We start from the raw sequence: 72089 nt of genomic DNA on the forward strand, positions 1-72089 counted from the left end.
ATTCCCGTTTGTAGTAGAACCTGTCGCCAGTCCCCTTAACACACCAGCTTTGATCCAAGACTTTCACATTTATCATTACATTTTTAAAACATAGTACAACTGTACAAGTTTGACAGAGAGTTCTCTTGGGTTTACTAATGTTAAAGGCAGTGATGGGTCTTGATTTAGTTTCAAATGGAAATAATGATAGTACTCAAATCAATTCTAAGTAGAAACTTGATTGCAAAGTATGTTACAATGAATAACCAGTAACCATATGGTTTCAATCGTTTTTACATAGTTGACTCGTGTTTCACGAGGGCAAAACGTGAGACTATTTTTCTCCTGATGTGGTTACAATTAAAACCAACAACAGCAAGAAACTTAAGACGCAAACCATTGAAAGGTTGGATTTAATGAAATTAAACTTAGCTATAGGAGTCAAGAGAGAGAAAAAAGGCGGATATTGGTAGACAGTTAGATGAATAGATGTAGAAAGAGAACTAGAGGCAGATTTCATAATACGTATTATAAATAGACAAATGGATACATGCATATATACATACATACATACATACATGGTATAGATAGATAGATAGATAGAGAGAGAGAGAGAGAGAGAGAGAGAGAGAGAGAGAGAGAGAGAGATAATATAGAGGAATAAATAGAAAGTTGAGAGATAAGAAGTTATAGGTAGGAAGGTAGTTAGATCGACCGATAGAGAAAAGGAGCAAATACGAGGTGATGAGGAAGAGAGGGAGAGATGGGGGGGGGGGGGGGGGGGGAGTGAAGGGAGTGAAGAAGAGGAAGAGAGAGGTATAATGAAAATGCAACTCTGATTAGAGTAGGATTGAATCCCTAGTCCCAGGGGTGAGCCATGTCGGGTTTTTTGGCCTCGCTCTGCCGTAACGGTAATGCTCCGATCCTACCACTGATGGAAGGATCAAGTTGGCTTGAGCTGAAAACCAATGAATATTTACACTCATCCTTCCCTTGCAAGTCTGCCACGGTATGCATTTTACCCACATTGATTAGACCGAAGACACGATGGCATTGGTAGCGCCAGGGGTGAAGAAATAGACTGATGTCACGTCTTTTGTACTGACTTTGAACCAAGGTACATCTGCTGTCGTAATTCACGTTGCTGTGCATTGGAAAACATGTGACGCAGATGTACAGCATGTATGACGGCCTGGAATGAATTGAAAAATCTACTTATAACTATGTTTGCTTTTATTTTTCCTTAAGTCTGTGCTGTCATTATTATCATCATTTTCATGATCTTTTTAGGCTTAACGTGTGACTAAAAAGATTAACAATGAAAAGATTCTGATGGTGAGAAAAAAAAATGTAGAAGATGAGACGAGAATAGATAGATATAGTTTCTCCTGAAGAGATTTGATTCTAATCATCTTGTCACAACCCTTTTTATCATCGTTATCCTTATCATGCATTAGTTTACACATTAGTGGGTGTATGCGTGTCTGTGTTTAATTTTCACATTTATACTCGAGATGTCTGTGTATGCACACGGGCGAGTACACGTTCTCATAATCATTATCTTCATTGAAAGATCACTGGTTTGTTGTCGATGTAGCCTGATTTGACAAAATGACGCCCCCTCTACACTTGATGTTATGACTTTTGAGTCATAGCAATATCGCAAGCAGTCATCAACGTAGTCGTGTTTCCATAAACCGCTCACCACGAGCCGCATGCATGATTTTGACTAGCACTTGACTCCACGTAAATTGTCAACTAGCAATAATACAGGGTTAGTCCACCGAGATTGGCGACTCTGCGTCAAATTGCCCAGCGCTCCATCAAATCGCCGCCATGTCATTTGGTAAACACTCGAAAAAACGATATTAAAAAGTCTGTCAGCGCTTCTCCCCAGCAAGATGTATCTTGTAGCGATCATTTCGCCCCCGACAGACTCGAGGGCTTTTTTTTTTTCAGTTTTTCTGGCGGAAATCTGTTGGCAGATGTCACAGTTCTTGGTTGGATTGGAGGTTGGATGAGGATAGAGAGGAGAGGCGAGCCTGAAGTCATCCTCTCAGCTACACTGAACGGGAGGTGTCAGCGAGGTGCGCGCCAAAAAACATGTTGTCTGCCAAAGTATCAAGTGGTGTGAAAAAACTTGTCATCACAATTGAATGAAAAGGCCGAAGATACAGGGGAACTTTGTTTACATTGTATCTTTGATATAGCTACATTTTATGATTATATATCAATAATACTTATATACATAGATTATATGTATACGGGCTTATGCGTGTATATTTATATCAATATATGCGTGTGTGTATGTGTGTGTGTGTTCATGTGTATTTACTTTGATTAAAAGCTTTGTGTATTTTGAGTGCTGATTGACACAGAAGACCCCGTTGTGTAGCGTTGCATACACTATCCAGCGTTTCCTATTAGTTGGCACAGAAAGGGTTAAAAGAAAAAAAAACATGAGCGGAAATACAGATTCATCGATCGATACTTGGGAGTTATCAATAACAAGACGAGGAACTTATGACAACGCTGAATAATTTGATATACCTCTATACTTATCTATAACTGGAATGTGAGACTTCATAAAAACCAAAATGAGAAACATAGAATCAGATGTGAAGAGTTAATTAAGTGCGAATGTACAGCTTTAGGAGTTTTTTCCAAAGAAAACATATTTATTTGTTTATTTATTCATCTATCTATTTATTCCATTTCATTTTCACAGGACAGCACTTTCAGTTTTAAAAAAAAAAACTAAAAAAAAAACGTAATTACGATGGGAACCTGCTGGTCCCATATGCTTCTATTTCAACACAGAAGCAATCTAGTGAGTAGCCAAAAAACAAAAACAAAGAGAGTGATCGCTGAGTGTGTGTTTTTTTTTTCATATCACAATCACAGCCAGTAGCCTAGTACTTGATAGACAGATGGTTAAAAGAACAAAACAAAACAAAGATTCATCGTTTGAAGAAAATACCCAGAAACAGTAACGGAGCCCCTTAGCGGATTGCTGTGTATACCGACTGACATTAATGTGAAGAATAATATCATGTTTGATATAATTAGCAAATGTAAAATATTGAAATCGTTTTCAATCCACCCACTCTTCTTTGATATTATCATCAATCGACAAGGGGGGGGGGGATTGACAAGGGTTGGGGTTGGTGTATCTGACATGGTGTGTTATGGGAGGTTGACGTATACAGACTAATTGGATTCGAGCGCAGTATTAACATACCATCGAAATGTCATCCTCGTTTCATTTGCCAAAGTATATACAAGGCATACATCCCATCATTCTCTGATATGACATTTCGTTCTTTATTACTCCACTACAAAGTGTCTTGTTTCCTTACAGGATTTTCCTGTCTCCTTCCTTCTTTCTTTCTCTTCTCTATTCTATTATTGTTTCTCTTTTCTCTTTCATTTTGTGTCCTCCACATTCTCCTTTTCCGAAATCCTCAATGATACCATCTGCTTTACTCTTCTTCGACTTAATCCTCCCCTCACCGACCCCCTGCATTTCTTATTCTCTTCCCCATCATCTCTTCAGTCTGCACCGACATTTTCTTCTTTCGTTTTAGTGACCCACTTAATATATCGTTTTTCCCCCTGTTATTACAATCCTCTTGCTATTACTTCCTAACACTGCTTAATTTCAGTCCTCTCCCTTCCATATGTCGTCTCTGCTTTACTTCCTTTTTAAAATTTCTTGTTTTGAACTGTCAATATTGAAATAATCGTCGTAACTGTTAAAAATTCTCTAATGCTCTTTATGTGATTAATATGTTTTGATGGTCATAATTAGATTCAAAATATGATAAAAACGTGTCATTTACTGCGTTACTTGTAAAGGAGAAATCAAGGCAGGGTTGGAGCGCTTTTTTGCCATATTTCAATTCTATTTCACTTTTTTTTTCTTTCACATGTTAAGCATGTCTGATTTCTACTCCTTGGGCAAATTAGATTACAAGCACTGGTCTACTACGATGTTAACAAGCCCAAAGCTAAACCTGTCTGATGCTGAGTAATTCCCATGACAAACATCAAGATGGTGATTTCTCGCTGGGTACTTCATCCATCTGCCTGGGTTACTTTGCTTGGAGGGGGAAGGGGAGGGGGAGGGGGGAGGGGCATGCTCCCTTCCATTCCTCGTAACTTGATAATGACTCATGTAATTTGCCATCAAATTGGCAAATTTCTGTCTGTATTACATGAGGCTTTCCCAATCTTTGCTATGTCAAGTTTGTTCGTCTTCGAACGTGCGACAAGACAGACACGCAACTTGGACATATGGCGCCAATTAGATAATTGATCTGACCGGCGTAATTTGTCAAGTCAAAAGTCTCTTCCATCCGAAACGGAAGAGATGATCACATCAACGATGCATGAAATACCGGTGTCCACCATCTTTCTTGGGATGTTGCATTGTTAATCTTCTAGAACTATCCTTTTTGTATCTAATATACGTGTTTATGTGGATTTCTTAACATTTCGCTTTACGGCATGAATTGTTCGACCTCAGCAGCCAAACTATACGCTCCATTGTCGAGTTTGTTAATCAACAATTGGAATGTCTCTGAAAAAAAAAATCTATATCATCATCAACGGTATCATCATCTCCGTCCTCAACTTGTCTTTGTCTTTGTTCTTCTTTAACTGCTGCTAATTTATTTTCATTATTATTGGCATTATCATACCTATCAGGCATCATGGAGCTTATTGCAATCACAGTCATAGCGTTTGCTATTCTCTTACTATTTATTTATTTATTTATTCAGTTTTCTTTTAGCAGGGTAGCCCTTTCAGCTCACTCGGAACTGCTCTGCCAAGGGGCCATGCATCACGGACAAAGTACAATTTGAGTAAAAAACTATTGTGTAATCAGCATCAACATTATTGCTTCATGAATCATCATCATCATCATCACCAACATCATTATTATCATCATCATCGTCATCATCATTATCATCCTTATCATTATCACCATCTTTATCCTCTTCTTCCTCCTCCTCCTCCTCCTCATCATCATCATCACCGTGTTATTATTATTATTATCATTATTATCATTTCCTTACATTCAATGCCATGATATGTGTTTTCAACGGCGGTATGGTATCATTACATCCAGATATTGAGTTAACTCAATATGTTGGAAACTTCAAGAAAAAAAAATGATAATAATGATTGACGATTCTCGAGGGAAACTCCTCCCGTTTCTTTCCAACAACAATCAGTATACTTTATACTCAAATACATATACATTCTCTTGTACTAGAGCGTAGAAAGACTGATCGTTATCATAGAAGACTGAATGTGGATTTCGAGATTTTGATTTTTGCGATAACGGCGTTATTTTCGTTGATGGACAACGCACAAACAGAGAAAACTAAGAATCGAGGATTGATGTTAAACGAAGATCGCTGAGATGCCTTTCATCGCGTAATGATGGAGGGTCAAAGGTCAATGCGTCGAAGTATGTGAGATTGTCTAAAGATGAGTGACCGTGACAAAGTGAAGGAAAGATGAGGCCTCTCTCCTGATGGTAGTCTGAAGTCACGTAGCTAGATTTTCAGTGAGCAAGTGCAATTGTAATCTTATTCAATGTTTGAATTAACTTGAAAAATTAATAATCGTGGCTATAGAGTATCTCCAATATTATGAGAAATATAAGGGTTACTGTCATTACTATGATGATACTTAGATATTGTACTAATTATGAAAGCAGTAGAAAAAAAACTGTGTATCAAGATGATCAAACCTTTTCACTCCCTCGACCACCCCCAACGAAAAAAAAAATAATACAAACGATTGAAAATTGTTCTAAAAAATAATGTTATTGTATCGCTTAGGAGACGAATTGTCAGTGATTATTGGATCGCCTAAACTCAAGCCATGAGTAAGAAAAGATGATCCCCCTCATCTCCCTATACATGTATCAATAGATGATTACAAAGTGAATGAAAACGTATGGAAGGGTCGAAATATATCGCTGACCTGTGAATAAACTGTTTACTATCCTATCGAACTTCATTGAGCTTTCTCACAGTATACGATGTATTTGAGTCTGAGTGACTAATGTCAAGTAAGCGTGGTTTGCATGTAAAACCTGGTGAAAGTAAAAGGGAGAAAGGAGGAAAGGAGTTCTTGTTTGTTCTCTCCCCCTCCCTTGTTCATCACGTTAATGAAGCCACACAAAAGACACACATACCCCATGCAGTGTGACCCAGCCCAAGATCGACGGGCGGGAATCCATTTCAATTTCTTAATTGCTTTTCAATAATGCAAACGACGTGAGCAAAAGCACGCTCTCACATGCAAACACACGAGCTTGCATTTGCACACTCTCGTGTACACACCTCCTCACACTCTAATCTTGCCCGAGTTATTTTGATTTTTGATGAAGGGAAGATATAATTATAACAAGGTTCAACATTATATAATACAAATTTTCATTAAAGGGATCGTATAGTTTTGGTTGAGGCCTAATTTCAGGTTTCTAACATTTTTGGTGAGATGATGAGAAACCTCTTATGAAATATGAAAGAGCATGTAATTCCATGAGGAATTCAACTTTTATGTGATGAAAATTGGTTTTGGAATGGCTGAGATTTCCAAAACAGAGCGATTCTAGTAAGTGTGGGACCCACACTTTATGACGATCGCTTTGTTTTACTTTGTTTTTGGATGTTTCAGTTATTCCAAACCCGATTTTCATCAAATAAACTTTGAATTCCTCTTAAAATGGTATGCTCTGTACTATTTCATAAGTGTTTTCTTGGTATCTCGCAAAAAGTTAGAAGCCCAATTCTCATCTCCACCAATACTTGAACCCATTTCTTCCACTACTGTGCAGAGCGAACCTCCTTGGGGCAGTCGTCTCACCTCCCTGCTTGGAGTACATACTCGCACAACGGATGAAAGGCTCGCACTCATCACTATATGAAGAAAGTCTTAGCGTTAAAAAGTAAAGACAAACTGAAACCTGGGGCCCGTTTCATAAAACTTGTCATCAGTGACAACTGGCACATTTTTATGACAAATTTGCTCTCAGCCAATAAGATGCAAGGATTTCAGTAGCTTGTCACATCTATGACAACTTGTCACTGATGACAAGTTTTATGAAACGGGCCCGTGAAGAGACAATTTAAAAAAACAAAATTAGTTCTGTTTTGGCTGTTGTTGTTGTTGTTGTTGTTCTTCTTCTTCTTCTTCTTCTTCTTCTTCTTCTTCTTCTTCTTCTTGTTGTGTTTTGAAAAAAAAAGATGTTGAATCAATCCTACTCCATTGTACCATAACCCTGCTGGGAAGAACATAGTTTCCCACAGTGTGTTCATAACGGGTTCACATAGTCGACTATTTGAAAAAAGCTCGAATTTAACAGTGTGAAGATGATTTCACACTGTGGTGTGGTTTATCCCAGAGTATTCACATAGTAATGTTGTGTTTTACGCTGTGAATTGAAAGTTCACATTGTGTTCACAATGTTAAAATGCTCGAATTTAGCAGTGTGAAGAGATTCCACACTGTGTTCATAATGCGTTCACACTGTGTTTAATAATAATAATAATAATAAGTACAGCATTTGTAATGCGCCTTCGATCTAGTATCCTATTCTGAGGCGCAGAGGGACGTAATTATGAAAAGAATAGCATACATCATAGTCATAATTGTACATAAGAAGGTTGAAAAAGAAGAAAGAGATAAGTAGAGATATACACACCAATGAACAATTCGTTGAAAATTCAATCGAAACAAGATGCGAACATATGTGATTTCAAAAGCTTTTTAAATGTTTCAATGGTCTCTGCTGATCGGATCCTCAGTGGAAGAGCGTTCCAGAGAGATGGGGCTGCAGAAACAAAGGCTTTTTCTCCGAGAGTCGAGATTGTTCTTTTAACTGTTAATTGTTTACTATTACATGAACGGAGATTTCTGCCAGGGACGTATTCTGAAACAAGGTTTTGCAAATATTTTGGAGCTGAAGAATTTACTGCTTTCCATGTATGAATAAGAATTTTAAACTCTATCCGCTTGGATACTGGTAGCCAGTGAAGATTTTTTAGAACTGGGGTAATGCTGGAGAAGCGAGATGTTCCACTGAGGACCCGAGCAGCAGAGTTCTGAGCACGCTGTAGTTTGGCCAGTTGGTAAGATGAAGCCTTGAACAATAATGCATTTCCATAATCAATACGAGACAAAACATACGAATGAATAACAGAGGCTGCAACTTTGTTTGATAAGGATTTTCTGATACTGTGAATATTGCGTAGTTGCAAATATACAGATCGACATGTGTTTGTAATGTGTGTCGCCATTGACATTTCAGGGTCAAAATAAACTCCAAGATTCCTACAATTTGACACAGATTGTACATTGACACATCCAATTCGTAATGACTGACTACGGACCTTTGCTGCCAGATGTTTTGATGCAATTATCATAAATTCACTTTTGTCATCATTCAGTTTGAGTTTGTTCCATATCATCCAAGCCCTCATATCATCAATACATGCTTCAAGTCTATGTCTGGTAGAGGCCTCACTTAAAGGATCAGAGGGATCGAATGAGCTGTACAGCTGGGTGTCATCAGCGTAAAGATGTATATGGATGCCATGGGTCCTTGCGATCTCTGCGAGAGGACTTGCATAAATGCTGAAGAATGACGGGCCCAGAACAGATCCTTGAGGGACACCATACAGAAGTTCAGCAAAGGATGACATGCACTCATTGATCCTGACTGCCTGCGAACGGTTACACAAATAGGAAGATATCCATGCAAGGGCAGATCCTTTCACACCTATTGAACGAAACCTTGTTATAAGAATATCCTTGTCAATGGTGTCGAAAGCTGCTGACAGATCAAGGAGCACCAAGAAAACAGCTTGCTTCTTGTCAAGTGCTTGATGTATATCATTATGGACTTTAATCAGGGCAGACTCGGTGCTATGATGCTTCTTATAAGCAGATTGAAGTGGTTCACTTAAATCATTCAGTTCCAAATATTCTTGAAGACGCTGGGCTACGACTCTTTCCAAAACTTTTGAAATAAACTTGAGATTGCACACAGGTCTGTAGCTATTGAGGGTGTCGGGGTCTAAACTGGGCTTCTTTAGCAGAGGTCGAACGACAGCTTGTTTGAATGAGCTGGGGAAGATGCCTGTTTCAAGCGATCTATTCACCATCAGTGTAATGCTTGGGAGAAGAAGATGTAAGTGTCTTTTCAAAATCCATGTAGGAACTGGATCTTGTGAGCTAGAAGAAGGCGGGGAACCAGCTATAATCTTTCTCACTTCTTCCTCTGATGCCAAGTCAAAGCTGTTGAGCGTGTGGTCTTTCTCAGTAGAATGAGCTGTAGTAAGATTTCCCCCTGTCAGCACTTCAGCATCAAGTGTTGCTCGAATGTCTTGTATCTTTGTTGAAAAATACCTGATAAACTTCTCTGCCAGCTCTTGGTCACTACGATGTGTTGGAAGGACAGATTTATTGCGATAATGAAGCATCTTGTCTATTACTTTATAGACATCTCTCTGACTGACACAGTCAGAGATCTGCTTCTCGTAGAATGATGCTTTTGCCTTCTTTATCATGTCCAAGACAATCAGACGTTGATCTCTGAAACACTGTCTATCTACTTCAAGTCTTGTCTTTCTCCATTTCCTTTCTAGTCTCCTCCTCAGCTTCTTTGCTTCTGTGATCTCTTCTGAATACCATGGGTTTGGTGGACGTGTGGCAACAACACATCGTTTAATGGGTGCGTGTTTATCCAGAATAGTTGATAGTGTTCTGTCATACTGATCAGCCAGCTTGTCGATGTCAGTCTCGGGTTTACGAATAAGGTCAGATGACTCCAAGTCTTCAGCAAGGGCCTCATGGTTTATTGTCTTCAATTTGCGATATACTATCTCCTTACGCCCAACTGCAGGTTTGGACATATGAAGATCACAGTGCACGGCTGCATGATCACTAAGAAAAGAAGAGACCTCTACTGACCTGATAGCATCTTCATCTCTTCTGGATAAGACATAGTCTAAAATATGTCCGCTGATGTGTGTGGACTCACAAACATGTTGAAGAAGATCATGAGATTTAATGATGTCTGCAAATTTCTTGGTATCTGCATTGGATTGATTGTCCCAGTGAATGTTGAAGTCGCCGACAATCACAAGCTTGGAAGGGGATGCAGATAACACAGACAAGTAATCAGCAAAGTCCTGAAGAAACATTGATGATGTTGTTTTATTTTTTCGACTGTATGGTGGCTTATAAATCACAATCAGCTTAATGGAGACTGACGAATTGTGGTGAGGTGTAAAGTCGCAACACATACTCTCAAAGCTGGGGAAAGCGTGAGTCGACAAAGTCACCAAGTCTACTGACTCTCGATGGATAACAGCTACTCCTCCTCCAGTACGATGCAGACGAGGAGCATGTCGGAATTTGAAACCCGGAAGTGTAAGATCAGCTATGATTTTCCTGTGTTTTTCTTCATTGGACAACCAAGTCTCTGTCAAACACACAATATCAAAATCATGTTCAGTGAAGTAGTCAGCCAGAAGATCAGCCTTGTTACTGACAGACTGTGCGTTAATGAGGCACAGTGTGTAGTTTCTCTTCTGGTCATCTTTACTGATGGGTCTTTTACACGTTGTTGAGAAGCAAGGATGGCTTGGTAGAGTATTCACTTTCTTCTTCCTTTTGACACCGCCTCTGGTGCCTCTAATTGTAGGCTTCTTGGCACTGATACCGAGTGACTTCACAGTAGCCCAAACATCCGAGGAGACATAGCCATTATGGTTGAGATCAAGAAGAGCTGCTCTGCTGTACTGTCTCCTGTGCAATGTGTCTGACTCATTGTTGCCGTTTTCACACTCCTTTCTCTCTATTCGATCTGGGCCAGGGTTTGCCTCAATATCTCCGGCAACCAGTAATGATACATTGAAAGTTGCAGTAGCATTACTGTAGTAGCAGATTCTCTTTCCGTTGTACTTTATGACCGGCTTTGATCTATTGTTCAAAGAATTGCCATGTGAAGAGGTTAAGGTTGTTTTGTAAGGATCCGCCTCAGTGGACAGGCTACACAACAGGAGTAGTGCAAGCAACCAGCTTAGGAATCCCATTGTCAAATGCAGTGAATGAACAGACGATAATCACAGCACCACAGAAGACAATCAAAGCACTACTTTCACTGGTGAAGGTCCAGCTTCATAGGACAATGTACCGACGATGAATAGAGTTTGTGTGCATGACTGACCAACAGCTAGTATGGCTGCTTCAGGTTGACAGTCCAAGCCAGCAAGTGAAAAACAAGTTGAAGGGCAATTCCACTCTACTACAGCGAGACAGACTCCATATTTTGTCTAGCAGATTCCAGGATACATAACCAAAATAAATTATAACATAGTGTGGACACTGTGGGACACTGTGTTCTTTTCAGCAGGGACTTCCCATAGGATAAGAAGATGCATAGAGGTTGGTGTGCATGTGTGTGTGTGTGTGTGTGTGTGTGTGTGTGAGTATGTGTGAAATTTGATATAACTATAGAACCAATGAGCCTATTGATCGAATTGGACGCTGAAAGCCCTCCTGTATCATAGAAATGATCTAAATTCATAAATTTCTTGTGTTTTCAGTGACGGCTATACATGCGATATATTGATTTCCGTCTTATTTCAGTCAAAACCACCATTTTATTATGTCAACGATCTTGTTCACATACAAGAAGTGATTAAAAAGGTTCGTTAATCCGAAAATGAAAACTAGGTGCTTAGAAACGAACCTGTGGAATTACGAACCTTGTTTCGTTTTCGGATTAACGAACCTTCAAACGAACGAACCTTTTTGTTTTATTTTTTATTTTTCATTTTCGGATTAACGAACCTTTCGAATAATGACCCTTAATTTTCAGATTAACGAACTTTCGCGATAACAAACCTTCGGAATAACGAACCTTCGTAACAACGAACTGTAACCGACAAATAACAGGTCATAGGCTTTCCATTGGTGAGCGTCTCTCTTCTGTATAAATGCCAATTTCAAACAATCTGAAGCATTTTAAAACTTTCTCTTACAGGTACTTTAGAAACTCCACTCTGAATCTACCAAACGATGGTGTATTGAAAGTGGACGCTGGTCTTCAGAGAAAAAATATAATTCTATACATTTGAATATCATTTGTAAACGGGTCTATTGCCAGCTCACACGCTCCGTTTCTTTACGGTACGTACTGTCTTGAGGCCCGAAACAGTCACACATGTACACCAAACTACCGTTGTCAGCTCCGTCAGATACAGTGAGGATGGAACGGAAGGCATCGGAAAGGCGGGGGGGGGGGGTGGTTGAAAAATGAAAATTATAACAGAGATGAGGAGGCGTATTATTGATAACATCTGGCTGAATGTGAGAACGGGAGGGACCAGCCAGGATAAATAAACGATGCGAACTCAGGGGAGCAGCGAATCTGTCCTAGGCAAAGGTTAGACGCCACGCACAGAACCGTTTCGTCTTTCTAAGGGTGCGTTGATGCTCAATTTGCGAAGGCAGAATCAGCATTCATAACAACATTTACGGGGATACTGCTTAATTTTTCGAGCTTGTGAAGGAGTCGATACCGCAAACATGCACTGCGCATTGTTGAATTACTTTAAACCCATACTTCACGTGCACCGGAAAAGCGAATTGCGATGGCGTCATTATAAACGTCTTTATTATGTGTTTTGCGTTTATGCTTCCCCTTGAACGTGGTTAGAGAAAAACGCAAATCGTAAACTCACAAATTAGTGTGTCCGGAATCATCGTTTTGAAAAGCTGTTTATATCGAGGTGAGTGGAGAGTGGAGACGCAACAGTGTTTTGCTTTGATAACGTTTCAAAATGCTGATTCTGATGCCGAAAAGTTGAGCATAAACGCACCCTAAATTGGGCATAGTCGCTAAAAGTGAAAATACAGCAAACTACAAATTTAAAGAAGAGAATGAAGAGAACTATAAAGTGAAAACATGGATTCTATCAGGAATGCAGGATTGCAATCACTGAAAAAAGTAATGGACAGAGAAGGAAAATATCATCGATGAGTCTAGAATGAGACTAGTTAGAGTGAAGAGTGAAGCGAAGGGGTGACGAAAAACAAAGTCACGGTGAAAGACTTAAGATTCGTCATAGCTTCCGACTCGATCAGTCCACTTTCCACTGTCAAACAACTCCTCCCTTCCTTCTCATTCCAAACACGGAGAAAGGCTTACCTGTTTGACCTGATGGTGAACACGTTCAGGTGAACACCTGTAATAGCTGTTCATTCATTCATTCATTTATTCATCCATCCATTCATTCATCCATTCATTCATTCAGTCAGTCAATAATTCATTCATTTATTTATTCATTCATTCATTCATTCATTTATCTATTTATTTATTCATTCATTCATTCGTTCATTCATTCTTTCATTCATTCGTTCATTAAAGTCAGTAATCGGTCAGTCAACAAGGTAATCTCTCATTATTTTCTTCTGCCTCTCACGTTTTTGCCCACTCACATGGCATTGAAGTCACAAGCAATAACCTGAAAACAAATTCAATCAATTACACGATCACATTCTGACAAACATCAAAGACAAGCAGTAGAATCAAGAAATAAAACTATCAGACTATCAAGAAACGAAATCAACTAAGTAACAGAGAAAAAGAAATATCCCGCGGAATGTGTGTGTGTGTGTGGGGGGGGGGGTTGATTTGCTTCAAACATACAGCTTCAGATTCAGTATATGCAGCAATAAGTAGAAGCATTAAGAAAATTGGCCCTTTCTTTCCATAGTTATATGTTCTGTTTTTTATTATTATTTTGGGTCCTGTCATTGAAGGCTACAACAGTTTGTGATGTCATCTTAGTGAAACAATCCAGAAAATGTATTTAAAAAATCCACATATTTTAATTTCCTAGCATAAGGAAAGAGCATATGTGTGTTGATATGAAGTCGATCGCAATCACGTTGACAACATTGCAAAGCATTAAACTGATGAAGCACTTACACATAATGTCCAGTACCAGACTAGATCTCTAAAGACAAAAATTGAAGATTATATTCGGTCTAAAAATAACTCAATCCTAAGGGGGGGAATGAATAATGCACTAGACAATTACTGATATAATACTCCCAACAGAGGGCATATGTCATATAGTATCTATTTCATATAATAATCATCAGTCATAGCAATATTTCTTTTTAATTTTCAAAGTCTGTCAATTTATCCGAAACCAAGACATAGCTGGTTTCAAAGTTAAAGTTGGCTTCTTTACCCGTTCCATACGGGAACCTTGTGGCCTGTGTATTAAGCCTGTGAGGGTTTCAGAATTCAGTATCGGACGGGTTAAGTTAGCTAAGCAAAAAGGAGTATTACTCATTGAAATGAGAGGAAAAAAGAAGAAAACTCCTGTTTTTGTCGCCATTACAGATCACTCTGTTTGTCTAACTGCCCCTGAGCGGCTCTCTTCAAGATGTTGTCAATTTCCTTGCATCCCCGCCCAGTTCCTGGTCACGTGGTATCCCCGCTGTGAGCCGAAGAGTATCGAGACATCCTCTCCTCACTCACTCAGCTTCACCATGCTGACATCTTGTCATCACGCAGCTCACAATACTTCAGTTTTAACGCGTTAAATTGGTAAGAGTATGATCATCAGGTTTAAAGGCATTATTTACCATTTGCAGATAAAACAAAAACCCAGCTTTAGTGCTTCAAAATAGTTCTTAAATGCGATTAGGGATGGAAACAACCATTTTCGTGTAAAAAAAAAAAAAAAAGGTTGATCAAATTGAATATAGTCAATATTAAGCATTGGTAAATATACAAAACGTGAACAGTAGTTATGATAATTTTTTTTTTCCCAGACTAAACCGTCTACAGTTATGGTTTATTGAAAAAAAATAGTGATATCTCTTTATATTTTAGGCTTTATTGCATTTTTTTTATATGGTAGTATGTTTTGTGATACAACTGACCTACACATATGCATCAAACATGATAACTTGATTTTTTTTTAAAATCACTGCTCCCGATGGTAAACAGTACATTTAAATAATAACAATATTATGTAAATATATTTTCACTGTACATAATTTCAGAATACATTAATACAGTACTGTTTAGGTCCAAGGCACGTTTTTATTAAGTATTTGTATACACAAAATGAATACTTAATTGAGTACCTCTGGACATTTGAAACTATTTCATTAGCAGAATAATGACATTTAGAACAAATCATAAGAACTTGTTGATATGTGAAATTCCTCATTGGAAAGACAAAAAGGTACGCTAGTGGAAAAACGTACACTAGTGGAAAAACGTATAGTCACACTCCCAGAAAACCATAAGAGCGTTTTCAAGGGGTACCAGTGATATCTGCATTATTAAACTGTTTATCAAAGAAAAAATGATTGCCAGAATAATTATGATGACTTCATTTTTGTAGTGTTTGTTTGTTTGTTTGTTTTTTTGCCTATTTTCGCGAGATTGTCTGGTATATTTGATTGTTACGTAGAGATTACAGCCTCGTGTAAAGTTGTCTCAGCAACCTTGACCCTAGTTAGGCTTTGTTTCTACACTGTGAGAAAACATGGGATACGAAGATTCCACTTTCAGAGGAACACCCTTTTTTCATAATGATCCAAAGGAGAGAGGGAGAGAAAACAAAAAACCTCTCTTGCCTTGCCATCTTACTTTTTACTCCTAGAGGAAAATTCCGACCATGATCTTAATTATCGAGCTCTTGTGTTAAAGGAAACGTATAGTTTTGGTTGAAACTTAACTTTAGGTTTCTAATATTTGTAGTGAGATAATGAGAAACCTCTCATGAAATATGAAAGAGCATGTAATTCCAAAAGGGATTCAACGTTTATTTGACAAAAAAAAAAGGGTTTTAAAATGGCTGAGATATTAAAAAAGGGCATTCTTAATAAAAAGCCTGTTATAAAGATCGCTTTGTTTTACTTTGATTTTGGATGCCTCAGCAATTCCAAACCGATTTTTCTCTAATAAACTTTGAATTCCTCTTTGAATGGTATGCTTGGTGCTATTTCAAAAGTGGTTTCCTGGTATCTCACAAAAAGTTAAAAGCCCAATTCTCATCTCCACCAGTACTATACAATCCCTTTAACGGAAGAGTATAGATTTGGGAAACCAAAACATCAAAAGGAGTCAGACATGTCAGATACATTTCCTACTTGTAGCAATTTTCCATCACACACAAGAATTATAAAACACTCTTGTTTCATTTAGAAACAAACATCACACTGAAAGAAACAAAAATGTTCATAATACGAAGAAGTGGTAGCCTTTCCCATGATATTTTATCAAGATTTGAAATTGAATGCCTTTGAACGCTGTTAATTTACTTGAAAACATGAACCTTTCAGAAAAATTGGAATGCAAAGCTTCAAGTGCAATATATTTGTCGACTTTTCCGCCTTACTGGGCAGTTCTTGAAGCTCAGCGGATGAAACCATGTTTATCAAGTGGGGTATAACTTTTAATGTTAACCATATACACCACGCTGTGTCAGTGAGTCATTTTTGACTGAACCACACGGTTAATACTTTGCATGTTTTGCACTTATAGTCTTACAAAATTTGAACTCAGCAGCAGTCAAATTTCAGCTCGGAAAAGCGAGCGGAAGCTGCCGTCCATGATGTGAAACGCCCTCTACGAAACCTCGCGCCGACCTCAAAAGAGTTGACCTTTGACACAGTGTACAACCCTGTAGAATCAAGGAGGTAGTGATAACCAAAGAGTGCGTGCGCTTCTATACTCTGTGGTGATAACTCCTTGAAGACGGTCTGCTCGCTTCCTACTTGCAGACGTACATATTTTTTTTCTCGACCTTTTTCTTTGATGTTTGGTGGTGTGTAGTCGTCAGTGGCCTCTGAATGTAATAATTTACATCTACTGTCTCCTTGTTTATTATACTTTGTCAATTCATCGATGAACAATTCATTTACGATATTTTTACCGGCAATCACATCCACCTGACAGGAGCAAAGTGTTCATTATAGCCTAGCATTCGGCATCCAATGCAAAATAATGAAATGGATGCTTTCCAAAGCACCAAGCATTGATTAATTGGTCGCTCTGGTCACCTGGTCTATGTGAAAGTTCATTCTTTGTTTGAACATATTGTTGCGTCGGGCAAGCTTATACACTATGAAAACGAGTTAAGTTCGTAATCAAATGAGAAAATGGACATAACATTTGTACAAGGGCACATGAGCTCTTTACGAACTCGCTTATTGAGTCATTAGAGGAGAGATTATACCATTTCTTATGAGAGGGTCGTCACGTGTCTTCTACGTATAAAGCTTTCGACCCATCCAATCCCTAAGTGCAAATATATTATCATCTATGTGTGTTTTATAGGATCATCTGATGAAAGGCAAAGTCGGCCACTGTTGCAGCCATTGTAATGGCACCACAGCCAGCAAACGCTTAGTGCCACATTCCAGAACACTCTCGGTAACGCGGCAACAATTCGCGCAGGTGACATCATCCGATCACTTGTTGGCACTATCGGTCGTGACGTGACGTCAAATTACAGATCCTGCATGCAGCTTTTTCTCTGCCTGACAGTGACACTAACAGTCTTCGCTATTAAAACATCACTTGACGTCTGACAAGAAGGCTACAAATACGAAGGTATTTTTTCAACCAGTGCCTCAAACTTCGGCAGCCGGTTGGTAGGGTTTTTTTTTTTATTGCCCGTGTGCCTCCAACGAGTGACGGAGCGTTTGACATGCCCATGACTCCGGGGGCTTGCGAGACATCTCTCGCCCCGCGCCGCTGCAGCACCTGTGAAAATATCATTTATTTACAAAAGCATCAGCAACGTAAATTTACGGGTGACAGTGTGTATTGCCAAGTTCAGGGGAGCGGCGAGGGGTAATACAAGGTTCCGACGTCCTGATTCTTGATCCACTAGAGATCCGGTCCATCTGGGATGCGGGACAGAGTATGAGATGCCGATATCCTTTTCTGTCCCGCCATCTGAATTATTGTACCGAGAATATTTCGGAGAATGGGCTGTGAAGAAATCAATAATGCATCATCATTATAAACAGTCTGTCAATAGTGGGATGGGAAAACTCATTTACTCAGTTCAGTTTGACTGAAGATGGTCTGTACTGAAAAGTATTTGAAACTCAACCTGGAATTCTGATGAAGACTATACAAAACTTTACGGTGATGTAGGGCAATTAAATGATACGCGTATACAAAAATGTTATCTACCTGCGAATCTGAACTGAAGAAAGAATGATTTCAAAGAGTTGACGATATGAAAGATTAATGTCCTTGTTGGTTGTGAGTGATGCGAGAAAGCGACGTCACTCCCGCTTTTCTTCGACATTTAACCTATCTATATTTTCTTTACCATTATCCCGCGGCAACAAAATATTACTCTGAATACCCAAGTTTCGGAGAATCGTTGATGTGATTTGACAAGTGCGATGTCTGCCCATCCCTGGGTCGATGGTAAACAAGTGACCGAGGTTTTACGATTGTCACGAGCGAGTCACTGACGAACCTGCCGTATAAACATAAAACAAATTGTATCACAGGTAATACAATCTGAATTGGCAAATTCTTGATTTGAATGCGAGGAAAATGTTTTGCATTTCTTGATTGCAATCAATCAATTTGATGAATTTTCGTATAAGAATTTCGGAAGGTTTTTCTTTGTTGCATACTCATATGATATCCGATTGCCTGGTTAAATAATAAAAACAAACACATATTAATCATCTGAGTTAATTTCCCTAAAAATGAAATCTTCGAGTTTCACAATGAAATCACTCAAACATTGTTTCATTCTATACTGCGGTATTAGGTGTCCACTAACCCATAATGACAATGACGAGGAAGAAAGAAAACTTACCAGGTATCTTCTCCTGTTACCACCCATCCACCAACAGTCCTTCTTAATCCCTACTACCTTCCCTTTTTCTATCTTTACTTTCAGTGCTGTTGTTTTAAACACTTTTCACATAAATTATTCCCATGTATACTCTTCCTGCACTTTTCCTTTCCCATCCTCTTTTCATTCATATTTATTCATCTAGTCATTTATTTTTTACTTACTATTTGCTATTCGTTTGTTCATTCATTTACTTATTTGTTTATTTGTTTATTAATCAATATAATTGATTATTTAATCATTCATTTATTTATCTATTTGTCAGTTCGTGTGCAACTAATATTGTCAAAAAATGCGATTCTTGATTCTAATTCATGCATCCCTCCTGTTCATCTTAGAATGACCGATAGGCCATACAGCTTCCATCCTTGCCGATATGAATTGTGACTTCAGTCTAATTTGATGCTAATCTCCATGGTAACGATGTAAGAGAGGCACGGCTGGTGGTGATGCTGATGCTTCAGGATTCAGGATTAATCAGTCGTCAGAAAGATTGCAATTGCAGAAGAAAAGCGGAAGAAAATGTGAAAGCATCTAAGGAGAGGGAGGGAAAGATGAGAAGAAATGGATGACAATTTGACCAACGTGACCAAAAGAAAAATTGAATGGCAAACGGGTTTAGTGCCATTTTCAAATAATATTTAAAGAAAGTATATCATCAAATAGAGCAAAATAAAACCTTTTCCAGTGATACCTCAATTGTTAGAATAAATGACAAGGAAGATTCTTGGAGATATGATTAAAGATCTTCCATAATTTCATTTTCTTATTATTTTCCTTATGTAGAATGTAGTTAACTCGTTTTGCGATAAAACTCGTCATTTTGCAATCAAAAAGTGGAGGAAAATATGAAATAGGAGAGATATGAAATGACATGAAAGAAGAAGAAGAGATGCCATGGGGGATTGGAGCAAAGAGAAGATTGAGAGTTTATTGGCAGTTGGATTTTTTGACACTGGATAGCATTATTTCAGCTGTTCTGAAGTCACCGTTGGTATTTTGTCTCTCACATCATTGCTGCGATGTGCCGGGTCAAACGGATCAAGAAATAATTGCTTTTTCTCATGGAAACGATCGTCAGATCGTCCTGGAAGATCCATATTGATTGCAATTTATTCCGTCAACCTCATTTTATCCCTTACAGTGTTCACCTGTGTGACATTTCAGCTCCAAAAGTGTCATTAACAGTATGATTTCGGGTATCAGTTTTTTTGCCCTTAACGGCAGATTTTTTTTTTTGATTATCACTGAGTTATAGCAAAGCGCTTGACTGGCCTTCCACACGAGTATACTCTATTCAAGAATTACCACACCCTCCTTCTTGGACGCAAAATCTTCTTATTTCTTTGTGACCTTTGACATTGCTTAGTTCATTTCTCTATTTATCGAAATACCTCTGACAACATCACTAGCATCTCAAGTATGTGACATATGGACTGAAGATAAGACCACTCCTCATTGGAAAAAAATCGGGGCAAAGAAACATTAAACTTAGTTGCAATTTGTCTCCACGTGTAAACCCTGCATTGGCGACAGCCACTCCGTCCTTTGTTCAACGTGCATCATTCAGTGCGAGGGTGAACTTCACGAGAAATACGTGAACAGGTTGTTCTTCGAGAGGGGACAAACAAACGAACACAGCGTGACATGCATTAACCGACAGACCACAAATAGCCAGGGCGGTAGAGATAATTTCATTATGATTATTATCATATGACACTGCCCTCAACGATATCATTATGAAGAGAAGAGAAAAGACACAGAGGGTGAACATGCTATAGGGGAAAAAAAGCGGGCAGATGAAGACAGAGAAAAACTAAAGCGGACAGACTGTGTGTGTTTGCGTGTGTGTGCGTGTGTGTGTTTGTATATATGTGTGTGTTTGCATATGTGCGTAGGTTTATTATCACTATCATCGTCATTGTCATCATCATCATCATCATCATCATCATCATCATCATCATCACTATAGTATTACCATCATCACCACCACTATTCAACTCCTACTATATTTACGTACATATGATTCAGACATCATTATGTTCAATTTTGAATTAAAATCAATTTTAAATTAAATCATAGATACGCTCAGAGGATCATCTTCGAACCACACAGAATTGGTGATCATCGAGGCTACCGAACAGCCGCGTGGAATTAACACTTACATGTACATCGTCTAATGATTGTTGTATCTTGCCCATCTCAGTCATGTACGCTAAAAAAAAGAATGAAAAAAAAAATAATAATAGCTGCGACTTCTCTTAGCATTCGAATAGGAACAGACTTTCATTCCCATGATGATATACAAGGTCACACATTTAGGACGATATTGAGCCGTGAAGGAAAAAGATATCATTTTCTGAGAATTTATGGTTTATCGTAGTCTAGTTTTAAGGTTGTCACTCAAGTTGCCCTCAATAACATCACAGGCAAGTAGTGCATTGTTCAAGACAGCTAATTAAGCCTAGAAACAAAATTTTAACAGATTTCCCTCCTCGATCTTCTCGGAATTCGGCACAAGTGGTGATTTTCCTTCTTTTTTTTTCACTGCTTTAGCAAAAAGAAAAATGTTCGTTGCGAAAAGTAATGTTCGTCACTAGGTGGATGGATTATGCCCATTAGGCTTACGTTTACGATAACGTTTTGCTCATCAATTCCTGTCAAGAATAGAATATAATCATCGTACTTGTAGGCATTGGCAATGTTGTTATTGTGTTCCAACTTTGGACTGTGAATCAGGAAAACATCTGATGTACCCATATGTATCAAATTTCAGTTTATGAGGTCAGGAAAAGTTCTTTCTCATCGTGAGGAATACAAACTGGTCTAACTCTGGCAGTTAATACTCGTGGCATCATATTGACTGCTGATTACATTCAAGGGCTTTTTACACTTGTAAAATTTTGCTTAGCCCCGGACCAACGGTGGGGCTAAGGGGGGGGGGGGGGCCTTAGCCCCACCGTTGGTACGGGACTATCCTTAGCCCACTCTCTGTTTACACTCGTTTTTGCCAAAGTGGGCTAGCCCCACCGATAGTACGGTACTATCTGGCCCTGCAAAATAGCAGGGGTTAGCACCGCAATTGCGGTGCCAAGCAAGTGAGTGTAAACAGAACGAAAAAATAATCCTGGGCTAAGCGACGGAGACGAAGTCCGACCCTCACTGACCAATCAGAAACGAGGTAATCAAGTGCTGCCGGTGCGTGCGTGTACCTGTACAGTACACAGCGTAATTATGAATATTCATGTGGTTTGGAAAGTCCGGGGCTAAGAAATACGAGTGTAAAAAGGTCAGTTTTCTCCTTAGCCCCGGACAAGAGATAGTACGGGACTAATTGGCGAGTGTAAAAAGCTGAAAAAATTGGTACGGGACTAACGATAGTCCTGGGTCAGAGAAAGTCCGGGGTTAAGAAACACAAGTGTAAAAAGCCCTTCAGGCGTCGAAATGCCCGCATATTATAACAACCGCTTTTCATCTAGCGTTTTAGTTTTTAATGGTGTGAGTATTATTTTCATTACTCTGATTGCATAGAAGGTTATGTGTGTTGTAAGTTCGCTTCATCGTTGACCTCGTGTGTACTGTGCACGTCTTAGGGTGGTACCGGCGGCGGGCTGATTCCAGGTGCATAAATCGAATAAATTGAAAAAGAAGACCGGAAATTATTGTATCATATTCACATTTTGGCATCTTAATATTTTCTGATACAATGATATTATTTGAAATCACTCAGAGATAGTGTTTGTTTGTGAGTGTTTTTTTTTTCTTTTTTAAGGTAAATTCAAGCGGGAGGCTGGGTTTATGACGTCCTAATCTCTTTAAAGTTGTAAATGTGACTGTGTATAACAGTTTCGTAAGAGCAGAATGTGATACCATTGCTTTGTTTTTTGGGGATTGCACGAATGTTTTTTTTTTTTTTTTTTTTTTTTTGTCGTTGTTGCTTTCATGACTCTTCAACTCAAACGGAATGAATAAGCAAGGAGATGCCTTCTAACAAGACCGAAACATTAATTTGATAGCATTCGGTGAGAAAGTGGTGAGAAGTGAACCAGCGGTCTGGACGGAAGCCTACACCTCTTCGATGTCAATCTCGATCTCAGGTACCCGTATGTTCTGTCAAGGGCGGAAGCAATAAACTGGACTAGCGACACAGCTAACAGTCAGTTTGATTTGAGTAAGATGCGTGTAAGAATTCACGTACTGTGAAGGTAGGATTATGTGAACGATACAATGATTCCTTTTATAATAGCCGTTAAATTATTTAGGAGTGGGGTATAGCACTGGGCGGGGATGTGTCCAACAGACTTATCGACGCCTTCCATCACTGTCGTATCATGACATTAAATCTTCAGTCATAGATTTACCATCGACAGTGACATGGTGAGGTAAATTCGACCGAATCGGGCGACAGGAAATGTGTTTACCTTAAAGCTATATAAATTACATAGAATCCGTATTATACAAACGCGTCTAATAAAGCTGTGAAATGAATAAAATGCTCAAATCACAATTATGATCTTGAATGGGAATAATTTTATAAAATCTCTGGTATTGATATGGCGTGGCTTTTTAACTGTGCCTATTGTGCACTTCGTCCATATCTGGAAGAACTTGACCTCCGTTTTCCTCGAGACCAGTCATTCTGCGTGTCCTCACTTTAGGGGGAAAAAAAGAAGAAAGCGTCTGTCTCAAAGGCTAGAAATAGACTCGTAAGCGTTGCCGAGATGCAACCAATTTGAGTGACAGTCTATTATCATGCAATATGACATGAACGGAAAGCGCAATTATTGTTCTGTTCCCGATCTCCCGTTTCTCGTACAGACAGAATTCACTGTTAGTTGCACGAGCTACTGATTGTTATTAACTCGTAGATAGAAGACAAGGGAAATCTCCACCATCATTTCGAAATAAAGATCAGATTGGAGAAGACGATGAATGTCAAGGGCAATATGAATTTCAGGATATTTTGCTTTTGGAGGAAAAAAAGTAACTGAGCAATGAATGAGGACTATGGAAGAATAAGAACCCAAAGAAAGGTACAATAGAAATACAGAAATAATCGACACAAAGAAGGAGAGAGAAGAGAAGAGGGAGGGAGTGTGTGTGTGTGTGTGTGTGTGTGTGCGTGTGTGTGTGTGCGTGCGTGTGTGTGTGTGTGTGGGTGTGTGTGTGGGTGTGTGTGGGTGTGTGTGTATGTGTGTTTGTGTGTGTGTGTGTTTGTGTGTGTTTGTGTGCGTGTGTGTGGTTGTGTGTGTGTGGGTGTGTGTGTGTGTGTGCGTGTGTGTGTGTGTGTGAAAGAGAGAGAGAGAGAGAGAGAGGGGGGGGGGGGAAGAAAGGGGAAAGGGGAGGAGACATATTATGTTCCTCAATCACAATCCATATAAATCAACGTTCCATAGTTCTTCGTTTTTGATCTCTCTAGTCAGAGGACGAACAAAGGCAAGTTCGATACCACATGATGGAAAAGTAAATCCTTCAAATCTCAAATGGTGTCCTACGATTGTGCATGAAATTTTCATAAGTAACCCACTAAGCCTCTTGATTTGCATAGTAGAATAATTCACAAATAATATAGGGTCTACTACAGCGACAAAAGTGAAGGAAAAATAACTCTGGACGGTTGGTCCGTTCACTCGATACAGTCAGAGATAAAGCTCGAAGCTCACTGCATTCGACCATCACTGAGTGAAGACATAACAAGAAATGGGAATGGTAATCATATTACTGAAAATTATCTCCTTGGAATTCGAGAAGGGATCTGTTCCGAGCTCCCCACTAAGTCGGGGAAATCGTCGTCATTAAATTACAGAGTCAGCTCGTCGCTTTAAATCAAATTTTCCTCAGAAATATTATTCCCGGACTCTTCCCCTCTAAAATGATTGGATTTCAACCGCACTTTTTCATTTGCCGCATGCACTATCAGACCGCAGTGCACGGAATGAAATTATACGTGGCAGTTTTGGTTTTTAATTTTGTTTCTGTGAAGCTTTAGTTAATGTTCTGGATGTCAAGTCATAATATGACATGTGTGATGATTCATACTTCTAGTAATCAGTGCATCATCACTGTCAAAGACATGATTTTAAACTTTATCTTTATTTCAGTGGAACACAGTAAGTTACACTGCTACTATAGTAGTAATTGGCAGTAGTTTATAGTAACAGTATATAGTAGGAATAGTGGAGGGGTAATGATGGTAATGCTATAGTGACGACGATGGTAATGACAGTCATAATAAAACTGATAATATTAATGTAATAATAACTATAGTGACGATATCAATAATAATGATAGTAACAATAAAAAAGGAATAATGATAGTAATATTTATTAATACTGCAATGATAATAATAATAATAATAATAATAATCATCATCATAATAAATATTATTATTATTATCATTATTATCATTATTATGATTAAGAAGAATAATATAAAAGTATACAATAATTACTCTCAATTGTACTAACAGTACAGAAGAACTGTGCTATCACAAACATTATCGGTATTATTACCATTGTTAATGCACAATATATATGACATAATATTTTTCTAACATTTTGAACTGATATTTAATCATCAATTCAGTGATGATGGTTGTAATGATAATGGTGATGATTGTAATGATGATAGTGTACATATAATGAAGAGCGGTGAGATTAAGATATCTATACTTTTAGTATCAGCTCTATGAAATAACAAAATCTTCATAGTATGAATAGGATGTGCATTGATCCTAAGTCAAGAGACAGTCTCGATTCTTATAAACCCTGGCGACTTCTAATTTGTATAAAAACATTGAGCTACGGTTGTACGCAAATACATGTATTCTCCTATTTTATATCATATCATCCTCCAAGCACATGAATTATGGGACTTGATGACAGAAAAAGCTAGTAATGTGCCTTTAAGTTCACGGTAACTCTATTAACGACTGGGGTTCGCCTCTACGAGGACCCGGAGACACGACACATTGACCTTGGCATGATATTTCTCCCGATATGTCATAAATTGAGCCGATGACTGAGTGGGACTTCATCCCAAACTATGCGATTTATGGTCGCAATTTGTTCTACGGGGGTGAGAGCACTTTGCGCCCTGGCCGTATATAGAATGAAGACCACATGGCTATACAGGGCCAAGGGGCTGATGGGTCGGGAGGTGGGCTAGTGGGGAACCATGGACCGACCTAGGTCCATCATGGTGGGTACCAAGTGAAAAGACATTTGGATGTTCGGGAGAGCTTCGAGCCATGGAGGTTAGACCAGGAAGGTAGAAGAGAGACAGGAGGTATGAAAGGTGCCTAGATACATGTACATGCGACACACACTTGAAAAGTGCGGCTTGCACATGAATAATGTATACACCATTTTGAGATTGGATGTATGTGGATTTATAAATGGGAGAATGTACATAGGATTACTGTGCACCCACCTAAGGTACTAGGCGAGCAGTAGCTCCTTGATCTACCACCTCGCTATAACGATTTTCCTTCATAATTACTATGTGATAGCAGACGGTGGAAACGTGAGACAATAAAACAAGTTTCAGTTGATGATGTAGGCCTAACTAACAGAGGGTGATCTTGATGAGAAAACATTATAGAAAACACAGTTAGACAGAACATACAGCGACAATTTCGTCAAACTAGGAATATACACATACAAGGATTTTATAGGAAAAAGCATTGCTTACAAAGTTCAAAAGCGTTAAATTAAAATCGTGATGATCTGCTAAAGAGTTTTCATCCAAAGTAACAGCTGTTAAATTTGTATAATGCTTACTGAATTGTGTTCCAAACTATATACGCCTACATGTTGTATATGGGAGTTGCAAACCTATGACATCACCCCTTCGTCTGTACTGTGTAAATTGACACCGATTACTTTGTTTCGTACAAAAGAAAAATGTAAAAATTCCACAGCTTTCTTGATTAAGTCCGATTTAATTATTCTCACTCCACTGTTTGCATAAATGAACTTTATACGAATATTGCAACGGGTTAACAAATTGCCCTAATACATCGGCGTAAATGAGCGCTGAATTGATCAGTGTTTTAGTAGTGGGCCTACACATGTTGCAGCCTTGAGAAAAGAAATCATGGACATACATACTCGAGCTGGATTCGAACCTGCTACCTCCTGATCACCGGACAGGCGTCTCATCCACTAGACCACCGAGCTTCTGCCCGACAGCCAGTGCTGGTTCTTTTGTCATGGCTGCTCCTGAAACACAGTGCTTATTTACTTCGATGTTGGCAATTTGTAAAAAAAATGCAATTAAAAACAATTGACGCGAGAATGTCATAAATTTGAATAACTCAAATATGTATGTTGTAACAACAAACACACTTATAGATAAATAAAGATACATTTTGATTATTACCTCTCCATTTCTACAGTCAACATCGCCTACAAAGTCGAATCAAAAGGAAGTGGGGAAAATCGTTCGACTCATGTGAATTTCGACTTACGCAATAGAATTAACATGTACCCATCAGGCAGATTTTTCATCGACTGAGCCAGTTTTTCGTCGAGTGCGAGGTCGACTTAGGTTGACTATACAATGTATGTGCATTATACCTAAACCTATTCAAGATAGGGCAGTTTAACAACCGATACACGACGTATAGCCTATAATTATTATGTGTGTGTGTGTCTGTGCGTGTGTGTATGTATGTATGTGTATATATACAAATACATATACATATATTTTATATGACATTGTGTACATTGTATGTACACACACCTCACCTCAGCACGCCTAACTCCAACCACCATCACAGTAAGTAACAAACAGCACCCCTCTTTTTTATAATTACCAATTAATTTTCCGAATTATTATTGTTGTAGCTGTGTCTAGTTATCCATTAGCCCACCCCTGGTTTTTATCTTCTCCAATACCACCAGAAAGTTTCGGTTCCCCACAACCGGCTGCCAATTGACTGCCGGCATGTAACCAGGCCAAATGTGAACTGTGCATCTCATATCGTACGTATTTTATAGATTTTGTTCTTCCCTTCCTGGACACTTATTTCTGGTTAAGAACGCTACTTGTGTGCTCTGTTCTTCTTCTTTTTTGTGCCTATGTTCCGCCTATTTACACATACACTCCTTGATTTAATAACCATTATGATACCATGAATCGCCGTTATTGTTTATATTGTTGCCTGTCTTGACATATGTGAGGAGATTTACAAGTGTGTTTGTGCGTACATATTCGTATCTATTATGTACATGTGTGTGCGCAGATGTTTAGTCATACGCATTTGTAAGTGCTTATATGTATGCTTGTTTGTGATTGTGTGTATGTTATAATATGTAAGATTGACGCATATATACACTCCCATTAGTGTATTTATTTCTCTACCTCTATCATTGTCGTTATTATTTTCACTATTGCCTTGATCATCATTATTTTTTGTATATGATATCCATGTTTTGTATTTTGTCCGATTTGTCCTCAGTCTTGATAAAGGGCAGAGCCCGAAAGCTCGAAGTAAAATCAAATTGTGAGGATTCAAAAGCAACGTCTACCGCCTCTTCTTTACTCTCGTTATACAACACTACTATAAGATGCGACGGCCCAGGGGTTTAGCAGCTGAAGATACGCGTCTTATATATATATATGTACATATATATATATATGTGTGTGTGTGTGTGTGTGTATATATATATATATATATACATGTATATATATATATATATATATATATATATAATATGTGTGTGTGTGTGTGTGTGTGTGTACGCACATATACTTACATATATTAATGTGTGCGTGTGTGTGTATGAATATGGAAAAACCAGGGCCCCCATTTCATAAAAGATGTTAGGATAGCAACTCTTGCTGGAACGGAAACTTCCCACAGCAACAAGCAACAACCAATCAGGTAGTGGGATTCTTGTCGTTACCATGACAATTGCCATTCCAGCAAGAGTTGCTATTATAAACTTTTTAATGAAATGGATAACGATATTTGTACATTCTCACTCAACTCACCAACCGCATTTTTTAATCATCTCCTTCACAATACACCAGACCTATTAATAACACGGTATACAACTAGAATTATCAGTCCATATAACTTTTTTTTTTAATACCACATAATCAAGATTTTCAAATTCTGTACAAAATTGTGATAGGTGTAAACGAACTTACCTAATCTTACAAACATGACCTTACACGTATTAACGAGACACACCACAATTGCCGCTGGGCAAAGGTACTTGCATGCTTCTAGCATAGGCTAGTGCGTCGACATGAAATTGTTGTGTATGCCACGTCAAAATTGTTATCAGTGAAGTTTGTACCCTCCACATAAAATCTCACTTTTCAAACAAACCAAAGCAAAACAAAATCAAGTGGAAACAGAGCTCAAGATAAGTGAAGCAGTCGTAACACTCTTGACCCTGTTAATGATTTATGCATAACAAGAAGTAATATCATTGTTCGAGCCGTGCCTGGCCAAATAGCGGCTCTACAAAAACCAGATTTTGTTGACATTTCACACGCCAATATAATTTCACGATGTAGCAAAGATCCTTCCGGTAAACTGTATGGAACCTGATCAGCGTCTTGGAATTCACTACTCTAAACACGCCTTGCCTTCTGTCAACTCAAGTACTTCTCTATTAGCAACCTGTGACTTACACAATCCAAGTTATGGAACGCCTTCAATTTGATGATTGAATAATTTCTTTGTATCGTCGGAGTGAAGGAATGGCAAGATTAATCATAAATAGTCTTTGTCTATGACAGACTGCTCAGCAAAATCGTCAAAATCAATGAGATAGCTGCTCGACTGGACTGAGACTTTGACTAGAGCGAAAAAGTGTAAGGGGTGAAACCAGTCATTGAGGGTTACGTAATACAGAAAGCTTGTCGATAATCCCATTATACTCTATAACGGACGATATCATCCTAACAAACAATTCAAAGTCATTTAGTACGTTCAGTGTGATGAAGTCAACCATACACCTGTACACTCAAATAGTGCTGTTGCTTTCTGCTATAAAGCAAGGTATGATTACACAAAGCATCTAGCACATACACTGACACTGACACTACGGCAGCAATGCAGATGGCGAGGCAAGCCTTATCCAGTGTTAAGCGTTTGTCCTCGCGTAGGTTTTCAACGTATAAGAGATAATCATGGCCAGCCCTATGCAGTTAATAGCCGTATACAAGGATTGTCTAGGCAAATGCTGGAGAGTAAATATCGCTGGTTTGTTCTTCAGATTCAATCAAAAGATTTTTTACCAAAATGATGTTAAGTGAAGGACAAAACGCGTCTTAATCTCGGTTAACAAAATTCAGAGAGTTCTTAGGCGAAAATTGGATTTCATTGATCTTAACTATGAAGAATGAAACCGTTTAAAGGGATGGTACAGTATTGGCGGAGATGAAAATTGGGCTTTTAACTTTTTGCGAGATACCAAGAAAACAAATATGATATAGTACAGAGCATACCATTTTAAGAGGAATTCAAAGTTTATTTGATGAAAATCGGGTTTGGAATGACTGAAACATCCAAAAACAAAGTAAAACAAAGAGATCGTTATAAAGTGTGGGTCCCACACTTTATTAGAATTGCCCTTTTTTGGATATCTCACCCATTTCAAAACCAATTTTCATCAAATAAATGATGAATTCCTCATAGAATTACATGCTCTTTCATATTTCATAAGAGGTTCCTCATTATCTCACCAAAAAAATGTTAGAAACCTGAAATTAGGTCTCAACCAAAATTATACTATCCCTTTAATGTGCAGTAATTACTAAACGCAACAAACTGGGTGCAATTCACAATTGTAAGCAGTTTTTCTCTCGCTCTGAAATGAGTCCCTCATCGAAGGCAACTCGTCGCCTGGCCATCAGAAGAGCCCTAGCAAGTTTGAGAGAATGCAAGTCTTAGGGCTCTGCTATAGCAAGTTTAAGAGCATGCAAGTCTTGGGGCCCTTCTGCCGGCTAGGTAACGAACTATCAAATGATGAGATCCTATCCTGTAAGATTACACGGGCAGACAAGGATTAGGGTAGCTTGGTGTTCCACAAAGGGAAGAAGGTAGACCTACATGTACATGAATAATTATCGACAATGCCAATTTACCCCATTTAAAGCCCGATAAATATCGAGTTTAACATATCACCGACACGAAACAAACAACATTGGCAAAATGAATTTCAAAGTGCAGAGTAGTTCCATATACACATTAACAAAGCATTATAATTTTTTATTCTTCACTTTATGATACAGTAGTAGGAACACTGTTCGTATGTGGTTCAAAGGTGATGTTTAACGTGTCTTTCCATACTAGGACAGACATGGCGGTACCTATGTACAGCGTACGTGGTTCTTCAGAACAGCTTCATGACATCGGACAACGATAGATGACTCTAACCAAGTCCCAGTCCTTACATCAATACTAAATTTGATAATGTCCATTTGTGCATGAGAGGTCGGATATCACGATCACTGTCTGCAAAGGGTGAGTCACTCTGTCTATACACCTCTTTGTATAAAATCTCTCCTGTCCTCTTTACTCAATGAAACCTTTCCAGCACATAAAATGCAGTTTCCACGCCCTTCCGTTCTCATCGCTGCTCGTCACATCAGCGAAGTTCTTTGCTGCTGATGAAAGGGTCTGTGCTGCAATCTGCAGAAGTGCGACGATTCATTTTCCCCTCTCGGTGTGCTAAGGCCAGTACAGATTCGATTAGACAGAATGATCCCCTGTTTTCGAGAGCATCCATGGAATCAGCGTCGGTCTCGATCACGACAACGAACACTGCACAGAAGAAAAACACAGGGAAAGAGAAATATAGATGTTTTAGTCATATGGACGAGTTCATGTCTACTTGCATCATCATAACGTTACCATACACTGTATGTTATAATGAAACCAATTAATCTAGTTTAATCCCGGTTGATAAACGATGATCTGACTAGATTTTTTTTTTCTACAGTTATCAAACACTATGCACGCACAAACGTTAATAATCCTGATTTGATTGCACTCCTTCTTGAAGGAAAATGGATCAACATTGTTACTTAAGCTAGACTGTACAATGACCTTGCCCTTTACCATTACATTACTTTATTGGTTCTTTAAATCACAACCATGTTTGATTTATCATGACCGCTCGCAAAGTGACGCCACTTTGACTTAACTCCTCCTCCCACGGTCAGGGACGGGTTTCTTGCACTGCTTTTCAGGGGCCCATAGTGTCATTTTGCATGAAATTTATTGCGCGTAGGACACACTTCGACCGCATTCATTACTTCGGCTTGATGCTGGGAATAAATTATGATCAGCTGGAGCAATAATAGCTCGTAAATTGTTTTCGGTCTCTGAAAAAAAGCAGTCGAACCGATAGACTCTTGATATCAGGTTTCAGAATATGAGACTTGGGTAATTTGTACCAGCAGAATTAATGACCACGGTTATTTCAATCCATGGAAACAGACAGCTTGGATGCTTTAGCGAAGGAAAATCCTTCATGAAGGAATTCACATTATCATAATGATACAGAATTTCAATTCCTTACATGCCCATTATAACCATACAGATTAGCAGGTGGTATGGCTTACATTACATACAGCTTCGAACATTGAGTGACGCATTTGGCTACACAACATGATAGCTGAAATTAATATAAACAAACACCAGTCGATCGGGTTCTACTCAGTCACTGCCGCCAAGTACAAGAACAAGTTTCGACGGAAACAGGAAGCTAATATGAGATAATCACATCTGCTTTTTTTTATCATTGTAAGCAGAATTTAACTTCCGGTAAACGATTACAAAAAGCTTGTGTATACAAACATGACTCCTGCATTCTTTCGGTTCGACTTATCGGTAAGCAGAACGCTGTGTGAGATACCGCGACATACACAACAGCTGGTTTGATAGGGCGTGCCTTCCACTTCGGCAGCTTACCAGTTTCATTTCTGTCTTTTTTTCCCTCCATCGTTCCCGTTTTCGAGAGCTTTACATCCAGGAAGGCGTACTCATCCACACCCTACGGTGTGCGCCCGTCACCTGTTACCCCGCGTGGCTTTCCGGAGGCCATTTTTTCAGGCTCGAAGCAGGTGCACATAGCAACCAACTTGGTCATCCCGCCTACAACTCGGCGGGGACGTTCAGCCACCTATCGGCCACCTATCGGCTTGTCCGCTACACTTCCGCCACCTGACTACAGCCACGGATTGTCCTCGCTACAGAGAGAAAACGATATAGTTTACAGTACTCCCCATCAAGTTCCACGTAAGGCTTAATCACACCTCTTCGGAGTATTACTTTTTTTTTAATATCACTCCCTGCAATACGCCGCATGTATTTAATGTCATGATTACTCAAGGCCAGGTAGTCTTCCAACCAGCAGCTCGCAAAGAGAGGAGGGTTTGTAGATTTTGTTCTACTTTCACTTCACTTTTCCTATTCTAACGTTCTTAGAGAAACATACACGTTCATTTTGACTGGGAAACATGAATACTAGTAGTTAGATCAAATTTAGTGTGCTGGTATGTCATCATACTAGGTAGAAGACGAAAGTGCATAAAGAGGGACAGGACCCATGGCTGTGGGCATGCTAGCAAGGAGGTTCTAATAGTTGGAGTTGCTTTCCTCTCCCCCCCCCCCCCCACTTTCTCCTTACCTAAATTACTACATGGAACAGCAAAACGTGTGAGCGCTATCAAACTTTGGACGGGTAAATGACTGTTGTTGAACAAGTGTTGCTGAAGGGCAACCTTGGACTCTACTGAGAGCCAATTAAATCACATTTTGCTGGGATAGCTGGAAGAGTGAAGGTAAACGTGTTAAATACACCAAAGTTGTTAACTGGCTATATTACTATCAAACATCAAAATATTCGAAATATTTGGAAGATTAAACTTGTCTCTCCAATGCCAGCTGCTGGGAGTCCAACGAGCAAAGGTTCTTGGTCATTCACCCCGACTTCACTCGCTTAAAACATCGCATATTATAGGACCATGGAGCTAGCGTGTTGGAGCTCCCTGTTAGGACGAACCAGATGTATTTGGCACCTTTTGAACACGTGCGAGAGAACTAACCCCTCCCTGTTCCGAGAAAACCTTCAGACTTGGGGGCTACTCAGGTTCATGCCCTCGTGTCTCTCCCTGCCTGCCCCCCCCCCCCCCCCCGCATGGCTGCATGAGCAGTCACGTAGCGAACCTGTAGAACTGCGAGTTGCGAGTTCAGAGGACGAGTCATATTGGTTGCTCCTCCTTCTAGCCTTTAGTTTCTCCCCATGCAGAGACCAATTTCTTATCTCTGCCATCACTATGAGAGAAACACGTTTCTCATTCATACACACCGTAGATATCATCCTATGCCACAGGGTACATACGATCCCGTTCGTCAAAATTGATGTATAGTATAATAGAAAGATTAAATGAGAACTTACCTGTTTGAAATTTGATCTTTATTTTACGAGGGAGTTGTAGGAAGAGAATACATTGAGAGACCCGCTTTGCGCACGCGCAGTCATTTTTCGAAGCATCAAATGTGGCTGCTGGATATCTGAAAGATTATGGAGAACTTAGCTTCAAGTTAGAAACTTTGGGAGGGAGAGGAGGGAATGTATTCTCTTCCTACAACTCCCTCGTAAAATAAAGATCAAATTTCAAACAGGTAAGTTCTCATTTAATCTTTCTATTTTACTTCTGGAGTCTCCGAAAGAGACTACATTGAGATTTTGAAGCCCAGCAGCCATATTTGTAAGAAAGATAACAGAAATGACTATGAATTGTCATTTACCAAAAAGGGTAAATTGTTTACCTCGTCTGGTCATTTCTTTAGTAGAGCAGTTGTGAGACACTTGCTCCCATCATCGAGCAAGGGTTTGCTGTAGAACTTTCTGAAAGTCTTTTCATTCGTCCAGCCTGCCTTCTCAAGGATAAACGAAACTGGTAAGTCTGCTCTGTGTGCAGCTGACGTCGCAGCTGCTCTTGTTGAGTGAGCCTTATATTTTGAAGTGTCGATTCCTGCCGCTGTCATAACATCTTTGATCCACCTGGAGATGGTTTGTGACGTAACTTTTGCATGGGGTCTGCGAAAACTAATAAAGAGCCGACGCTCTTGACCTCGAATTTCCTCAGTCCTCCGTATGTAGGCTTTGATGTAGTTGACAACGCACAATCGACGATCTGGAGGGTAGGCTCTCATGCTCAGTGTGTAGCCAGCGTTTCCCGGTCTATTTTGTTTCAGTAACTCGCTGAAATGAAATGTAACTGATGATCCCTTGAGTATCATGTTGTCCAAATTCAGGAGCTGCAACGACTGTGCTCGCTGTGTTGAGATGAGAGCCATGAGCATGCATAGTTTTTTGGTGAGATCTCGTAGGCTCAGTGCATTTGCCGGTGACAGCTTTCTGAGATAACAAAACACAATATTTACATCCCAAGTATCTACATAGCGAGGTCTTGGGGTTCGGAGATGGAAAACTCCCTTCATAAATCTTGATATCAAAATGTTGTTCCCAACTGTAGAGGCACCATCCTCAAGAACTAGGAATGATGCGAGCGCACTTCTTGCTGTGTTGAGTGCATTGTATCCAAGACCTCCTACATGAAAAAGCTCACTAAGAAATTCTAAAACAAACTGAACACTAGAGTGAAGATGGCTTTTCTTCTTACTCTTGCAAAAGTCTTTCCACTTCTTTATGTACACACAATATTGCTTCTGGGTAGAGGCTCTCCAAGAAGCGGCCAAAATGTCCACAATTTCCTTCTTTAGTCCTGTCCTTTCGAAGGGCTGCCGCATAACCTGCAACAGAGAAGATCAATTCGATCATACAAGGGATGTGGTTCATGCGTTACAGGTTGCGTTAATAGGTTCCTACTCCTTGTAATTAGCACTGCTTCACCCTTTAACATCCTTTTCAGCTTAGGAAACCATGCCTGTGTGGGCCAATTTGGCACTACCATTATGCCTTCAGCTCTATCTGTCCTAATTTTTTGAAGACATCTTGGGATGAGACAGAATGGGGGAAAGGCATAGAATTTGAATTCTCCCCAATCCAACGTAAATGCATCTACGGCTTCTGCATTTGGATCTGGCAACCAAGTGACATATCTCTCAAGTTGGTTGTTTAGTCTGGACGCAAAGAGATCAATGTCTGGAAGCCCAAAAACTGAAACTAGTTTGTTAAAGGCTTGCTTGTTAAGCATCCATTCATTTCGGTCACTGAACTTTCTAGACCTGCTGTCTGCCTCAGTGTTCTCACTCCCTGGAAGGTGTGCTGCAGTAACCCAAATATTACGTTCCATGCACCACCTCCAGATGTCTCTAGCTGCACTGTCACAGTCCTTGGACTTAATACCCCCCATGTTATTCAAATAAGCAACTGCTGTTGTGTTGTCTGACCTAAGGAGGACATGAACATCATGTAAAGAAGAGCAAAAGGACTTCAGTCCAAACCCGGCTGCCAATGTTTCCAGGTAATTGATATCATTCTTTCTAGCTCTTTCCATTTCAAGATCGTTCCATCTGCCTCCCGTTTCAATGGACAGATTTGTGGCTCCCCAACCAAGCCCACTAGCGTCTGTACGCAGCTCAAGTGTAGGTCTGTTACGCTTAATTGGTGCACACTCCTCAAAGACATGATTAAACCACCATTTGAGCTCTTCTTTCCCTTCTAATGACAGCTTCATAGGTCTGTCAAAATGGCCTTTGTTAGCTTTAAGGGCGGCAATTTTGTCACGTTCTAGGCATCTGTAGAAAAGAGGGCCATGTTGGACTCCAGGGAAAGTAGCTATTATCTTCCCGATAACATGTGACACCTGCCTGATTGTGGGTCTAGTATTGTCAAGCAAGTCTGAACAGACTGTGATAATGTCGTGCATTTTCTCTTCTGGCAGGGAGATAGTCATATCACCAGTGTGCAGCTTAAACCCTAGGAAAGTGAGCTCTTGTTGGGGTTCTAGCATAGATTTCTCCTCGTGGACTACGAAACCTAGTTCAGACAGGAGATTTGTGGTTGCACGTACAGCCTCCTTTGCTTGTTCTACTGACTCACCGATAATGAGAGTATCATCAAGGTAGCCTAGTACTATGTGCCCCATTTCTCTCAGTGTAGCGAAAACAGGTTTCATGAGCTTGGTGAAAAGTCTGGGCGCTGTGCTGAGCCCATTTGGTAGGACTTTGAACCTGTAAAATTTCCCTTGCCATGGAAATTTCAAGAATTTTCTGTGTTCAGTGTCAATTGGGATGGAGTAGTAAGCATCTCGGAGGTCGACTGAGGCTAGGAAATCTCCTGGGGAGATTAAAAGGGCAGCTGTATGAATGTTATCCATTTTGAAGTGTTGTACGCTCACACACTTGTTCAAATCTGTCAAATCAAGTATTAGTCGTACACCCCCATTTTTCTTGGGTCGTGTGAAAATGTTTGAGAGAAATTCTCCTTCTTCATGACCACATTCTTCGATAACATTCTTAGTCAGTAAGCTTGCGATCTCTCTGTCAATACAAGCTGAATTGTGCTGGTTTGGTTTGTATTGAATGAAGGGCTTATCCCTCCTAGGGGGCATACATGCTTCTCCAAATTCAATTTTGTAACCCCTGATTGCTGCCAAAATAAATGGATCAGCTGTGATTTGGCACCATCGCCTGTAAAAAAGCCTCACTCGACCTCCGACTGCCACTGGAGCTTTCTTTGGAATACATTGCACACACGTACAAATACATTGGGGAAAGCAGGTATGATGATGATGTGAATCGAAACTACCTACCTCTTTGGGTATGCTGGTAGTTATTTCTTGCGCTGCATTGGAGGCCTGTGCTGTGGAGCCTGTTGTGGGGGGCGGCTCGCTGTGCGGGGTGGTGGCTGCTTGCTGTGACCCCACTGTGGGCGCTGACCTAAAAAAGGCCTGCTACTACCGCCGGCTGTTGGTCTGTGTGTTGAGGCAGCTGAACTTGCAGTCCAGCCAGCACTTCTGTATTGTCGCTTGGAGAAAGCAGCTCCCCTGTACGGGTGGTACGTGCTAGACTGTGGCCGCGAAATTGGGTTTCTCATCACTCCTGATGCAGCTTTCTGCTCCTCTTTGAGATCTTTCATTCTCTTTCCCAATTCATCTCCGAATAGGAATTTAGTGACGGGAGTGGAAGGTTTGCAAAGATGAGAGTAAGTGGCTGCCATGTCCGGCTTGATAAGCTCTTTCCTCAACGAATTGAGTTCAAAATTGGCATTGCACAGCAACGCCAATGCGTCCTGCTGTGTGTCAGTCAGCCGAGGTGATGGGAAGGACTGTATTAGCGCGCTCAGGCCCTTCGTCAGCGACTTCTGCACACGCTGTAACTTGGCATCTCTACTGCGTGTGTGTTGCGGTAGGTTATCCCAGATCGGGCCGTTCACCTTCGGTGTAGCGAGGTAAACACAGTTGCTTGGGGCTGGATACTTAGATGCCGTCTCTTCCAACACTTTTTCTTCTAGCGGGTGGCTTATGAGGTAAGTAGTAGAGCTGGCTAAGTCCTCGTCTACCGGTAGTCCTGTATCACCCGGCTTGGCAAATTTTGCTGCGAGAACGGGAATTTCTTGCACGTCTGCCGCGTCTGACGCAAAATCGCCTTCTTCTCTGTTGGCTTCGCCCGTGTCACGCACGTGCGGCTCCCCGCACTGTTGAAAATCAGTTTCCATAGGAATTTCACACTGTCCGGCGCTGTGCGCCTCATCGTACGCCACAAAATGGCGCGATGCCGGTTTCGGCGGCGTGGAGTTTACACTGGGCAGCGCGTCGACCACTTTACTCAGAAGACTTTCCAGTCTCGATAGTCTGTCCTCGACATCCGAGGATTTTTCGGCCGTCTTTGGGCCCTGCTTCGCTTGCGGCACTTTACCCGCCATGTTAGTACCGGAAACCGTGTCCGACTTAACTAGTTTCTTTTTTGGCTTGACTTTTTTGTCTGTCGGAGGGGAACGTTCTTCGCAAACAACGTTGATGCTTCCCACTGCGCCGGGCTTAGCCGGATGATGCAGCTGTTCTTTGAGCTGTTGTGCCTCCATCACCGTAGCCACCGCGTGACTTTCGTGGAATGAGGCCGCTAGAAAAGGTTGTGCTTGCCGCCTTGCTAAGCACCGAATATTCGTTGTACGATATAGGAAGATTGCGGAATCTAATTCCACTAACTGCTGGTTTCTAGAACCGTTAGTACCGCGAAAATGCGATAAAAGATCAGAATTTTCGACTGCGATAAGGGAACTACGTTCGAATACTCGTGCGTAGAAAAGCGATATGACTGCGCGTGCGCAAAGCGGGTCTCTCAATGTAGTCTCTTTCGGAGACTCCAGAAGTAAAATATCTTACATGCCACGCTGACTTATAAAGTCTTCTTCATTGCTTTCAAAGATTTGTTCACAAAGAAAAAAAAATAAGACAGCGCCCCGACACAACATAAGGGTGAAACTTGAAAGGCAGAAAGTCAAGGAAGGTCACCGGTACTGGGACCAGCTGTTCCTAGCCATCACTGCCGCCAGGAATTACCCTCCCGCTCCAGGCGCAGAGAAGTTGGAGCGTGTTGATGGGAGAGACGAACCATGTGGTTGATCGAGGCTGATATATGCCTTCCTATCTCTTCTTTTTTCATGTATTTATTCTGTGATGACACCGATATTGACAGCAAGCGATGCTGTGCTGTCTTCTGATGGTAGACCCGAGGGACCGATTGACCCATCTGACCCAAGATTCAAGACAACTTCACGAGATGTAGTCTTGACACTTGAACAAGTAGGCCCTATCTATGGTGGCTTTCAAACTTTTTTTGTGTGTGTGTGTTTTTCACGAAGTCGTATAGTTTTCTATAAGGCGACTGTGCAATGTGTAAAGTTTACATGCCACCAGTCAAATTTTCTCATACCTGAGAACTGCTGAAACTTTAATTTTACTATTGAGAAACAAACCAGTCAGGAAGAAACTTTACATCAATGATTTGTTAGATTCAGTATAGAAAATGTTGCGCGTATAGGCCCCCTTGAAAACCTATATCAAAGGACGGACTCAAGTTGCATTCCGTCAAACCGTGGTACTTACCATGACGATTGAGCAACCTCCTCCACTGCTAGCGAGAAACAAGAGGGAGCGCCGCTAGCAACTGCACGGCCGTGACTCCGGGGAGCTCTCGGGTGTCTCGTATGGATGCAGCTTAGGCCCTGGATGTTGTGACATGACCGCCATGTTGGCTGTGTGATGGTGGCTCATCTGTAGTCAACAATGAACAGACAGATAGAAAGCACATTCGTTAGAATCTCACTTACAATAGGTCGTGTAAGTTTCTTTACGTTGCACTATCACATCCAAGCACCGATATCGAGGTACATTTGTGCTAGAGAATGAAACAGAGAGTTAACACGATTACAGCTCGTTATTCCGAAGGTTCGTTATTCCGAAGGCTCTTCCTTCCGAAGATTCGTTATTCCGAAGGTTTGTTATTCCGAATTTCATTTTCAGATTAACAAATCTTCGGAATAACGAACCTTCGAAATAACGCCACAAATGTTCGGATTAACGAACCCTTTTTCATTTTCGGATTAACGAACTTCTAGGTATAGGGAATTTGTGTGTTTCGGATTAACGAACCTTCGGAATAACGAACCTTCGGAATAGCGAACCTTCGAAATAACGAACAGCACCCATTAACACATCATATGAATAAAACATGATATCATTTCATTTTTATCAGTGGTACACATGGTTACAGTACATCTTTACATGCATGATTATGTTGTGATTTGTGTATACAAAAGTATCTTTGTGCAAATATAACTCGCCATCCATTTTAGCTCTTTAAAAAGATTAAACCAAAAGAGATGCAATTGCATGAGCAGCCTAAAAACAAAACCATGACTAATATTTACAAACAAAACGGAAGAGTATCGGGACCCAACAACATCGTAAACCACACGCAGCCCTGAATCAAGGAAGACGTGGGAAGTAATAGCGAATGTTTTTCACTCTTTTAGTGCGATGAAATGTATTTCGAGACAGACTAAATTTGTGCAAACTTCCACCCCCCCCCCACCACCATCAATCTACGCGTGCCAAAATATACAAGATGATTCATTAATAATAACATGATGCATAACAACACGATCAGTGTTCCTGTTATCGATACCAATACACGGCGACATCACACTTTCGTTTACCATCAAAACACTGGCTACACCAGGGAGAGAAAACCCAGCTGAAATAGCTCCACACCACCAAACATACATTCCATCGTGCGTGGGAATCTGCGGAGCATCAAATCCCGCTGATTCAAAATCACAGGAAAATGAGCAACTGGGGTTCATGGCTATTAACAACAAAATAGAGCTATCAGAGATTCGTAATTTGGTTTACACATAAATAATGGAAACTCACTACAATTATTGTACACGTCTAGTAACAGTGAACAATTACATCGGTGATACATATTGCCTGACTCGCAAGAATATACCATGCAGAGCAGTAAATACGTGTAAAAATATCACCAGGGAGTCTTGGGGTAATTCTATTTGGTGGAGGCCACGCTGTCACGCTGGCAAGCGAAATTACCCGCAGTCCCACACACTGGGGTTCACGCAGGTTTTGAACTTCATTCCTCGCCACAAGAAAGTACACTTTCTCGTCGCCTTTCGTCGAGTGCAATATTGTTTGGTACATCAAAGCGAAATTCTGGAATTCCACAAGCACTTTAAAAAAAGTCCATAAATCTAAAACTGAACAGCTTTGTGAGGTGGTCTTAAAGGGGAAGGCTAGTAACTGATCAGTGGGAATCAGTGGAAATGCTGGGAGATGATTGTTCCAATCCTTATGGGATTCATTCAAGAGTTCATTGTATATCTGTTGTTGTGTGAAAATGATTTGCTTCAGAACGGTCTCATATTCAAGTAATGTGCAGATTAATGCTCCGTCACTGACCAGGGACGCTAACCTGGAAGCATTAAACTGCACATTACTTGAATATGAGACCATTCTGAAGCAAATCATTTTCACATAACAATAGATATACAATGAACTCTTGAATGAATCCCATAAGAATTGGAACAATCATCTCCCAGCATTTCCACTGATTCCCACTGATCAGTTACTAGCCTTCCCCTTTAACCTAAAAAACTAGCTAACCCTAAAATGCAAACAAACCGAGACTGGAGAGTGAAAATCACGGTCTTTCAAACTTTAAATAAATGTAAGATAGGGCCATCATAACACTCAAGAGAAACGGATGTGAGAGTTTGAAGGCGCGAAATCACAAAGCCTCCCGTGTATGGCGGATCAAGTCAAGTGCTGTCTATTCATGGCACTCAATGACAGCGGCAGATGCACCTGTTATCTTGCGGGAAAATCTGTTGGCAAGACAGTATTTCCCACGTTTAGCAATGTAAGCAAGTCAGTCAGACTCCGCTGACCATTCACGTGTAGTCTCATCCGTTAAGACCCTAATTTGCAAATCATTTTTCTTCGTTACAACGCAGCTCGCGGATCGATTTTCCCGGCTGTTCGGAAAGTGATCGAATGGACAAATCACTTGAGATATTTGTTAAAATGCATTCAACTCTAATCATGTGCATGATTTGGTAAATGGTCACCGTGGAAGACATTCTCAAAAGCTATGTACATGAAACGTCTCATGAAATATACATGTAGGCCTACACTGTACGTGTCAAGGAGAAAACAACGTCTGACCCGAGAGTCTAAACCCAAAACCATGTAGTAAAATATTTCATTTTACAACCTCAGAGGTATATTATAGGTGAAATAGGGCCTACTGTTTTAAGTGCCAATTAACGCAGGAGACATTTAAATAATATACGACACACGAGTCACATATTATTCAACTTAGAATAGATACTCCATAGCGAATTCAATTACTGTCCTAGTAGGGTTTTGGGTTTCATCAGCTGAACACCTGCTTGTTTACCTACGTATATTCAAAGACGCACTGAGTGCAGACATTTTGATACATTACCAACGAACGAGCAATCCAATTTCTGTCCACTTCATTGGAATGTTCGAAAACATTCATATCCATTCGTTGTCCAATACAAAAACCACTCGTGGTCGATTGTATACATTTTTTTCTTCTAACCCCACAACTCCCCATGTTCATCACGTGCTTAAGATACTGCTTCATAATGTTGTTTTTTTCAGTGTATGCCTTCATTCTATATGTTATCGACATGTCTATAAAACGCGACGTAGCCATTTTCTCGTGGCGGAACATCCTATCCTACTGCTGACACGAGATCGAGCCATGGAACATACAATGTAGTCCTAATTCTTGTCCGGTAAGGAGACTAGCCAAAAGTGTCATCGGTACAGTCCAGTCAACTACTGACGTCCCTTTCACACGCCTTGATTAAAAATTCAATAAATCGTTGCTCAAGATCGATTAGCTCACTTGGTTTGCTCTATAGACATGTGTTTGCGCGGCTGTACGCTGCGTGCACATATGGACAACCGAACTCGTTACGCACTGAGCAACCTGATCCTGTCATCGTTGCTGATTTTCAACAAACAAATACTCGGAACATCATCGATATATTCGATTAGACGCGGACAAATAATACTCGGGACATCACAGATAATTCGATATGGAAACATTTCATTCTGTTGGGACGCTAACGTTGACAGTTCCTATGTTCGAAGTAATGAGCATGTCGTGCTTACAATGTAAACAGGCACACTCACATATACAATGTACCTCTCCATATTTCATGCTATTACAATAATCATGCTTTTTAGGTTCGCTATACGTACATGTCTGATACACTTCGTGTAATTCAACAACAACACACATTACGTGATATGTTATTAATGAATGTGAAGGACTTAAGCTAGAAGGAAATATTCTCTGACTTTCAGGTCCCCTTCATAGAATTTCAATGATAACCAAGATGTCGTTCGCCGTTTTAAGATTTTCTCTTCAGTATAACTTCTTTGGTCTATAAAACTCGATATTTTGGTATGCGCATTAGCAAGATGCCTGCACTCTGATTGGTGACGATCTTAGAGGGAAAAGGGAAAGAAAAAATACTATAGGAGCTTCCCACGCCTACACCAAGCGGATCGTGAGAACAACAAAATTCACCCCTCCCGTTCACTCCCACACAGGAAGAGTTTCTTTGTTTTTTGTAACATCATCAAAGCAAGTCCTATAGAACCAGGTATCTAATAATCTCATGTCATCTTCACTTGTTTTGGCATTTCGATTATTGATACCACTTGGCTGTTACAAAAGTCATGAATACTGTCGTTGTCTCGTGCCCCAGTGCCCGAAGAGAAAAGAACTCGTTGAGCCCCAGCGATCGCTCCTCAAAAGACAAGGTTTCGGAACGCTGAGCTCTAACACGTATTTTCCTACCTGCTCACAACACCATGTTTAGACCCCCCCCCCCCCCCCCGCTCCCAATCACGCATTTGGTGGCAATCTTCAGTCATGCAGATAACACACAGCTGTTGATACAGACAACTCACGACACATTAGACAATTCCTAATGAACATGCGCAAACATCCGAGAGGAAACAGTTCAACTTCAATGCGAAAACTCGTCAGAGCATTGCAATTGTTGGCCAACCTTGACTCAGTCGTCATTGTGTGGAGGAAAATGTAGGCCTAACCCCGCCACTGGTTTCAAGGGCGGGATCCAATGTACTTCATATACCTGTTTATATAAGTTAGAATTCTACGTAACAGAGCATCCGAACAGAAAACACGTAATGTGATTTCGCGCCACTTTTTGTTCCATTGCATACCCGGATGTCGGTGCACATTTCCTTCCTAGAACACTATAGAGGCTAGTAAAGACAAGCGTTAAATGGTTTCTACGGTAATTAAAAAGCAGGCAGTACAATACAATGTACTACAATTGAACACATCTAAACAGACGGTTTCCAACCACGAAGCAGGAAGAGAAAGACCCACGCAAATATTTCTGATGTCTGCAAATACACCATGTTTGAATTGACTTGATGTTTACTTCACTTGCGGGTTTAAGGGTGTGGAACTAATTGAAAATTCTTTTCAAACAGGAATAATGAACGAGCCCATTAATAGTCATATTTTGATGTGGGTTGAAGTTTACATTGCATGCACGCATGAACACCCATCAGCGCATTTCGTGTGAGGACAAATTAGACAAGCAATTTTCGAGAACGTGTTAAATTTGTGGGCCACATGCAGAGTGAGAAACTATACACTTCTTTGCCAGTACGCAAAAGTAATAATTGGAATTGGGTTTGAGAACATCATTTTGTAGAGCAACCGGGAGGACAATATTTCATAAGGAATCTCTCCGTTTCCCCGCCAATATTACGGGGCTTCATTCACAGCTGTTTGTACAAAGAGAATAATTTTGCGAGATCGTCTGCTGATCTTTTTAATTCCTGCTCTCGAGAACAAAATCGCTTAATCTCACCAATCTGATACCCAACTATCTGTTATCACCATAGGGCTAAAAAATTGTGCGGTTGTCAAGGCAACAGGCTTGTTATCCTTCGCCGCCAAAATTAGGCTCCCCAGTATAAAGAGGCTTTCCGATACTAATCCCCTCGATACGATCGAAGGGATCCGATATGCTACTGTTTGAAATCATTTCTTATGGATATGATTGCTTTCAGCATGGAGCTACATTGCTAAAGTATATAAAAACTAAACATGCATTATTACTCAAGTGAACTTAGATGAAACATAATAACCAACGTCAGAGAACATGTTTATTTGTAGACAGGTGTCTTTCTGTCAAGGGTATGAATATTAAATCACAATCGGATTTTTAGACACTAGTATTGTTCCTTTTATAATGTATTTCGCTGATTAGTTGTTACTTTTCATGTTTTTCGATTAGACCTATGTTTTCTCTCTCTCCTTCAAAACTTTCCAAATCATTCTTGATATTACCAACATGTAATGTATGTTTTTATTGTTGTTTCTACTATACGGCACAGTAATGCTAGAATATCCTGAAGCCTTATCACTAAATACTGTCATCAAAATCTATAAGCAGCAGCACACCCATTGCTCATGCATTTTGGACGACAACGATATGTTACAATCCGCATCTATAACACGCGGTCGATCCATCGAATCTTCCCCTTCTAGTTCAGCCAAAACTCTCCCAGGGTTTTCTCAGGCGACGAAGGGACACTGTCAATGTGACAACTGTCAGCGGGCTTTTCATCTGGCGGAGAGCAGATGGGGCGACTGCTAGGAGGGATTCGTGGAATCCAACCAAACTCTCCCAAAGTTGAGATCAAAAGGAAAGAGAGGGTGAAGGGGAGAGGCTCCGGGAGAGAGTAAATGGGGTCACAGCGTCCCCCCCCATTTCGGGTGAACACGGGATGCAGCTAAGACGGCCAACTGTCACATTTTAATACCGTGTACAGTGCAGCAGACGACAGACTGGACAATACTCAACATTACTCTGCGTGTTTATGTGTGTGTGTGTGTGTGTGTGTGTGTGCTAAATGATTACTAGTAGCATCGGCACTAATTAGTTCCACAGGTCTTTTTTCACGGCTCGTACAGATTTTGAGATTGAATAAAATAATATAGCTACCCTGCCATATCACATGGGCATATCATACCCACACCTAATAAATGGCAAAATCACCACCATAATGACAAAAATGAGGAAAAACAAGTGACATTGTTTCATCATAATTACATAAGCAGAATAATGTTACATTATGATGAGGAAGACAGTTGGTTTGAAGAAACGAGACAATCAACTTTTTCCCCGTCGGTTGAAACTATAGAGGGCGTTAATGAGGCATGATGCTCATCCTTACTAAAGCCGAGTTACAGATGGTCAGAGGAAAGGGAATTACTACGAAAACAATGAGATGGAGGGCAGTTCTGGAGGTATAGCTACACTCGCCCTAGAAACTATCGCCATTCAAAATACTCCGCAGATGTTCGTTAGCAGCAGGCATGCGCTGGGAGGGTAATTACCGAGTGCGAGACATGAAACAATGACTGACAATCGCGTTCCTGGCAGAGGGGAGATCTCAAGGTGTACAGATGGCAACACAAGTACCTCTAAAACTTTAATCTTGATAATTATGCATTAAAAGTATCCACGGGCCAAGCATCGCAGCTTGGTCCGTCCGCCGTTAATGGATTGGAATCTTGTGCGACTGCTGTCTTCTCACTCAGTCCCATGCGCGCATTCTGCTGTGAGTATTTTTGCCACGATTTTGTTCATGGGTCACGGGCATGTACGCATGGCAGATGGTATGTTGTCATGGGACGTTGCCCTACTTCATGAACAACTGTCGTGGTATTTCCGTTCGGGTCCTGCTCTGAATAATGAATAGAACTAATCTTTGTGCTCAGGTAGGTTTGATACAAGGCACCTTGTTTTTGGTGATTTTTTTTTCTCACAGAACACTCAGTACTCGAGTGAGTTCACGACAGAACGACACAAGTTGATACGCTGAAAACGGGGAATCGTTTTCTCTTGTAAGTTGTACCGAGACATCTGGCGTGCAGTTGTTCTTGGTATCACAAGAGCATTTATGGAATAGCGCCACCAACGGACTGTCCTTGGCAAATGTGACCACCAAAAGTGCCTACCCAATGAAACATTCGAGCTCTGATATTTTCCAGGTTTGAATATTGCAGATGGTGACATCCTTGTCAATGTCAGAAAGTTTACGTCACCGCATAAGAAAAGAAAATCAATAATTTTGTAATTAACGTGTCATTCAAAGATAATAATACCTGTAAATGATCTCGGCCATTGATTTACAAACAGCTGTACATCGTTGGCTTTTCAATGCACAGCATTGGTTAATTAAAATCCCTCGTGTTGAATCTAATTTGTTGCCATGGTTCCCTCCATCTACATCTGCGACCTTCATAAAATCCGAAGCTCCAACTTGCACCTTGCACAGAGAATTCCGTTGGGATAAAAACAGTAATCAAATCAAGGGATATTGGTGTTCACTGGACTGCGAAGTAAATGCATCAAAATCCCACGCATGTGAACATTCTAATGATAAATCCGAGAATCATGCTGGCCTAGCTACGTTGTGTATATCATATACAATACAGTTTGTGGATGACGATTTATTATGTAATGTGAATCTGTCAATGCCAACGACTTCACGAACAGAAATACTAGTAGATTTAATAGGCCACCGTGGCGTATTTTTCTCCCGCCAATGCTGTACGTGGTCTAGCCACGTAGGCCACGTACAGCATTGGCGGGAGAAAAATACGTCAGGAAGTGAGGAACTTGCTATATCTATCAGACAGTTGAGGGGAACTGAAATGCGATAAAACTCAGACAAACTTCCGTCTATCACACAATGGACTGGTAAAACGAAGTTACCCAATCTGTTGGGTTAAAATGCTCTAACACGTGCATACATTGCAAAACAAATGGGAATGTCAAATTAGAATAAACATCTCTTTAATACATCGTTCTGGCATCATAAAACAACTCAGAAGATGTCACAATACAGACATTATGAGTATTAAATTATCGTAACAAAATCTACATTGTATGTCACCATAATTAGAGAAAATAATGCCTCCGGCACCCTTCGCCTCGGGCGTAGGCATAAAAATCGAAACTTCATCGGTTTGAACAGAGCTGCTGTAGTACATCTACCGTGACTTCCCACACAGCTGACTCCCCATACAGAGAGTCATTGAACACAATTTCACGACTCAGTCGTGTTTCCGTCACGAGGACACAGGTGCGTGGCTACTCGAGCTGCAACTTTCCGGTCTAAAAATAACCTGTTATCATCCCTCGCCAAATGGACTCAGAGGTGGTCTTTCTCTCCTTTTCTAATGGTCATCGAACTCGACACACTTTCGCCGGGTCATTCCAAAGGCTGGCGCAGCTGTAGATGTCCAAAGCCAACAGCAAGTACGCCCAACAACCAAGGAGGTATACCTCCTCGGTACGACCATCACACACGGGCGCCAAGCGAGGAATTTCATCGTGTCTACAGCGGCGTTTGTTTTCCGAGTCTTCTTTCGTGTAATGAAAGTGTTCTTACCAATGTATGTTATGTAAATCCAAAGAGCCTAGGTACCCCCTTGTCACGTTGCGTTGGTACGTTATGTACACGCATTATATGTATCACTATGGCGTTACTACCTTTGCCCTTTGCTGTATATCTAAGACGAGTCCACCCAGGGCCAGGGAGGTCTCACCTCCCTGGTCCACGTACGCATTTCTTGGACAATTTCCAATCGTCAAAAGCGATAAGAAATAGATTTTGTATTACAAAAAAAAAGTTCTCATCCCATCAAATACAACGTACAATATAGTTCGGAGTTCATTGTTACTTGGTAGGCCTACTTGTGTTAGTTTGTGTTAATTTCCTTTTGATAATTCCTATCAGTGACTTTGATGTGGGGCATGTGCAACGAGAAAGCTATAGTTTTATGCTTAACGTGATGAGGAACAAACACATGTTCATAAAATGTTGAGCAAGATACCAAAAGCTACCCTAATACATTAGACACGGTTCAGAATTAATGGACATAGCCTTGGCGTTTGAGACAATGGCTTAGCCGCTTGTGGTCTTATCCCCACACTATATAGCTGTGGGATGATTTGCAGTGTGTTTATATCGTAGGTTATCTACCGGTCACATCGACTTGGCATTGTTTGTAAACACCGATGGCGGTTTATAGGTTGGTCGATACGACAGCTGCGCTTTACAATCATACTCAGCATCAATAATGGAAGAAGATACCACGTTAACGAGGGAGGGGAGAGGTGCCGGGGAGCCACCAGCCTTCCTGAAGATTGACCATTCTTCTCAAGAAAATGATTGCGTAATAAATGAATAATGGCACGTTATGTACTCGTTATGTGTTACGTATACTTGCCGTACATGGCATCATAGCTTTTTCACTTTCACTGAAGGACGTGTCGGAAGAGCTGAGCGTTATTCCCAATCTCAAGAAAGAGGAAAATATTAGCATAATAATGACGAAGTTTAAAAATGTATCAGGGCCTTTTTGCTATTCCGTATTAAAGTTCTTGGTCAAGGATTTTTAAAGAATTAGACGGGACATGAACGGATAACTGTCGATGGGCATTCAGCACTGAAAAGAAGGAGGTACCCTTGTGGCCTTAGACATGATGCGTGTCGATGAAGCTTGAAATCGAATCGTACTGACTTGGCGATTTGGCACCCTTGAGAGAGTGGAATAGTGCACCCTTGAAGTGTCCGGCTCCTCTGCTGGTTGGCGTTAATAGATAGGAGAGAGAATTCTTTCTGTCTTAAGAATTTTCACCATACCTTCATAAATATCTTCAGACAGGACATGCTGGCGGTGGTAATATGGTATTCAACAAAAAGAAAGCGTTATGTAGAACGGCGAAGGTCAGTCAAGAGATGATCAATTCTTCTTGGTAAACTTCCGGTATAGATGATAATAATGATAGGATGGCAGGAGGACGTAAGGACACGGCCATGGTCATCGGCTCTGCCTGCCAGCACTGAACACCTGGTTCAGCAGGTCATATACTAATTAAAGTTGGGGAAAATATTATAGACCCATAATTCATTCTCACGCTATGAATGCACCAAGTCAGTCTAGCTTGAGAGTTTGAGACCAAGTAAAACTAAAAGTCATTCCTATGACCCTTAACCCTTTATGGGAATTACATGATAAGGCAAGTTGTCCCTCTCTGCCCCTTGCTACTCGCATACACTCTCTTCTTGAAGTAGAATATGGGCTGATTGGGAGCACTAATTTTGTGATGTATGACAGCAAGCTGTAACAACATCAGGCCCCTGACGAACTTGTGGGAGATCAGGGGCTGGGCCAAGACGACAGGAACAGCTGTGTCGTCGAAAGGACGGGGTACCCGCGCGCCATTCCATCCAATTAGGGTTCAATGGCTGAGGCCGGTCAGTGAAAAGGCGCTATTGTAGTGGGCTACATTGTGTTCTACTGGTGACAAAGTCTTGGATCCTGCACAGCCAAGAACACATAACAAAAGGTGCGCGAAGCTGGAGGGCGAGATGAATGTCGCAAGCTGGAATACCCCGCCCCATAACCCCAGACATCTGGGCTGAAATACACATACTCTTCCCATCCGAGCGGGGTTTATTTCAAAGGTTAATGAACGAGCGAAGCGCTAATTCTGCAGCTGGTTAGCGACACACAACAGACAGACATATTTACGCAGCAACTCTCTTAGAATCTATTCATCAACCCATGCCAACCCAGAACATGGTTACGCCCTCCATAAGATGGACGCAGAGACAATTAAGGCACCTTTAAAGTACGCCTCATTTTTCTTTATATTGTGATAAACATGAACATTATAATCGTAGACTTAACAATACAAATACAATGTAATAAACACCCAACATTGATAATGTAAATCAAACATACTCACATTTGAAGTTTTGTTACGTAATAAATTACAGAGATCTCTACCGGCGAGAGAACTGGAAAACGTCTTGTATGTTGTACATCGGATTGTATGTGACACCTATCTATGCATATTTCAATTACCCTCTCCTCTCAAAATTGCAAAAATATCTATGAAATCATTTCATGAACAAACACAAGTATAGTGAAAGTACTCGTAACCTGTTGTTGCATCACTAGTGTTGCATTTGGGCATTGACATTGCCAGTATATTGTAACCTTGCTTGGGAAACTTGAAGTGCATTCAGATGCATGTGAAGTTAAAACAGTCATGTCGACTAAAAAGAAGGAAAAGCCATACAGATCAGCGTATGGCGTTTAAATATCCGGGTAAGACATGGAAGAAAATGGCATTCTCGCCATGTTTTGTTTTGAGGTGTTTTAGCAGCATGCAGTATAGTGCATATCCATTGAAGGGCACGTGATGCGTGAGCACTTTCTATCAAAATTTGGTTGATCCTACTTGAGCATAATTCAAATTTAAGGGAGTGAATACATTATGCTGGTAGGTCGTAGTCATTGGTAGTACTCATCCAAACAACACTGCATCGACAGCGGCAGAGATACATAACATAGTGAATACATTACGCTACTAATTAATCATCCACATACGCTTTAATGGCATTTTAACATGTTTAAGGGCATTGTGCAACACGTTATTAAATCGAGCGAGGTCCACAGTGCAGTGATCCCCTCATTTCTAGCTTCTTATACCAAGTGGTTGTTTACTCTCTCGACAACATAACAATGAAAACGAAAAAAAATCATTCTCATAAAGGCAAATCCTGTATACGGTATGTGTCATATGATTTAAGCTATGTACTGTATATCATATACGTAGCAGAGGGGGAAGAGTAGATTATATATCTCTACGGTCACCTGGCCTGGTCACATACGATTATGTACATTCAAGAATCGCTTCGACTCCATAGCATTGAGGTCGCTACCCAGTTATTCACGTCACGGACGAAATGAAATGCGTGAGAGAGAGAGAGAGAGAGAGAGACAGAGACAGAAGGCAACAAAATAGATAATTATACCTGTTGTCTGTGACGAAACTCGTTGTAACTTGGTTGTTGGAAGAGTGACGTTTGTTGTGACTGACACTGTTGTTGTCTCATCATGTTGGCCTGGTTGTTGTGCCCGAGTGGCATAGGTGGTGGTGGTGGGCAGTGTTGTTGGTTTTGCCGCTGCTGCGGTACCAGCGTGGTGAATGGCGTCCTGTTGGGTGCCGCCGGCGTAGGTACGGGCATCGCTCCTCGCATCATGCCGCTGAGTTCGTTCAAATTTCCAATGACTTTCACATTGATATTTTGTCCTTCTAACGCCGTTTGTAAGTCCTGGATGTAGTCTATTACATGTTGCAGGATCTCCACTCGTGTAACTTTCCTATTTTTAGGGATCGTCGGAACCAGCTGCTTCAGCTTCTCGTAGCAGTCAGACATGGTAAAGTTGGCCACACCTGCCCGCTTGTGCTTTCGTTCCCCGCCGCTATAAGCGGGTAACGTGTGACGAAGACTCGCTGAAAATTGCTGCTGCTGCTGCTGCTGCGGCACCATAGGTGCTTGCATTTGAGGTTGCTTCATGTCGCGTGATATGTCAAGTTAAACACGGAAATTCCTCTGAATTTGGGGATGTTTTTCCTCAAAAAGATCGTAGATAAAGTACAGCTTCCAATACCAAAACTGTCCAGTGTATGAAACCGACTGTGACGCTCGATTTTCTGAAGAGAATGGCGTTTCCCAATGCCACCGCACTGGTGGAGATGGATAAGGAAGTGTACCAAATTATGGCTACGAAGCAACCAGGATGTGACTTGCTCTCAGCTAATAGGTGAAAGATCGTATAAACAGAATCCGACCCTGCTTGTGGATGTATTCACTTATGGATTTATCTCCAGATACAACTATATGACTCATGAAACACGATCCTGAGGGTTGGTGTACGAGATTCCGGGATTTCGTACTGCACTACTAGCGGCTTGTGTTGCATGAAACGGAATGTACCTCACTGATAAGGCGATCGCTGCCTGACGGTCGGCTGGGCTGGTTCGCTGTCGGACTGTCTTGATATGCATCACTGCTCGCAAACTACACAGCAGACACATACGCACACACAACACACAAACACACACACGGATCCCACCGATATACACAGCATTCAAGTACACACACACACACACACACGGTCAGACTCTCACAAATACTGGTACGCATACACAACCAATAGGAGGAGTAGGCGAAGGAACACAGCAGGCGAATGTGTACTCCGACAAGTCATGCGAGACCTGCGGCGTAATTTTACGCTATTCGCTGGGGTATATTACGACCAGCGCACAGCCGGACTCAACCAATGGAATTGCAGCATTTGATTAATTGGACTCCTTGCCTATCTAGAGTGTTATCTGTGATATGCCATCGACATACACTAATCATCATGGCATGTTTTCTTTTCGATGGGACTTCCGATTTTTTTTTTTTTTTGCTTCTTTCTTGGCACGATGTGTGCCTGATATCTATGCCTTTGAACGTCAAAATAGAAAATGTTTGGCTATTTACGAGTAGACACTAATGAATACACGAGAGACTTTGGAGTTGACTGGCAGCTGGATTGTGACCTATGTCACATAGAGCAGGGAGGTTACGTCCCACCTCCCTGCGTAGAGTTGGTATTTTGTTGGTGGAGTGTCTGGGGTAATATAGACGAGGATCATAGAGATAATAGATTATACCACAATATCTCGATGGAATGGGTATAATAAATATAATGTCATTAGTAAGAAAGGTACGGATTTTTTTTTTCGTGCCATCAGAGAGAGAGAGAGAGAGAGAGAGGGAGAGAGAGGGAGGGAGAGATTCTATTGCGCAGACACACTAACATGTAACATACCTACTTTATTACTGCTCACGTTTCGCGAGAAAGGACCCAAACGAAGAACGTTATGCGTCAGAAATAACGCAAAACTCCTTACATACATAACTGAAAAGTTTGGCCAGGGAGGTACCACACTTTGCGAAACTGAACTGACATGCAAAATGAAGAGCAGTGGAAAAGTATAGAGTCTTTACACGAGCAGTTGTCTTATTCACTTGACTGTGATGTCTATACGCAGGGAGGTGGAAACTTCCAGCTCTCTGCTCTAAATGTATCCACAATATATCATCTTACAAATTATGAGGATTTCCCTGTTACAAATTTGAGAAAAAAAGATATCTTTACAAAAGTTTCTTTTGTGGCCCCACCAAGCCTCTATGTATTTAATGGTGAAATTCTTACTATTAAATCTCTCTTGATATTTTTGGAACTTACCGTCATCAAATATCCGCTTATCGAACAAATTCACCGGATTCAAATGAATTAAGATTTTCTCTGTGTATAGATAGCATATATTATGTATAGGCTTATAGTTCATTAACTATGACACATACATGTGTGTAGATTGTAAGGTAGGCATGATACACTAATCATTTCGTAAACAGTTTCCAGCAGTCATTGGTGTGCCAATTATAATATCGATTTCAGCTCGAATACGGTGTAAATAGTAGACAAGACACGTTCAAGTGTCAGGGAACTCTTCGTGACATTTAATCACAGACTGAAAATAACGTTTGACTTGACAAAACCTTGGAGTCAACCTACAAGCTGCTCTGAAGTAGCTAACACGATATTATACATTAAAGTGTCTGATTGTAATAATTTTGTAACATGACCAGCACACAGTAGATCTCAAAGAGCTACAAAGCTCCTTGCTACCATATTGTACACTAAGAAAAAGAAATACATGCAGTCATAAATCAGTCAATAGACCAAAAGCCCTTTTTCACCAAGCCAGTGGAGTGAAGTGTACGCCATCCTTCACCCCCTTGGAAGTTCAGTGACATTATTAGCAAGTGGAAGGAGAAACTTGTCCAATTTTCGCGATCAATTAGCACAGAAAGCGTTTCAAAGAAAACAACACTTATCTGCCTCGTCATCTGCACGTGTTGGGGGAATTCCCTGTAAACAGAGTGACGTCAGACTCTTGGTGTCTCCTGACGGTTCATTAACACCAGAAATGTGTCTAATGACGTTCATTTAGTAGTCTACCTTTCCTTTCACGTAAACAAACTACAGCCATGACTAAGAGACAGGAGATTTGATATTTTGTCGTTATCTCTTTTGTAACAAAGGGATCTGTACTATAGTTTATATAAGCATACAGTTATTACTACCACTTGTACTACTGCTGCTACTATTACCAGGGAGGTGGCCACCTCCCTGCTATTACTGCTGTTTTATGATCTTTGAACGTTTTGTGATTTTTTACATTGTAAGTTCTTTTGTCTTGAGCCGAGCACTTCCCTACATTAAAGACTCGTAGAAAAACACAAAATCATCGCTATGCTCTATCAAACAAATAGCTTTAAAAATTAACCGCCATTACTTTGTGAGGCAATGCCATTATGTGTTCGATTTTTTTTTTCAACTCATTATCATAGACATATGTCAATGGAGATGTAGATATTAAAGGGTCTACAGGTCTAAGTTATATTTGAAGATTGGCAACAATTCTTGAAAATTCCCTGCAATATAAATGAATATTGTGTCCAATGCGGCTGAGCTGAGCCTGTTGGGTACACCAGAGGATCGACGCATGCAGGATTGACACATGAGCGACACAAGGTGGCGATATTTCGAAATCTACTAGGCCCAATCAATGCCGTCAAGCGGCGGAGTATGCCCCTAATGTAACTGGGAGTCGAGAAATCAAAGTGAGGATTTTATTTTCAAACTTTGTGACCTATATGGGGATGGTATCATCCCCTCGTGTTCAAGTATGTATTTTGTTGATTCTATGAAAACATGTGAACTTCTAAAATTCCATAATTATGTCAGATTTTATGAAACTGTTAGTGGCAGAGATTCTGTATTCTGTATCATGAATAATTATTTAAAGTTCAGTTGTATACACTGAATTTTCAACTATATTACTTCATTGATCTGTTGATGTAGGCCTATATAATGTAATTTGTACGGAAAGCTTCATAAATTAAATTGAATTAAACGAAATATCTGCGAGCACGTTTCTATACCCCATATATCTTCGATATTTTTTTCCACACTTAATCATTTCATTACACCAAATTGTGCGGTTCGGTGTAATAATGTCAGAGGTCAAAATGTCAGAGGTCAAAATGTCAGAAGTAAAAAATGTCAGGTAAAAATGTCAGAAGTAAAAATGTCAGAGGTAAAATGTCAGAAGTAAAAATGTCTGAGATAAAAATGTCAGAGGTAAAAATGTCAGAGGTAAAATGTCAAAAGTAAAAATGTCAGAAGTAAAAATATCAGAGGTAAAAATGTCAGAGGTAATAATGTCAGAGGTAAAAATGTCAGAGGTAAAAATGTCAAAGTTAAAAATGCCAGAGGTAAAATTGTCAGAGGTAAAAATGTCAGAGGTAAAATTGTCAGAGGTAAAAATGTCAAGTAAAATTGTCAGAGGTAAAAATGTCAGAGGTAGAAATGTCAGAGGTAAAGTTGTCAGTGGTCAAAATGCCAGAGATAAAAATGTCATTGGTACAAATTTAGACATTTTTACTTCTGACATTTTTACCTCTGACATTTTTACTTCTGACACTTTTACCTCTGACATATTTTACCTCTGACATTTTTACCTGGCACCGAATTGTGCAATATGTTCATGCCTTATGTGTGTACTTTGAGAAAGGTGACAAGCATAATTAGTGAGATTGGTCCAGAATCCACAAGGATATCCCATTTCTCCCACATTCCCTTTACTTTTTGAAAGAGGTTATGTGAAAATATGTGGAATTTCCTTTTTTTATTTTTTGTATAATTTCCGCTACTATGTCACATGAACTGTTGTAGTCTTCGTATCCAGCTAAAACGACACAAAAACTTACAAAAATCATTACTTTTGAACTAGTCTGATTGTCGTCAAACATCATGTATGTGTTCTACTAATATTGTTGCATCTGAAAGATTTACAATGATATTTGGGAGAAGATTTACCCTTAAGGAAATTTAGAATCTGCAAAATTGTTAGAAGTGATTGTCAATGTTGCTTGTCAGTCTCACAAACTTTTCTGTTGTTCGATCTTTGACGGCTCGAAAAGAAATTTCTTTTCCTGGGGAGCTCGTTGAGGAGGAATAACAATATCTTTAAATCGACACCTGACTTGGTTTCTACAAATCTTGCGGGAACAAGTTACTGCCAAGAGTTTTGCTGCAACCAGTTCAAATACCCCAATCATTCAACCCCTCTTCACAAAACCCTTGTACACACATCCCTATTTCATGCCCATTTCATGCCCATTTTAGTTCCTGTCCGGAGGGGAAACTGAAAAAATAGTCTCTGCATTCCAACTCTTATGAACAACTCTATTCAACACAAGTTGCTGTTCCCACCCTAATGACTTTTACGCTTTTGTTCGGAGTTTGAAAGATTGTATGTCTAAAAAAGCAAAGTGTTTTTGTCTGAATCAAGATAAAACAATGTCGTCCAGGTAAGTTTATTAAGCAGAGAGGTGTCACGACGCCCACATCATGAATAAGTGAAGTAAGACTACTTCAGTGGTGGAACCCCATACTGGTCTTCAAGCAGGTGATTAATCGCTCCTCCCAAGCCCCTTCCAAATCGACTCAAACTCACGGCGGCAAGCTGGCGCCGGGACCTGTGACGTCACCCATTCATGCCCACTGCCTCGCCTGTCAGCCGGGCGCCTGGTTGGCGGTCGTCATGGCAACCCACACGCCAATCAACGACTTCAAAGGCATGCCGCGGCCTGAATCAATTACTAACAAACCATCGAGAGGACCGATAAACGGCTTTTGGGATCGTCACTTCGCTAAACTGGTGGTCGGGACCATTTTCTTTTCACACCGTCGTATGCACACCTGCATCTCCGCCACATCCAGTTAGTCTTACTTTCGCAGACCCTAAATAACCTTTGAACATCCCAAGCGGTCTTTTAGCCTCCTTCATATCACTAAGTAAAAGATGAAAACTGTACAAAATATAATACTGCACTGGAGATAGATCTAAGGTTTGAACACTAAGAGGTTTGAATGTCAATGACAATCGTTTGGATATATTCGTTCTAGACAAAGATGTAACATCTCAGACTACGAGACGCAACAACCAGACCTCACGGCGCCTACGCCGAGATTTACTATACCAGCTATTCTGGTAGAAGACAATTGGACGTGTCCATGGTATACGTTCCTTTAGTGGATTCTTCAAGTGACTTTAGATTTATCAGGGAAAAAAGACATGTCCACACGATCATGGAAGACAGAGTAGCCTGGTTCTATGCCCGATCGTGCAGACGAGTGATTCTTACATAAATCACGTAGGTAGGAACTCTCTCACATCTCCCTACATCGAACAAAATGAGACAAGATTGTTCAGTCGGACGGCTAATATCTGTTTGGTCATGAGATTGCTAGGTAGGAGAAACGAAAAAAAAAAACCACCTAAAAATGTTCAAACAAATTCTGTGCTTTCTGTGTCCCCCCCCCCCCAAAAAAAAAAAAAAAAGAAAAAGAAAAAACCGGTACGTACGCGTACACAGAGTGTTCATCAAAAAAAAAAAAAAAAAAAAACAACAACAATGTTTGAAACCAGTCACATTAGGAGAAAGGGGACAAAATGACAAAATATGAATTTCTAAAATTGTCCAAACGTACTTGCATTTTGATAAAACCGTAGACTGCTGAAAATCGTCTGCGTGTATGTCAAGGCAAAGTTTCTTGATATGGCTGCTGTGTAAGTTGGTCTCAGCATATTAGAAAGAGAGAGAGAGAGAGAGAGGGGGGGGGGGGGGGGGGAGTGCAGTGCTGTAGACCACTGCTTCGAAATTCTAAGGCCATTCATTGCACGTGAAAGTCTGGCCTGCACTGTGGTCATGTCATCTACAGTGCATGACAAAAGCGCCGAACATTGATGGCCAATTAAGCAAACTCACAGATTTTACGATTTGACACCTGTTATCACTGTTCCATCAGTCAACAATGTGAGTATGCCTAACACAGCGCCAGCATTGTGACGTCAAATCATCTGAACAAATCGTGTCATTGTAGTGTGATCATCGTGCCCTCTCTTTCCACCTCAGCAAAGTTTTACAAATTCGAGCTAGTTCGTCTCAGAGAAGGAAACGTGTTACCCAGGCTTGTCCCAGATCGCGAAGAAAGATGCGAAAGAATTGCTTTAGTTTAACATGTTAATTTTGCCTTTATTCACACTGCGCTGGAATGCTAGTTGCTCCTACATATGTACATGCTAACCAGGTAACTTGGCTGAACATTACGTCATATTCCATGATTGCGGAAATTGATAAAGACAATTATGCGATATGGATTCCAAGTGTTGAATTGAATTCAATGAAGACAAGTGAATTGAACGAATCATCAGAGTGTAGTAAACATTGGCGAACTGACCTCCTTACCTCCATAAAAGAGCTCCGTGGTGTGTGGTTCATGTCGCGAATATTTCTGACCCAATAAAATTTGTTTCCACCACCTGCCCGTTACATCGCAAACGACAGGTGTAATACCAGGGAAATCTTCCACTTCCTTCTGGTGATAGATCCTAAATGGATTTAAAGAGATCAGATGTACAGCTGTACATTCAATACACGGTACACCGGTTCTGTAATGTATTCAAATTTTATGCACACTTTGTTCATAAAGGTTACCCATAACAACCATAAAGCTTGCCGGAAGCTTGCCCGACCTAGCAACATTTAGTGGATTTCTGTTTATTGAACTAAATGGGAGAGAGCATATGAATGAAATGCATTGTTACTAGATTAGCATAAGCAAAGAAACATCCATGAATTGTATTATAGTTACAGAAAGAATTTATTGAGATTATTACTTCGGCTGTGTCTTGACCAATCTGAAGTGTAAAATTCCTCCTCATTTACAGTAAAGTATTCATTCACCTGTGCTGTGGTTCTCTGAACCATTTGGTACGTGGAAATCATATTCCACTAACAGAATATAAACGACATGTAAGCGTGACAAATCTAGGGCAAATGGCGTAGCAATTAACACATCTACCTTCACTGGCTTCTGTTAAATTGATGAAAGTATACACGCATTTTATACTGAATCTCTATTTTGAGACTAAGCTGAATACTGTACACGTATCTCCGTTAACAGGTGCATGTTGCATGGGGCCTACAGTATATCACGACAGAGACTGGTTGCATTGATGTTTTAATTGAGAAAAATATATTCAACTCACAGTCAGACAGTGAAATGCCCCCTTCAACATACATATACATTGTACTTATGTACATATGTACATCTGAACAATAGTTTTACAAAAACTTTTGATGTAGTCTCTATCCAAGGCTTTCTTCCTTTGCTAAAGCTACTTTGCACTGTCTTTCGTACAATCATGTAAGTGTGTGTACCACAATGTCTGCTTATAGGGATTACGTCTTGGCTGCAGAGCGGTAGCCTAAAGTGTGGAAGTACGGGTTGTAAGCCCAGACTAATCAACAAATTGGCAAAACATAGAGTGTATTTTTAGATGCAGCAAATGGTGTCAAATTTAGCAAGACGTTTCGAATCTTGGCATCATGATCAAGATATCAAGTGGAACAAGGAAACGTAATTAAAAGGCCGAGATTTTCGTGTAAAGACACTTTGAGAAAGAAAGCTTTGATTAAGTGATGACAGAGACAGACTCAAAACGAAGGAACTGTGTAACATTTCGTTGAGTAAGGGATCCGAAGGCAAATTGTTATCTGGCACACACATTTCCTTAAAAGGAGCCAATCAATTTGTGTTGTCGATAGGTTCAAATGAATTCGTTCCTCTCCGCTCAGAGAACACCTGTAACCGGTGGAGAAAGGCGAACTGACAGGCGCTGAAAGACGGCAAGTTTTCTTCCTGTTTCGTAGTCTTACACAAAGACCACACCATTTCATACAACATCCAAAATCGGCAAATATGATAACAGCACCTTAGAGACAGTGTACAATCTCTGCTTGACCTTACAAGCTAATGTACAATCAGTAAAATTCGTTGTACGAAACTTTCGTGAATTGGAGCAAATTTCGAAAGAAATAAAAACCAAAAATCAGGATTTGATCTTGAGTTTGAATTGGAATGTGAAGCTTACAACTGTAAGTGTCATATACGTGCATATTTCATAAAATGTACGTGTGGACAAGACGGATATTCATGTAATAATATTATGACTTTGCATCTTGCGCTTGTGATTTGTTCTTTTATTTTCTTTCTTTCCTTTTAGTTTCCTTTCATAAAGAGTAACACAACTGACTTGCGAAACTTTTCTTCACGTAGCGTACAGGTTTCTTCACCCAGCTACCTTATCAACATTGGTTTCCATGAGGTGTTTTTTTTAATATACACCAAAATAAATACGTAGTGTAGCCTAAAGAAATATCGTGTAGGAAGGTAGGTACATTGTACATGTAGGTAGGTATCTTCCGTTAAAAACATATCTTAAAAATACAGTTTAAAACGGCTGGAATGTAACATCGAATACATACATATAGAGTACCATCGACGGGACCATCACATATACACCACTGTAGCGTTTAATAACATTACATGAACTGTACCGTCATTGTACAAAATGTAGCAAAACAAGATTAATGCTAATACATAACGTGATGATTACAGTGTACAACACATCAATGTTTTTTAAGGGGAGAGATCTGATTGAGAGCAGAAAGGGGTCGGGATATTTTACCTGTCTGATTAAAATACGTTAATTTATCTTATCGTACATCAGCTATGAGTGAGTATAGTCAGTATGTGGGTAACCAGAGGGGTTGGGTGGCTCGACGAGTTTATACATCAGTCTGAATTATGGCTTGTTTGCACAGTCCCTGTTGACACGTCTGTTTATTGAGGTGTGTTTCACGATGCCACCTGGATTTAAGTCCCCATCAGTCAAAATGTAAACCAGTCGTTCCTCTTTCTTTGGTACACAGCAGGCGGATAAGAAGAAAGGATTTTTTTCTCTCAAATCTTGATATCAGATTCGCAAGAATTTCACTCTTTCAGCTGCACATGTAGGGTAACGCTCATTGGTCATGTAGTAAAGCAGAAAGACTTTTTTTTAAAAACTTGAATCGAGACATTTAAACTATTTATTTAGCGCGCCCGGATGACCAATGCATCCCCCTTTATGTCCTAAGTAAAAAAAAAGGTAATAAAAAAGACATTCGAACTCAAAGACATCTTACTTAAGTTAAAGCGTCAGAAAGAATCAGAAAAGTTATACATTTATATAAATATTTGAATCTTTCATTACGGCGAAGAATGTAGACAAAAGTAATTTGAAGTGTTGATTAAAAGAAATCATGTTTGAAAGGAAATGGTGTTTTCATGGAAAAGACACACACACATGTGCGTGCGCGCGCACGCACATACATACACAACACACACACACACACACACACACACACACACACACACGCACACACACACACAAATAAAGCAAGTTCTCCAAATCTCGGCGCGAGAGAAAAGCTAAGACAGGCAGTCTTGGCTTCGAGTGGAAAAAAGCTCTTCGAGTTAACGCACACCTGTGTCTTGAGCTGGTCCGGGTTATCTCTTCTGTATGGGCCTCTGGTGTCGCCGCCCGTTTACTTAGCACCGTCTGCCCCGCCTGGCCGGCGCCACGTCTATTGTTCATTCGGCTAATGTTATCAGCCTAGTGTCCACATTCCACTTGGCGTAAAGTGGTAAAAATATAAAAGGAGAGGAGATGCAAGGAAAAAAAAATAGAAGGAGAAAAGAAAACAGACCCGCCAAATCGCACTTATGTCGTGCTGAATGGCGGTGGGAAGAAATGGGAAGGAAATCGAAGGTGGAACTGGAAAGGGGGGGGGGGGGGGAGGGTAATACAAGTTCGTCTTACAAGTATGTATCATGGTATGCTATTGGCTTCCCTGTTCAGTATAATCAGTGTTTTCAAAATCCACTTCAAATTGCTATCAACATTCGTTAGAAAAAAAAAATATGTGACACCTGTATTTCATTCTGTGCAATAATGGCTGCATGAGAAACTCCCCATACTTCATTACTTATCTGGAAGGATGAAAGGGACAATCCAGTCCAAATATAAGTTAGTCTGATAAGAAAGAGTAAAATAATACGAGTTCAACAGTACAATTTTGATCAAAATTGGATTAAAAATAAGGAAGTTATGACATATTTGACTTTCGCTATTTTTTCGGGAAACAGTTCTTGAACGGTCAATATGAATATGCAAATAGTAAAGTGATCATGTCATCCCCTCACAACTTGTCATATAGTTTGTACATAAAATTTTGAAATCTCCAGTTTTTCATTCAAACGCAACTAATGCCCGAGGGTCGAATCCTCGTATATCTAACTGATCACTATTCTGAAGTTATTCAACCGGGAATAACATCATGTTTCAGACTTCAATGACAGACACATTGAATTTTCGTCATTTTTTTTTTTTTTTTTTGTACACGATCAATGGAAAATTGTGAGGGTATGACATGGTTTAGCTTAAGCATTTGCATATTCATATCCACTGTACAGGATCTGTTTTGCAGAATTGAGCGAAATTTCAAATGTCATAACTTCCTTATTTTTCATCTGACTTCAATCAAATTGTTCCCGTTGGACTCGTAAGCTTTTACTCTTTTTTTTTTTAAATCAGACTAACTTATATTTGGACTGGATTTCCCCTTTAAAGATTATCATTGAAGGCACTTGTCTCCACCTCCCTGCAAGGAGGTGCTAGGCGAGTATCTCCCTGGTCTATGTTTTGTGTGTGTGTGTGTGTGTGTGTGTGTGTGTGTTTTCACGCGGGTGTGGAGAAGGAGTATCACCTAGAATCAACATGGATTATGCTGATGAATCAAGAACAAAGTAGGGCCTAAGCAAATTATATCGTGTGTTAATTTGTCAAATTTTCTTCAATGAATTATTGATGCAACTATTAGATGATAATAGTCATCTTCCTTCGTGCTTTGTACATGAATGACATACATCATCTTCTAGAGTAATTCACAAAATTTACAAGCTATGCTTCTCTTGTGAGTTCCTCTTTTCCATATAGAGTTACAAAATAAAATTTACTTACTTGTGTATTTATCTAAAAACAAAGTTGATATTATTATAATTGTATCCATGTTTTTTTGGAACTTATGTGACTCAAAGTTCCTCAAATTATGTACATGTAGGCCTACTCATGTACTCTTTGTATTACTTTATGTGGAAATAAAATCATTTGAATTGAATTGAATATTTAGGGTATATCCGCGTGCTATACAAGTTCCTGTAAAAAAAAAAAGACTGAGATTTTACTAAGGAAAAAAAAAGTGTCGTTCTACATAAATCTTATCAATATGATACAGTACGTCATTTATGCACACACATGGTTTGTATCGGCACACATCGGCGATCTGAACGCCGGGGGCGTACACCGGAAATGAGCTCTTTAAATCACGATCAGAATCAGAATCTGACTCGCGAAAATCCCTTGGCATCTCGTCCGCTCCAGTGATCAATTTAAATAACCGATTATCTCATTCCCTACCCCATTTCGGACGGTGCGATAGCTATCACCTTGTGGGGCATTGTAGACCTCTAATCTGGCACCAGACAAGCTTTATCCACTCCGACTTATCCTCTTTTCCGCCTATCTCTTCCAGCTTTTATTGCCCGAGTCTTGGACCTGAACCGCACCAAATCCAGTCTTACTGCCGGAGCAGCACTACGCCGTTTGTGGCAGCTGCCAATGGTTTCTAATACCACAGATTGGTGTTTAACTTTGTTGTTTGAGTTATTGTTTGTTTCCTTGTAATCGTGATTGGTGGAATATCATCAAAGAAATGTACACTACTGTAATGCAGTTCTCTAATGTACCAAGGAAGCTCCTTGAGTGTACCCTCTATGAGATGTGTGTGGGTAGCCAGTGAGAAAACGTTACAGTTCAGACTGCGTATTCAAGCTACACAAAAAACCTCCCACCGAACTTAACCCGTTCCATACTGAATTCTGAAATCCCGTAGACTTAATACACAGCTCACCAGGTTTCCGTATGACACAGGTTAAGATCGGTTTGCCCTGGTAGGCCCTATACTGACACACCTCAGAGAAAAAAAATATAATGCATAATAGATCTGAGTACACTAGAAAACTGACCAACCCCTTACTACGAGGTACAGTGTATAGATATCACTGTCGCAAGCTATCACGGCCCATAATGATATGTAGAAGTATGAAAAATATATGTGTTTTCGCAGTGTACGAGATTAAAACGACCTGTCACTATTTTGAACTACTGTAATGACGATTGAAGAGAGCTGTATACAATTGTACCGTAAAAAACAATATGAAACAGGTTGGAAGCTTGAAAAGGGTATGGAACAATACGAAAAACATCTGAGACCTTTGACCATATCTTTTAACTACACTGTATATTATTTTTCACTTGTCAATGTCAAATCTGCATGGGGCTTCCAGATAGATGGATGGATGAACGAATTGACGGACAGACAACCTGAAAAGATTTACCCTCTGGCACCATTCAAACAGAGTACACAGAGACATACACGTAAAATAATGATGATGAAAATACTAAACAGTAATAATGACATAACACTGGTAACAATAGACGACAAGAATAATAATGATGATATTATAATATTAGCACTATAATGACGATAACGATAGCAATGATAAATTCATACACTAAGCAAATGCGGGTGCCATAAATGTCTGGGATTTGATAACCTGAGATGCGGGATGTCGAAAGCTGTGAAGACAATTTCAAGAGTTCACACGAAGCAAATACAGTAGCTGCATGAATATTGACTTTGGCGTAGCTTGGTAGTGGGGCTAATCAATTCAGCACTGACAGATTCAATACCTTAGAATAGTGGAGACGCCTTTGCTGTTAAAAAAGAAGAGAATAATACCGACAAACAAGATAAAACAAAAACCCAGAACTTTTGAAGTTCGCATTACAGGCGGGATACACACTGTCAACAGAAAATCAGCATAGAAAATGCTGACATAAACAGGCAGAATGTTAAGCATGAATACCGTACGTCAATGTACGTGTATGAACATGAATCAACATTCGCCAATATAGAATACGCGGTTTTTGTACTGATGTATACTTACAGTGTACACGTGTATCTATACAAAGTTATGCACATTTGTTTTTCTCCTAGACCAGCAATAATCGGCTCCATGCAACTGGGTGTACTACATACCTCAGAGTGTACTTGATGCATTTCGAGAGCTCAAATTTAGTTTGCCTTCATTATCTGGAGGTGTGTCAGGCAAGCTCGGGCAACATTCACAACATTGGTTGTGATTAAAAGGTGTTGTTTGTTATCCCGAAGATTCGTTATTCGCAACCTTATTCCGTTATTAAGAACCTTATTTCGTTTTCGGATTAGAAAACCTTCAAAATATCAAGAACTTCTTTTTTTTCGGATTATCGAACCTTCGGAACAATGAGGCTTACAATGTATTTCATTTTCGGAATCACGCTACCAACCTCCAGGGTTAACGAACCTGCGGAATAACGAACATTCCGAATAACGAACTGCAACCTTGACGAACAACCTCTATCGTGAAGGGCATGAGATCTGAATACGAAACCGATCTAATAACTCTTGTCGGCTAAGTGTGTTTCTACACTATCATTGGTTGATCATGAAAGTTAATTCCAAGAGCAACTGGCCACACTTTATAGTATCACCGCCACATATACATTTGTACACAGGCCCAATATAACGGTTTGTAATCTGCGAATCCCATGTTCATAATACACTGTAATACAGTATATGTATTAATCGATGGACGGGAACGATATTTATTGTCTATGAAAATAAAAGGAATCAAAGTCAACAATGCTGGGATTTAAATGTCATAATTTTAGTGTTTGGTATTCGAGGCTCTCTCATTTCTTGTCCGAGTCTTACGGTAGTTACGTGCAATGTAATGATATGATATACGCAACCATGGTATCATTGTAGAAACAATGAGATCTCCCTCTTCAACCCCTTTCTCTCTCTCTCTCTCTCTCTCTCTCACCTGAGGTCCGTCTGGGTCCTGTTGCATAAAACTATTTGCAAATAATAGTAACTGTGCAATCAGTGGTAACTACAGTATATAGCAATACTACTCCATAGCCAGCCAGAGCCGAGAATGATGATGGTTATCAATTATTGCAGAATTATTGTTATCATAGTTTTATGCAACGCGGACCCCGAAATGGCGCTCTTCTGTTTATGAAGCACACCTGGCGGTACATTGATTGTTATAGTACCCCCCCCCCCCCGCGTCTGGAATGCCCCTTTAAATCTGCGACTGTAATCTATGCCCCCCCCCCAAAAAAAAAAAAAAAAAAAAAAAAAATGAAGAGTTTGTTCGCAAAAACCGATAAGTCCATATTTGCCAAATGGAGATATTTGCAATTAAAGGTCAAGAAAAATAAAGAGAATAATAAAAACATTTTTGCTTCTTTCGACCATAACTTCAAAATTGTACCTTTATATGTAGTGACCAATACATTTAAAAGGTATTACGTTGTATTTTGTACTTTATGACAGAGACCGTACTTCAAAATCTTCAAAAATGGACTTATCGGTTTTTGCGAACACTCTTCAAATGTTCTGCACATGCGCGATGTTCAACCCAGGAGGGAAGCGTGTCATAAACACTAAGCTATACCGTATCTATCATCCAAGGAGGTGTGTGTGATATACCTCCTTGCTATCGGTTACAGCTCGTTATTCCGAAGGTTCGTTATTCCGAAGGCTCGTCAGTCCGAAGATTCGTTATTCCGAAGGTTCGTTGTTCCGAATTTCATTTTCGGATTAACAAATCTGCGGAATAACGAACCTTCGGAATAACGCCACAAATGTTCGGATTAACGAACCCTTTTTCATTTTCAGATTAACGAACCTCTAGGTATAGGGAATTTGTGTGTTTCGGATTAACGAACCTTCGGAATAACGAACCTTCGGAATAACGAACAGCACCCGCTATATCTACATCTGTCTATTACAATAATAGATCCTACATGGTGAAGATGCATTCTTGAATGTACATGTACATGTGTATATCAAGATTTCGTTTTGTAGTTATTTTGTGTTTCCTTTTCGATTTACATGTACGTCTCTGTACTCTGTGTTTAGTAACCTCTTTTCACATTTTTATAACACGTGACAGATTCATGTAGGCCTATCAAGAAGACGTTGCAATCTTCTTCAAGAAGACAGTTGCTGTACAATTGTAATCATGTCGACCAATCGATACATCCAGGCCAGTAAACCCTCAACACACGATGATATATTTTGACATATTTTGATAAACATGAGATGAAAGGGAGACACTCGACACAAATAAAAGTCTTAGAAATCGTGCATTCTGGGTAATGTTTGTGGCATTGCGCCATGTTGGCCCTGCATGCACGTGAATTCCTTCAGGGCAACATGATACACGTGATCTCACTTTTAGTATTGACTTTTCGATTCTTTTCCCCAGTTCATAAAATTCCCCCTTCGATATCTCAATACAAACTTAAAGGAGATATTCCCATCGTGCTCAAAATATAGTCGGCCAAATACGGCACGCGACTATCATTGAGACAGCAATAGTATACTCCATATTATGCCAAATTACCGTTTTACCCTAAGTGACCTCAAGTTTCTGACAGGGGCGAATTTTCACACGGTCAATAATCTAATGACTTTTGACGAGATATTAGCTCATGGGGATACCGTTAATTGAGTAAACTTGCCGTCAATAATTATTCCAGTGACTTAAAGGAGGAAAGTGAGCGAGGGAAGAGGGAGGGGGAAAGAGACTGAAAGTCAGCAATGCGAAACCGCTTGAGGCGGTGATCTCCGTTGCAAGAGGACATTCACAGTACAGCGTTTCCGCATGCAAGTGCGTTCTCCGCAAGCATGCCGAAGCGAGGCGTGTGCTGGGCGCGCTGTCCCCTCCACATACCGCCGCTTTGCGCACGTGCGTCCATCGTACGGGCGTGAAACCCTCGGTCTGAACAGACGACAAAGATGTGATTTCAAAGGTCTTAATCGGCGTGATTCCGACTCAAATTCGTATCCATGCCCTCTGACGTCGCTTTCCATATTTCCTGATGCCTGAAATTTCCCACGAATAGGCAAGAGCGCTCCTTCCTCTGATCTGCCACTGTAAGCGAGTGGAAGTCATGGTCGTGCCCTGAAGCAAAGCTTTTCCTTTGCAACCCATTCCCGCCCTTTTCCTGCCCCGAATCCAGAATGGAAATGAAATTTAAGGCGGCATAACATTGGAAATGACGCTTTCCAGGTGCAAGGGGCGATCAAGTGAGTCTGTCAGGGTGATTGTCCGTCCAGTTATCACGTCAATCAGGCCAAAGTGGCCGCTCGTCCGGCCATTCATTTGTGGAAACTTCGAACAAAGCACAGCTGAAGAGCGCGGCTTGAAATACACAGCTGCAATTTAGAAGACACGGCACGGATCACCCCCTGAGCTGTCTTCCGTTTGTCTTGATCTGATAGTCCGCATTGCCATCTAGACATCATGTTTTTTTTTATATCACGAACTGTCTCCAGTGTTTTAATGAACCATGATTGTTCAAAGTGAAAACAACCAGACCTAACAAAGAGTAAAACGAAGTCTTTCGGGGTTTAATAGTTGACGAGAACATGAAATTCGTAATCGCACTGTTCCTGATATCCATATGTACATGCTTGTGAATTTAGTTATCTGGTAAACTCAACAATATACTTACTCCAAAGCTCTTAGTAGACCCAATTGGGAACTCGGCGATATATCCACTTTGACGACTGAGAATAAAGTCAGCGTGCTGGTAGACATTTACCACAAGTGATCTAATATATCCAAGATATTCCTCAAGCGCATCACAAAATGATGGTACTTCCCCTGATCAAAGTCATTCCCCTCCGCACACAAGTGTTTCCGACCACGTCGTGTACAGGCGACTATCTATCATGGGCGCGTGCCGCTCTCTTATCAGATGCACCGCGCCACGCGACGCAGTTATTATTTTCTTCTGCTGGCGGATCATCCAAGCGGATCGTACTCCACGTTCTATTATTAGGGTTCTTTTGTTACGCAAGTGTGTGAATAGATCCTGGCAAATACGTTTTGTACCCCGGCACGCGAGCGGCAGCCAGTAGTGTACAAGCAGCCCCTCACAAGGGTTAGAAAGTCATTCACTTCCTGAATTGGCAAACGATTCTTCTTCCATCAAACGAGGAGGAAGAGCAAGTATATGAAAACTTACAAACGCACCTGTTTCAATCAAATTTAATACTGAACATGTTTTTTTAAGATTGCTTGCATGTTTGCTTTCTTTTCATCGCTTCGCGAATGCATACGATTATAGGTAGATGTTGACCTGCTATTTACTCAAGTCCAAATAATATCAATCGATGTATATTTATAGAGGTATCTCAGATTTATGCAAAATGAATGATATGAATGTAAATGTCTGTATGCTTGCTTCCATACGATATTTATCAATAGAAGGCATTTGGATATCCTGGATAAGAGAAAGAAGACCAACAGAAATAGAACTGTTATATTGATCGGTTACACCTCACTTGTCTTGACGAATCATTTCAAGAGAACCACTGATTCCGTGTTCCACAAGATGTTAAAGGGGAAGGCTAGTAACTGATCAGTGGGAATCAGTGGAAATGCTGGGAGATGATTGTTCCAATCCTTATGGGATTCATTCAAGAGTTCATTGTATATCTATTGTTGTGTGAAAATGATTTGCTTCAGAACTGTATCATATTCAAGTAATGTGCACATTAATGCTCCGTCACTGACCAGGGACGCTAACCTGGAAGCATTAAACTGCACATTACTTGAACATGAGACCATTCTGAAGCAAATCATTTTCACACAACAATAGATATACAATGAACTCTTGAATGAATCCCATAAGGATTGGAACAATCATCTCCCAGCATTTTCACTGATTCCCACTGATCAGTTACTAGCCTTCCCCTTTAAGGTAGAACACCGGACTATCAATCCGTTGCAACCATTTCGGGACTACTTTCGCCCTACGTAAGTCCAGTGCTGATGAGGGGAAAAGCGGCATTCACACGCTCTGTGTCTAATAGGCTCCTTAGAAAAAGACCTTGTACAGATCTTTACGTTTATGTTTCTTAAATCGTTGCTTGACAAAGCAAGTCTTCGATGTCTCTTGAGGTTGTTTCGATAATTGAAGGCGTTGAGAAAGCAATCATGAAAATTGAGCATCAGTAGAAGCAGAACTCATTTGTCTTCTACGAAGATCTTGTCATGCTGACTGCTAATGTTTTTAATTTCTTGGTTGTCGAGGAAATTGTCGTTGCCCCAGTCACATAGACATCCCGGACCACCCCGGACCACCCCAGATCTGATCCGGGGTGATCGGGGAGAGATCCGTGTTGACGCCGGGAGGCCAACACGGCAACTTTTGGAGGTCAAAAACATCCGGCATCATCCGGGGACTGCCGTGTTAGCAGAGCAATCCAGGATGGTCCGTGTGGCTGCCGTGCAGCTGCCGTGTTGATACGTGTAGATGCCGTGTTGGTCCGTGTAGACGCCGCGCTTTTCCGGCCTTCATCCGTGTAGCTGCCGTGTTGATGCCGTGCGTGTGTACAGTCATATCAACGCTCGTCGACGTTCCATCGTGGTCGAAACTATCCCGGAACTCCCCGGATCATCATGTA

The 72089-nt window shown here is 40.4% G+C and overlaps 3 protein-coding genes across 3 annotated transcripts in view; all 3 read right to left on the bottom strand.

Annotated features, from left to right (window-relative positions):
* LOC139719506 (uncharacterized) overlaps nucleotides 1-11102 on the bottom strand; it is a 25359-nt gene extending 14257 nt beyond the window's left edge. Inside the window, exon 1 of the mRNA XM_071630924.1 lies at nucleotides 9276-11102. Coding sequence (XP_071487025.1) covers nucleotides 9276-11102 — 1827 coding nt within the window. The remainder of the gene's footprint in view (nucleotides 1-9275) is intronic.
* Nucleotides 11103-28901: 17799 nt separating this feature from the next.
* On the bottom strand, nucleotides 28902-53452 carry LOC139719533 (uncharacterized). Its single transcript, XM_071630946.1, has 3 exons — nucleotides 52389-53452; nucleotides 39984-40151; nucleotides 28902-31722 (listed from the first exon to the last, which is right to left on the bottom strand). The coding sequence occupies exons 1-2, from the start codon at nucleotides 52932-52934 to the stop codon at nucleotides 40038-40040; spliced, it is 660 nt and encodes a 219-aa protein (XP_071487047.1). The 5' UTR covers nucleotides 52935-53452; the 3' UTR covers nucleotides 28902-31722; nucleotides 39984-40037.
* Nucleotides 34340-39210, bottom strand: LOC139719532 (uncharacterized). Its single transcript, XM_071630945.1, has one exon. The coding sequence runs from the start codon at nucleotides 38957-38959 to the stop codon at nucleotides 37709-37711; it is 1251 nt and encodes a 416-aa protein (XP_071487046.1). The 5' UTR covers nucleotides 38960-39210; the 3' UTR covers nucleotides 34340-37708.
* Nucleotides 53453-72089: the final 18637 nt, after the last annotated feature.

Source organism: Diadema antillarum, unplaced genomic scaffold, assembly GCF_040938485.1.
Source record: "Diadema antillarum isolate AM-2024a unplaced genomic scaffold, OU_Dant_1.0 scf00000111, whole genome shotgun sequence".
In the NCBI taxonomy this organism is placed as follows: Eukaryota; Metazoa; Echinodermata; class Echinoidea; order Diadematoida; family Diadematidae; genus Diadema; species Diadema antillarum.

Bases quoted from the DNA above. Each gene is read 5' to 3' on its own strand.
- LOC139719532 (XM_071630945.1), bottom strand. From the start codon at position 38,959: ATGGAGGCACAACAGCTCAAAGAACAGCTGCATCATCCGGCTAAGCCC.
- LOC139719533 (XM_071630946.1), bottom strand. From the start codon at position 52,934: ATGAAGCAACCTCAAATGCAAGCACCTATGGTGCCGCAGCAGCAGCAG. The intron at 40,152-52,388 runs GTATAATTATCT...TGTTGACTACAG, and splicing joins AGTTTCGTCACAGACAACAG to ATGAGCCACCATCACACAGC.